The sequence below is a fragment of the Telmatherina bonti genome, assembly GCF_933228915.1.
Source record: "Telmatherina bonti genome assembly, chromosome: 9".
Lineage (NCBI taxonomy): Eukaryota > Metazoa > Chordata > Actinopteri > Atheriniformes > Telmatherinidae > Telmatherina > Telmatherina bonti.
In genome coordinates, this window is record NC_136627.1 from 33,601,434 (window position 1) to 33,673,522 (window position 72,089).

Genomic DNA, 72,089 nt, shown 5'->3' on the forward strand with positions numbered 1-72,089 from the left:
CTGAAAAGTTATTTTAAACATTGGTGCACATTTCCACATGTGTGTAGCTGAACATCTGAACAGACTCACCCACCTAATGATAAGATCTATTAAGAAGCATATAAAAGACAGATCAAGTTATCCTGCTTTTTTATTTTCTCAAGTACTCCCTGTGGTTTCTCCAAGAACCCCAAGCGGTACATGTACCTCTATATTAGAAACACTGTTTCTTTCAAATAGATTTGTATTGGTGTTTAAGTAGAAGTGAGAGAATGAGCTGAATCAGCAGAGGAAAATGAAGGATTGGTCACTGATTCATTAAGAGAGACAGCAGAGGGACAGCTGCAGCTGATGAACTAACAGGCTCTCATTCACCCCATTTCCTGCCTTTCCTGTTCGACAGAGGAGTGGCGGACAGGAAGGACCGCAGCCGCTGAGAACAAATATTTGAGTTTAGTTTGACTGTTGGTTATAAGCTGAGCAGACGTGGAGCTTCTTGACCAATGTGGCATCACTTGTTTTGTATCAACATAGCAATGTGCTACTGTTCATCCTGCAGGTACTAACCAGGAGCAGAGAGGAGGTGGAGGCGGGTGGAGGTGGAGAAAAGGTGACTGCAAGGTGATTTCACAGCTGTGAAGCAGGACAGGGGGGCTTTGTGGTGATGTGGTGGTCCACGCTGTCGCCTCAGAGCAGAGTTTGAATCTCTCACAGTCCAAAAACATGAACATCAAGTTAATAAGTGACCCTAAATTGTCTCTCAGTGTGTGATTCTCTGACTCTGGGTTTTATTGACCACATGTAGCCTTCTCCCCCCTGACCCACGCCACCCATAACTGTAAATAGGATTTAGCAGAAAAATATTCTCATAAAGAAGAATCTCTTTAGTGCTTAAAAGATTTAATCTCAGCTTGGATCAGAAAAGCCCTTCTGAGGTAATGAAAGGGTTAGATTTCACATGCTTTTTTTTTTCATTGAAGCACAGACAAACAAAGGTGGAAGCCACCCCCTGAAAGGACTTAACTGACTTCTGCACATCGCTACAAAGAAAATAAAGATTAATGTTAATGGTTTGTACAATTCTGCTCACACAGGATGGTGCGTACGGCTTGCTCTCACGTCATCTGGTTGATTTGGACTTGTAGGAATTGTGGTTTCTACCAGCTGAACAGTAGTCATGAAATCTGACGTAGATGTCGGTGTGTCACCTAAAGTATTTCAGAGGCATTATGTTCTTTATGTAAAACACATTAGTTGTGTTGCCTAAATGGTATTCTGATCAATTCATAATGATAATGTTACAAACATTTTAGAAAGCCAGTTTATTTTTCCTGATGCTGTTGGTCATAACTTTGATGAATTATGTCATTTGAAGTAGTTTTCACAACTTTTTCTGTTGCTGTTTTCTCTCCATACAACACTGACACCCAGTGGTCAAATCTGGCTCATCCCTGGAGAAAAAATATGAAGATAAAGATTTGGAAGGTTAATAATATTTCCAAACCATTCTACAGTGAGAAAGCTAAAAAAAACATGCTAAAAGAAATTGCAACGCCCCCCCCCCCCCCCCCCAGAGTTACATCTTAGAGTCTCCAGACAATCTCCAGGCATGACATTCAACACTGAGCATGTTAAATGTTAAAGGTTATGACGGTACGATGACAACATGACTGAATGAATACGGCTAGTTTGGAGGAGTTGCAGGACAAAGCCTGTTTTCTCTGAAAGGAACACGGCAGCACCGTTTAGCTTTGGAAAACTGCATCTGAACGAACCACAAAACTTCTGGACCAATCACCTCCAGACAGATCAGACCAACAGAGAGATATTTGGTTAAAATGCAGAGCAGACGGTCTGGAGAAACTCATACACAGCATATCAGCACAAACAGCATCCCAGATGTCAAGCACGGTGGTGGACGGCTGATGATCTGGGCTGGTTCTGTAGCAGCAGGACCTGGACGCTTTGCAGTCAGTCAGGGGACCATGAACTCCTGGGTACCAAAGTCTCCTAGAGCCAAATGAGAGACCATCTGTCTGGCTGTAGCGTTGGGCTGAAACTGGTTTATAAACCAGGGCAATGATCCCAACAGCTGCAAATCTACAACAGAATGACTCAAACACAGATGTCAAGCTCCTCCTTACAGCGTGATCTGCTTCGGTTTTACCCCCAACCCACAGTTTGAGATTGGGAAGTCTTATAAGAATTGATTAGATCTGTCTTTTGAAGTGGAGGGACCTAGCTTGTAGAACCTTCTTCCTCTTTGCTTTCACTGGTTAAACACTGCAGATATATTTCAAAAGCGGTGAAAGAATTTACCTTTAAATAAGGCTCTTAATTATTTTTATGGTTGTTTTTATTTTTAACTTGTGTTAAAACTAACTCTTGCTTGAGTTGTTTTTTTAAAGGAACAGCTGAAAGGTGAAAACTCATGCAGGCGAGGCTGTTGTGATTAAAATGTGTGACTAAATTACTCTTCTCCACAGTTCAGCAGCTTGCTGAGTAGCTTCACTGGTTTCCATCTTCCTCAGAAGTAATGAAAGCCCTGATTGGACTGTAAGAAGCAACACGTCATCATCAGTCCTGCAGCATCACACGATGGCTAATTACTTTAACAGGAGGTCAAGTGTGTCGGGAAAAGGCCATGAAGATAAGAGAGACAATTTGTTGCAAAATATAGTCAGCTCTGCTAAATCACACCTCATAAATTTCTAAATTTACTTCCTGAAGATCAAACATTTTAATGATAAAATCCAACATTAATCATCCTTATTTGCACAGATGTAATCTTTTATTTTTATGCTTTTTTTTTTTTAGTTCAGTCTCAACTAAAAACACATTTAGAGCAACATCAAGTTGAAGAAAAGGTGTAAAATGTTGTGCATTTAGAACAATTTATTCCTAAAAAAAAAAGGTTTGCCACAAGTTCGCTCACCTGCTAAAATCTTTATTTTTCCTTTTCTGAAACAACTTTAACAGGTTTTTACAAGCAACAGACCTGTTTTGTTGTTGTTGTTTTTTTTTAAAATGAATCTATACGCTGTAAAAAAGAAAAAGTTGGGTGAACTTAAAATTTCAAGGCAACAAACTTCGATAAAATTTTAAGTTGAACACCTAAACTAAATATTTTAAGTTTTGCTTTTGAGTTTGCTCCACTCTAAATTAGGATTTTTTACAAATCAATTGTTCCACTAAATTATAATTTTATATTGTAATAACTTTTCATCTTTACTTCTGGTAACTGTTCCACAAGTTGTACTAATTTAAAAATCTACATGGTTATATACATGGTTATTTTAATCCTTACTTGACTAACTCTTTAATGAGTTGTAATAATTTATCATTTTACACTGTAATAACTCAAATTCTTTCACAAAATCCATTTGAATTTGATTAAGTTAGTAAAGCAGAATAATTAAAGAGTAATTTAAAATTGCACACTGCTAATGTAACTCAGCTTCATAATTTAATTTCAATCACTTCTAATCAAATGCATAAATAATTACAGATACAACATACATCCTCAAAACCTTAGTTTTATTTAAACTAGCAGCATTGAATCAAATAAAAAGGCAAATAAAAAAACAGCTTGTGCTTTTATCAATATAGGAAAAATGAAAGACAGCTTGTGCTCATAAAAAAGAATAGTTGGACAGTCCTATGCAATCGTGAAAGATGTGATTTCAAAGCACTGATGGTTCTGAAAGTGCAGCTGTCCCTGTGTTTGCAAAGCCGTGTTGAACCTCTGTGATGTGGCCGATAATGTTTCAGCTGAACAGCTTCCATGGCGTTGGTAAACTTGCAGAACTTGAACTGCATTCATTTCAATCTGAAAAACAAAGATGACAATTTGCAGGGAATTAGTAAGGCAGTCAGCCGAAATGTTATATGTTACACATAACATTTTATAAATTTAATGACAATGCAAAGACTAGACTCGACCCTTGAGCTGAACAGAGAACACATTCAGTGTTTTTATTTTTAATACATTTTGCTGCAGTAAACATTAATTACAAATAACATTTATTATTTAAGGTTATCACCCCGTATCTATACCTAAACCCAACGCCTACATCAGTTTAGGTTAAGAAAGTCAGCAGTCAGTATAAAACAGGGCAGTCAATTAAATGCATTTCAATGTTTTTAAACAGAAGGACAATATATTCAGGCCTGGGAGCTCACAGTGGGTCATAGTACAAATATTTAAACCTTTTTTTAATCAAAAGCAATGCAGTAAATTCAGGGCAGGCCTATATTTTGACCAACACAATATTTTAAATAGGTAGACTGGCCTTTCCTACCATTACACTATAATAATTTTATCAACTCTGACATAACTTACATCTTATCATTTTAATATGTAAATGGTAGTACCATGAAGTGTTTTATTAAACTTGGCATGATGTAAATGTTACTACAAAAAAGTGTTACACAAACTGCTCCATGTTGTCCTGATGCGTAATACATGAAATATCAGCTAATGTGTTAGCATTAAAACCCTAATGGCTACTCCTTTAGCTGCAGCTAGTAGGCGAGCATGAATTAACTGAATACTAACCAGTAGAAGATAACATGTCTTGTCCTGTTTGAACAGTACTAACCAGCAGAAGCTAACACATCTTGTCCTGTTTGAACGGTACTAACCAGCAGAAGCTAACACGTCTTGTCCTGTTTGAACGGTACTAACCAGCAGAAGCTAACACGTCTTGTCCTGTTTGAACGGTACTAACCAGTAGAAGATAACATGTCTTGTCCTGTTTGAACAGTACTAACCAGCAGAAGCTAACACATCTTGTCCTGTTTGAACGGTACTAACCAGCAGAAGCTAACACGTCTTGTCCTGTTTGAACGGTACTAACCAGTTGAAGCTGACATGTCTTGTCCTGTTTTAACAGTACTAACCAGTTGAAGCTAACATGTCTTGTCCTGTTTGAACGGTACTAACCAGTTGAAGCTAACACCTCTTGTCCTGTTTGAACGGTACTAACCAGCAGAAGCTAACACGTCTTGTCCTGTTTGAACGGTACTAACCAGCAGAAGCTAACATGTCTTGTCCTGTTTGAACGGTACTAACCAGTTGAAGCTAACACCTCTTGTCCTGTTTGAACGGTAGTAACCAGCAGAAGCTAACACGTCTTGTCCTGTTTGAACAGTACTAACCAGTTGAAGCTGACATGTCTTGTCCTGTTTTAACAGTACTAACCAGTTGAAGCTAACATGTCTTGTCCTGTTTGAACGGTACTAACAAGCAGAAGCTAACACCTCTTGTCCTGTTTGAACGGTACTAACCAGCAGAAGATAACACGTCTTGTCCTGTTTGAACGGTACTAACCAGCAGAAGATAACATGTCTTGTCCTGTTTGAACAGTACTAACCAGCAGAAGCTAACACGTCTTGTCCTGTTGAACGGTACTAACCAGCAGAAGCTAACACGTCTTGTCCTGTTTGAACGGTACTAACCAGCAGAAGATAACACGTCTTGTCCTGTTTGAACGGTACTAACCAGCAGAAGATAACACGTCTTGTCCTGTTTGAACGGTACTAACCAGCAGAAGATAACATGTCTTGTCCTGTTTGAACAGTACTAACCAGCAGAAGCTAACACGTCTTGTCCTGTTTGAACGGTACTAACCAGCAGAAGATAACACGTCTTGTCCTGTTTGAACGGTACTAACCAGCAGAAGATAACACGTCTTGTCCTGTTTGAACGGTACTAACCAGTTGAAGCTAACATGTCTTGTCCTGTTTGAACGGTATCAGCCCAGATAAGCTAGCTGCTAACTCATGCAGCAGTTCTGCTAACTGATGCTGAGTGAAAAGCTGTTTGTGTTTAAATGCTGAAAATGTTAGGTTACCTCCTCCATAAATCTACAACATACGACACAACACTAATCAACAATTCCCACACCATTTAAACCTAATTTAAATAAAAACTTACCTGCGTGGAGTCCAGCTCGAGGCAGCACAGCCAAGTGAGACTTCAAGTGAAAATTGCAAACTCAAAAAGTTGGTTTTCCCGCATTTTACAACAAAGAAATTAACGTTAGCAGAACTGTTGTCCCTTGTATTGAACTCCAACTTAAAGTTATCATTTTTAACGACTCACCTAATTGTTTTGGGGCAAACAACTTGCTTGTTTTGTTGGGATTACTAACGTTCTTGCTTTAAATGCCATTAATACATATTTTCATGTTTTACCTACTTAAACGACTGTTTCAATCCAACCCATACAAGTTGGATTTTTTGCAGTGTAGTTTTTATTCTGTCAATAATATGCTTACTAGTTAGATGGATGTTTGTGTGAAAATCTGCTCCACTGCAGCTTCATGTCTGGTGATAACTGAGCTTCTGGCTCTGAACCAGGAAGCCTGAACTTCAGACTAGTTTAAATCTTGAAATAAATGCAAAATTGGCTCCTGGGAGCATAAATTCTTAAAAAATTTGGGAAATTTGAGGATTTTTAAAATTTCATGGCTCATTTATAAAACTTTTGACTTTTCTACATTAATTTACTTCATGACTTTAGTATCAGGGCAACAAAAAGATGAGTCAGATTGGAGGAATCTTTCAGTCTTCACCTGTCAGGTCTAGCTCAGGCGGAGATGGTGATTTAAGCTCAGCTGCTGGTCATCCATACGTCGGCTCTTCTGTCCAACTCTGCGAGGAAATCCTGCTCTTCACCTGAAACACTTTCCTGTCACGTTGCGGTCAGGAGGCAGCTTGCTGTTGGTTCAGTCATTTCTCATCCCCTGATGCCCTCAGATGAGCTCATGCATCTCAGCTGAACTTTACATTTTGTACATAGAAGAGCTGCAGCACACGTGCACAAGACCAGCTTGGCAGAATTAGTGCAGGGTGACTGGCTGGAAGGGAGGAAAAATGCATCTGCTGCTCATGCATATGGTCAAATTTACACCATTTCTTACATTTTTCTGTTTGTATCCGCATGATGAAGGTGCAGCTGATAAAAGTGATGACAACCATGCAGCAGCCAGGCTGCAGAGTCTGTGAGGATGCAGAAAGTTGTAACAAATGGGTCCAGAAAAGTCCTGTATCCTAAAATATTGCATCAGAGTTGATATGTTTGTGTAAAAACAGTGTGTCTGTGCTGCACAGGCTTTACCTGGAGGTGCATTAAACACAGAACACACACCTGAAGCTTGCGTGCTGAGAAGTACAACAACTCAAAAAGCTCTAAGAAATAAATTGAAACTATTTAAAAACAGAAAGACTGAAAAAAATGACAGAAATAAAAATAATCATGGTTGTGGTAGATAAAAACTTGCCTGGTGACCGCAGGTCTGTCCATGCCTTTGACTGTTTGAATTTTAAATGTTTTCATTTCAAAATAAAAACATTTTATATCCAAATGTGTTTTTGTTTCAGATGTATCCATTTAATTCTTAATTATCAGCAAAACGAGTGTTATGTGGAGTCCTGGTGGCTGCAGACCTTGGACCATGTACATCACTCCTGCATATCTTCTTCTCTTTAACACACATTCCTGTGTGTATTCTCAGCACTGCCTCATCAAGGCCACAACATCCCCAAAAATCTTTAAAAATGCCTGCAGGCTGTTGATATAAGAATATGAAGAAAAAAAACCCAGGTGAGATTAAACTTTACCATCTTGCTTCAGTCTGAGTGAATATTTATGTCATTTCAACACATTTCATAGAGAAGTTTTCTGAAAACAATTGATAATAAGAGAAAGAAAAGACAAGAACATAACACCTCTGCACACAGCTCAGTGACCCTGAGCAGAGCTGATTTAGCAGCAGAAGTTCACAAAAGAGGTAGAAACAGCCCTGATCCATATTTCAGGCTTGTGGTGTGAATGCAGCTTGTGCCAGACAGAATAAACACCTGACGGTTATTTAGTCATTTAGCCAGAGCTGTGATTTGTGCACTTGTGCAGAGAGAGACTCCAGCAGCATCAAATCATGCCAGTAAAACACATCGTCTCAGCTCGGTGCAGAACTTTTCTTTACCAACCGTCTGCATGGATAAATAATTCCAGCCAATGAAATTTTGCAGCATTTAGAGTGAAACTCCTCCCATTTGCAGCATTGTGTCATGTGAAGTTGAAATTCATTTAGTAAACTCGCCTTTAACTAAATCCCATCCTTTCATAAAGCTGCACAGCGAGCAGGGGATTAAAATCTGCCTGAATGAATGATGAGGCGTAAGAGATCAGTAAATCTGAGCAGCAGGGGAAGTCCAGAAGCTGCTGGAGAGGTGTGAACTGCTGCAGAGTGTTTGCTGCTGCTGCAGTCCGGACGGGACGCTGAGCTCTGCTGAGTCATGCCGAGTCATGCCAGGCTCATCTTTAGGTCACAGCTGCTGCAGCTTGTGAGGAAGAACCGCTGCTGACAACTTCAGCTGCAAATTTAATTATTGATGGAAGGAGGCGCAGGCACTCTCAGACAGTTTGAGTGGAGCTGTTAGAAATAATGCATGGAGTGAAATCCCTGGAGCACACCATGGTGGGATTGTGTGTGTGTGTGTGTGTGTGTGACAGGTGACGGATGTGATCTGGCAGAAACATCTCTGATTTAATCAACAGTAAATGTTGGTTAACAAGGACTCAGACGTGACGGGCCATAAATCCAAAGTGTTATTTTACTGTTGTTCCACTCTTCTATGTAAGAAATATCATCAGGATCATCTTTCAGCTTTGGGAAGACCACATCACTCCCACTTAGCATCATCAGGGAGGAGGTGGATGTGTCAGACCGCATCCCCCCGGGGTTTCATATCACCTGGCAGAGACAGCTTTTTCCGCCAGAGTGGTGGCCTCCATGTTGCTGAGGGTCATCATTTAATTCGGGGTGATAATTTGATTATGTGTAAATTTTTTCTCAAAGTGAAAATTTTGAGTTTTTGTTTAAAGGGTTCCTATGATGGTATTTTAAATTTTCTGAGCTTTCTACAGTGTTACAGTGTTGAATCCTCATCAGACATGTGAACGACACTGTTTTTTTTATCACCTAAACGCATGTTTGAGTTTGAGTTCCAGCACGCGCTCCGTTCGGTTTCCATGGCGACGAAAAACGCGTCGTTTTAGAGTTTTTTCTACTTGGAAATCCTTGTGACGTCCCGGGGGATAAGGTTCGGTGATTGGTTACCTTCTACTGGTTAACAAGGGCATGTACAAATACATCAGGCGGGTGGAAAACGTGGGATAAAGTTATTCCCAACGATGGCTGGTGAGTTTACCAAAGAGAGACATCCTGCTGCATTCGTTGCTGTGGGTTGCTGTTTTCCACTTCGTTTTCAGGGTCTGATTCAGGTTCCAACATGTAGGGCTGTATGCTATGTGTTGACATTGTATTCTGTTTTTTTTATTGAGTTCATATGAGCCTAATCCTTCTGTTAATTAATAAATTAGCCTGAAATGCACAGAATAGTTCCACTTTAAAAGTTTGTGAACTAAGACGATGCTAACGGTAAGTTGATGTTAGCATATTTCTCTCTCTGGAAACAACAGTGAAAAAAGTTTTCAGGTTACTCCCGATCTCGTGCAGAAGATTTCTCCTGCAGTTCTGCTTGATGGTTCGCTGGTTTCCACCCATCCGACGCTGGTTTCCACCCAGCCGACGCTGGTTTCCACCCAGCCGACGCTGGTTTCCACCCATCCGACGCTGGTTTCCACCCAGCCGACGCTGGTTTCCACCCATCCGACGCTGGTTTCCACCCAGCCGACGCTGGTTTCCACCCATCCGACGCTGGTTTCCACCCAGCCGACGCTGGTTTCCACCCAGCCGACGCTGGTTTCCACCCAGCCGACACTGGTTTCCACCCATCCAATGCTGGTTTCCACCCATCCAATGCTGGTTTCCCCTCTTTACCTTTACACTCTAACATTTCAGACTCCCTGATCTTTTTCCAATATTCTGCTCTGTAGTTGCTGAAGTTATTCTATTACTTTTATCAATACTTATTTTCTTACAGATGTACATATTAATAAGTCATGTCCCATTCGTGTCTGGAAAGGGCACGGATGGAAGAAAACAACTTTTTCCTTTTTTTTTTGCACCATGACAACAGAACCAGGACACTCTGTGTCAATTTTTTTTGTTGTAAAATTTTAGTGTGGTACTGAAATAACCTAAACATAAATATGATGGTGGATATGTTTTGGAACATCTGGAGCGGTCTTGTACATTGCCTTGACTTTAATGAATGTGCTTTATATACCCAGTGCTGACACCCTTACTGGTCAGCAGCCAGTCCTGTGCAGAATCATCTTTTGGTTTTGCCTCTCTTGCGGTTTTTCTTTCTTTTTTAGGTTAAACTGTGAAGTTTTTTTTAGTGAAGTGATTAGCCGATGAATTTTGGGTTAAAATGAAAACAGATTTGAGCCTTAAGATAATAAAAAACCTTGGACAGTCTTTGGGTCAGACTAATCCACACCAGCACGCTTCAGCCCTGAATCTTTCTACTTTTCTAACAGAAAACTCTACAGGTAAAAACAGCCTGACTGGCTTTAGATCTACAACATAAAATCTAAGAAGACAAAAGTAAATTTGATCCACAACTGCATTTTTGTCTGTCGTTTTATGTACCAAAGAACGTCTGGAAGTCTGTTTATCAGAGAAGTCTAAACACTTCTCAGATCCCTAAACCATGATAAACACAAGAAAGGTCAGTAGATTCTTAGCAGCCGAGGAGCTCGAGCTGCTGTTGATGCTGAATGTTCTGCGTGATCTGCAGAAAGAGCACAGATTTCACAGAGAAGAGGTCATTTCTACGAAAGCAGAAACGACTCCTGCTCAAACCAGAATAGCCGTCCTGGTGAAATCGTCCTGCTTTATGTCAGAGCGGCATGACAACACAAAGGCTGCTCAGTCGTCTGTTTTACCTCATCTGTTGACAACAGTAAGAATAACCACACACACACACACACACTGGAATAAATGCATAGTTTATCATATCATAACAGTATATTCTAAAGGCTACACTGTAAATAAAACAGTCTAGTAGGTTTAAAGATCGTAGCCTAAACTATGAAGTGAGGTGAGCAAAGCGTGTCATCGAGTAGAAGTACAAACGTGACACTGCACTGAATATTTATGCTCATTCTTTGAGGCAACGAAAGACAAAAAAAGAGGTAAAACTGCTGCAACTACTTGGAGCACACTGCGTGGTCACCCTGCATTGCATCCAACTACTGAAGACCACAATTTAGGCTACGTCTGCTACAGTACAGCATCGCTTTGAGTTCCTTCTCATACCTGAATAAAAACAGCATCCTGCTGTGGAAAGAAAAAGAAAAGGCAATCATTCTGCTGCAGGAATATGTTGTGTCCATTAGTGCAGAGAGGTGGAGGTCCTGAAGGAGTTTCCAGGATGCAGAAGGGTCTTTAAGGGTTTGATTTTTTAAAGTTCTTGAAGATTTTTTTCTCATGTTTCTCCAGAAGTTAAAAGTTTTTCTTTACTATTCTTCTTTTTTTCCCCCGATTAAGTCTTCATCTAACGTGTTCCTCCGGTAGATTCATGCGTTTCTGTCAGTTTTCAGCTCTAAATCAGGCAGAAATGAGGATTTAAAAGTTAAAAGATGAGTGGACCAACTGGGCACAGATATTGCTCACAAATACTCTGATTTTACATGTCAAAACAAAGTTTTTACAGAGTATTACTGTAAGTATGAGAAAGTTATATAAAATCTCAGTAAAGTGTGCAGCAGTTCATTTGAATGCAGTACAAAGAAAAAATCTGCTGCAGTGAACAAAATTCCTTTTCCATGTCGATGATGGTAAAACATGTGATCCAGAAGTCAAATGACGGGAAAAGGACAAAAAAACCTCAAGTATATTCCTGAAAAACCAAACGGTAAATACATTTCTTTTACATTTTCATTTGTTAAATTCTCCAAATAACTGAATAATCTGATGTTAGACTAGCATTTCAGTCTGTTTTTTAGGATGAATCTCCATGTGGCCCCACTGAGACCTGAATCATGAAATCCTTCTGGTTTACCTGCTGAATGTCAGAGGGAGTCCTGAGGGACTGTGAGGCTTTTGCATGTCTGTGCCCAGGTGGCCCAGCGGATCAGAATCCACCCATGATTTCAAGAAGGATTTCACATGAATCCCCGTGTCTGCATGCAGGGCAAGGTCCCAGGAAGGAGGAACATCCTCGCGCTGGAAAGTGGAGGCTGAGATGTGACCTCTAGGAAAAAGGAAAGCTAAAAAAAAAAACCCCAGGAGGTGTTGGAGGAGAAGGGGAGACATCCCCCCCTCCCCATCCGCACCCAGCATGCGGGGATCCAAACTGCTGCGGGCTCCTGTCAGGTGTGTGCGTCACCTGGGACTGATGTGCGTGCTGTTCAGTTCTGCGTGCACATGGTGCGGTTGATGCTGGTGCTGTTCCCCGTGTCCGTGCCGTTCCCCGGCTTGTCCGGTGTCCAGAACAGCACGTAGTAGATGACCAGGATGAAGGCGGCCACGGACACGCAGAGAAAATAGGCGATGGCCATCGCCACTTTCACCCAGATCTTACTGGACATGTTGGCGTGTTTGGCCCGCAGCTCTCCGGGGTAGCTCGGCCTCCGCTTCATGTCTCCGTTCAGCTTCTCCGCCGTCATGGTCACCTGCCTGCCGGCCGCCCTCATCTCGCGGTCAGACCCACAATCTGCTCGAGCTGCGTTTCCTCAGCTGGCTGTGGTCTGTTCATCTGAGTCCGGACAGTAAACACGGCTCTCCCCTCCTCTGGTCCCGGTGTCTGCTGCAGTCCAGCCGGCGGGGCAGCTGCTCAGGTCCCCGCTGCCGTCCTCCGGTGCTCGGTCTGCGGGATGCTGGAGCTCTCTGACCCGCTGAGTCCTCAGTGCGCACCGGGCAAAGTGAACTCAACGATGCTTTCCAGACATGAGCGAGATGGGACCACTGTCAAGCTGCTGGTAGTTCTACATCTCCCTTCCGGTTACAAAATAAAGGCAAAGGCAAACAGCTGGATTTATTTTCACACACTTTAAAGCAATGTTTTTGGTTTTTTTAAAACTTTTTTTTTTTTTTTTAGCCAATGCACAACTTTTTCCACTGAAAACTCATAAGGCACACCATAAACCAAGATGGTTTTTTTAAAAAAAAATTTTTTTTAAAAGCCCATATAATTAATATAAAGTCATCTTGTCAAAGTATCTTGAATAGAAACAAGATAAACACAAGAAAAAAGGAATTTTATTTTCTTTCACCCGGGCCATACAGTCTATGGGATGAACACAGAGCTGCTTTTCAGACCAATCAGGTAAAACTGGATAATTTCTCAAGGCACACCTGATGATCTCTCATGGCACACTAGTGTGCTGCGGCACAGTTGTTGAAAAATACTGCTTTTAAGTACCACTGTTTTAAGCTTTCTCACCTTAAAAATGTGCGTTTGACTCGTTTTCATGGCACATGTGACATTTATCATGAACTTTCCTGCAGCCATGGAAGCTGAACACAACCTTTGCTTTCCAGGATGCTGAGTCACTTCTCAGCATCCTCTTTCCGCCTACATCATGCGCCAGCAACTGGATATCCATGCATTGGGCATATTTTGAACAAACACCATGAATGTACACCATGGCTGAATCATTCAATTTTTTTTTTTTTTTTTTTTTTTGAAGAATCTATTTCGAGCTAAAAAAACCCAACAAACTTTAAAACAGAACAAATAGTCATTACAACAAACAAAACAAGCTTTTTAAGTTCGAAAAGGGTCTTGGAAGAAGTTGAACACTTATCTGGTCCAAAACCCTAACATTTGTTATCAGGCCCCTCTCTTATGGAATAAGCTCCCAGTTAGTGTTAGGGAAGCAGACACCCTCCCCACCTTTAAGACTAAGCTGAAGACTTATCTTTTTGATAAGTCCTATAGCTAGGGATGGTTAGCATCCCTTAGTTATGCTGCTATAGGTTTAGACTGCTGAGGGACATTTCCTGATACACTGAGCTTCCTTCTCTTTCTCTTTATTGCATCATTAACATGTATGTCTCCTGTCTCAGCAGGTCTCCCTGGCCGGGAGTAGCAGTTCCTGTTGTCTGTTGTCTTTCTGTCCTCCTCCCCCCACACAGCAGAGGCAGATGGCTGCCTGTCCTGAGCCGGGTTCTGCCGGAGGTTTCCTTCCTGTTAAAAGGGAGTTTTTTCCTTCCCACTGTTGCCAGTGTGCTTGCTCAGGATGGGAGATTGAGTTGGACTCAACTCAATCTGTTGGTTTCCTTATATAGGCTGTTATGAATTGGCTTTCATTATGTTTTCCTCTCTGTCTGTAAAGCGTCTTCAGATGGCATTGCCGTGATTTGACGCTATATAAATAAAGTTGAATTGAATTGAATAAATAATACGCTAACATTATACAGGATCTCTGGAAATGAATTAAAGAAGAGAGTAAAAGAAAGAGCTAAAAGCAAAGAGCAAGAGTCAGATTGCAGAATACAGATTGAAAGCAGAATTAGTCGTCGTTTGGTCGTGTTCCTGTAAAAACCTGCCAGGGTTCAGGAGCACTTTGTTATAAGTGATGTAAACTAGACTTAAAGTGACATTAAAATTCCACCATTTGTGTGTTTATCTGGACCGGTGCAAACAAGCACCCCACTCCTGCAAGTTTCCCATGTTTCAGCTCATCTGATTCATATAAACAAGTCCTTGAGAAGCTCCATTAAATTAAACTCAGGTGTGTCAGAGCTGGAAAACATCTGAACCTGCAGCAGGACTGGAGTTTCCTGCCGACAATGAGGTAACTTTCACTCAAAACATTTATTTCTGAAGCATCAAGAAATATAACAAGAAAAAACTTAGTCAAACTGTTTGAAAAATGTCAAATATCTCAAAGCAAGAAGTGAATGTAGTTACTGCAGTGATCACAGAACTTAGTGTGTGTGCAGGTCATATAAACCCAACAATAAATGCACTTTATACTTATAAATGTGAGGTGATAAATTTAGTTACACCTTGTTCTTTTGTAAAGTTACTGCATCCTCTGACACCGAAATCAGTGAAAATCCCATCCAGACAAATTTCTAAATGTTATTTTGTGGCCGTTTCATGTTTTCCTGAGACGAGGTTTTGATCCCAACTGGTCCCAAAAAAAGAGAAAAAGACAAGATTAGATTCAAACTTCTGTTTAAGCTCAGAAAATAAATGAACAATAAATTTGTCAAAGATTGCAGTTTATTAATCTATTCGCACAAATGATGCAGGTTTATTTAACTTCACTGACATTTTGTTGACAGATATAAACATGAAAATAGATTAAATAACAGAAAAACATGCTAAGAGAGATGGAGGTTTAAAAAAAAACAACAGAATTATTCTCAACAATTAGACAGTTTCTCATTAAAAAGTCATGGATTTGATTCTAATCTCCGTCTCAGTTCCTTTTTGTGATGAAATATTTATGCACTCACCTGAGAGAAATATGACAGTTTAGATTTCACTGTTTACATTTATTTGCAAATAAAATAGCAGATAATAAAATGAAGATTATTGGTGTTAATAAGCAGCACTGATGTTGAAACATGTGTTCACTGATGCATCACTGAGGTTAAAAATATGAGTTTAACTACATTCATCCTGCTGGACAAACAGGATGAGTCATACCTGGCCAGAAGGACGGAGGTGCAAAAAACTCTTATTCTGAAGGAAAATCTGCTGCTTCCGGTCACGCGCTGCATCTCTCCGTCTGACTTGATGCTGCTTCGGACGAGGAGGAGCTGAAAGTACGCAACACCCAATGATTGGGTCGTAGTTTGAGAGAAACGTCCCGCAGCAGAAGATGGGGGCAGATCCAGGCGCAGCGCTGCTTCATGCGCACATCTGCACCGATCTGCCTCCAGTCTGCGCAGCTGCGCAACTCGCACCGCGGCCCATCCACACCAGAACCAGAACTAAAGAAGCCAGGCTGTTCACAACGTGGAAAACCAGCCATGCTGCTTCTTCTTGTCTTACAGCAACAATGTCACAGATTCCACATCAGCGGTCTGGAAATCCAGTCTGGACCAGAATGAGGGGGTCCGTGTGTACAGGACCAGAATGAGGGGGTCCGTGTGTACAGGACCAGAATGAGGGGGTCTGTGTGTACAGGACCAGAATGAGGGGGTCCGTGTGTACAGGACCAGAATGAGGGGGTCCGTGTGTACAGGACCAGAATGAGGGGGTCCGTGTGTACAGGACCAGAATGACGGGGTCCGTGTGTACAGGACCAGAATGAGGGGGTCCGTGTGTACAGGACCAGAATGAGGGGGTCCGTGTGTACAGGACCAGAATGAGGGGGTCTGTGTGTACAGGACCAGAATGAGGGGGTCTGTGTGTGTATGGGACCAGAATGAGGACCAGAATGAGGGGGTCTGTGTGTACAGGACCAGAATGAAGGGGTCTGTGTGTACGGGACCAGAATGAGGGGGTCTGTGTGTACGGGACCAGAATGAGGGGGTCTGTGTGTACAGGACCAGAATGAAGGGGTCTGTGTGTACGGGACCAGAATGAGGGGGTCTGTGTGTGTATGGGACCAGAATGAGGACCAGAATGAGGGGGTCTGTGTGTACAGGACCAGAATGAGGGGGTCTGTGTGTACAGGACCAGAATGAGGGGGTCTGTGTGTGTATGGGACCAGAATGAGGACCAGAATGAGGGGGTCTGTGTGTACAGGACCAGAATGAGGGGGTCTGTGTGTACAGGACCAGAATGAGGGGGTCTGTGTGTGTATGGGACCAGAATGAGGACCAGAATGAGGGGGTCTGTGTGTACAGGACCAGAATGAAGGGGTCTGTGTGTACGGGACCAGAATGAGGGGGTCTGTGTGTACAGGACCAGAATGAAGGGGTCTGTGTGTACGGGACCAGAATGAGGGGGTCTGTGTGTGTATGGGACCAGAATGAGGACCAGAATGAGGGGGTCTGTGTGTACAGGACCAGAATGAGGGGGTCTGTGTGTGTATGGGACCAGAATGAGGACCAGAATGAGGGGGTCTGTGTGTACAGGACCAGAATGAAGGGGTCTGTGTGTACGGGACCAGAATGAGGGGGTCTGTGTGTACAGGACCAGAATGAAGGGGTCTGTGTGTACAGGACCAGAATGAAGGGGTCTGTGTGTACGGGACCAGAATGAGGGGGTCTGTGTGTACAGGACCAGAATGAAGGGGTCTGTGTGTACGGGACCAGAATGAGGGGGTCTGTGTGTACAGGACCAGAATGAGGACCAGAATGAGGGGGTCCATGTTTATGGGACCAGAATGAGGGGGTCCATGTTTATGGGACCAGAATGAGGTGTCCGTGTTTGATGCGGGCAGATTATCAGCTCACATCGGTGTGAAATCATCTCTTGTATCAAATAGACTCTTAAACTCAACATTAAAGACGTTTGACGGCATAAAGAATCCGAAACGATCTGGAAATGTTCAGGAAAAACGTTTATTGGCCGAATGAGCAAAAACAGAATAATCAACAGTAAACCTGACAGGTGAACTCCTGCTTGACGTGGGAGCAGACGTTCCTCTCAGCCACGGCTTTCAGACCAAAATCTGAACTTTGATTCATTTTAATCTTTCATGTTGGATCTCTGATTCTGATCCAAGATTCTGAGCAGCAGGAGGGAGGGTCTGCTCTGATTGGTCAGCTGTGGCGGCCTGACCGGGCGCCGCCCATCATTTGATCCGAACTGGATTTTAAAATTTTGACGAAGAAACTCAACAAAATAAAAACGCAGAAGAAGATGAGTCAGCTTGCCTTGTCTGAAGATCACGCAGCAACGTTCTGATGTTTCATTCTGAACAAATACAATCTAATAAAAAAGGGAATAAAAAAAAGCTTCATTCTAGTTTGATTTCATGGGAAAGAAGCGATTCTGTTAAAAAAAAAAAAAAAAAAAGCTGGAAAAGCAGCAGAAGTGTGTGGTCAGGGCCAGTGATGGAGGATGACCCCTCCTGCACCCGAACCGACGGCTGATCGGATCAGTAGTGGACAAAACAACACAACGGAAACCATCAGCTGTTTATAAATTAACTTCATTTTACACACAACCAGCTGTGGAAGGATCATTTCCATAAAAACAAATAAAAACTGTACATATTGCAGTTTCATTCCAATTCATTGCTTTATTCCCCAGAACAAAAATAAAACACAAAGACATTAAAGCAACTCATTTGTCCCGGCGTCTTCAAACGCCGCAGGTGCTCGTCTCCAGCGGAGGCGATCTGGTGCCGAGGCGAGCCCCAAAAACACAACACAAACTCAGACAAGCCAAACGGAAGTGGCTGGCCTGCTGAGGTACCAGAAGGACTTTTATTCCAAAACAAGCAGAGGAGTAAAAACAAATTAAATGGCAAAAAAACCTATAAAATAGATTTTTTTTTTTTTTTTTAAATTGTACAACAAAAAGTCTTGGTTTTTTTTGTTTTTTTTAATATCATTTAGTTTTTTTTTTGGAATGAGATCCTGAAGATAAAAACAAAATATTCATTAAAGAGGCAGCGGCAGATGGAAAACACTCATTTTTCTGCATCTAATCACACATGATCTGACTGTAACATAGAAATACATCACGGCTGCAGTTTGGACTCATTTACAGCATTTTCAGTCTAACTGCACCTTTAATCTTTACATTTATATAAATGAGAGGAGAAGTTCATTCATTAATAGCCATGTTAACAGTGTCAGACATGTTTCTGTTTGCGATATAAAACATTTTAATTCTGATTTTTAGAGACATAAAATAAAAATACATCCCGTTGATAAACTGCACGGAGCGAATTTAATAACGGTGCAATTCGACACTTAAAACGTCACTAAACTGGGAATATTTGTTTTGACAAAAAGATGCAGAAAATCAGACTCTGTTGAACTCTGGCAGGGTTCACACATGATTCAACACACACACACGTTTTATCCATGATAAAGGGAACAAATTGTTACTAAGAAAAGAAAAGCATGACATCAGCCCGTTATTTACTGACAGCTTCCTGCTGTATTTCATGTTCAGCATCTGATCACACGTCAGCTTCACGCGGCATGAATGGCTCTGCAAGACGCCAGAATGGCTTGATTGTAAAAGCGAGGAAAGAACGAAGCCTTAAAACAGCAGATATGTCCACATGTCTGATTATTTGGTAACTTTTTAGAAAAGTGACCATTAGATGCCAAAACGAAGCATCAGCTGGGAACTCTTCTGTGGTCTGTAAAGACTCTGCAGTAGATTTTACCAGTCGATGTTCAGGAGTCCAGCGAGTTAAACTGCTCGTATGGCAACCGAACCTCAGGCAGAACAGCTGCATTGTGTGTATTGCAGGCATCGAGTTTTAAAGCCAATAATCATTCAATTATTCCATTGATCAACGATCTGCATCTTTGGATCCTTAAAAACCTGTTTGTTAGTGGACAGAAGCTGTTTTCTCACTTCATCCTAAGGCTGACCAGAGTCAAGACATGACTGATAAAATTGAGTCGAATCAAACAGGATGTGATCGTTTTCTAACACCAAAATAAAAAAGAAATTAAAGAAAACGTTGCATGCCGTCAGTAGAAAGTTCAGACAAAATGGTCATCATACTGGCTGTACGGGTCCGCCTTCCCTCCCTGGACCTGCTGGGTCGCTCGCCTGCTCTGTTTAAGCCATCAATCACATAAAGACTTTTCAATAGATCCGGTGAGTGCAGCGAACATTAGTTACTGCCATCATCCAGACCTGCTTACAGCTCACTGATGCGTCAGCTGATTCTCACTGGCGGGCGCAGTGAGCAAGTTTCACTTCAACAGCAAGAAGAAGAAGAAGAAGAAGAAGAAGAAGAAGAAAGACATGCTGTGAGGGCAGCGGCGTCTCGTTTTCCCTCAGCATGCCTTACATCGTGGCTTGTGTGAACATAAAGTCAAACAGATCATGCTCAGCTCGTTTGTCCGCGGTGAGTAAAACATTCATAAAGTCACTGACAGACATTTTACCTGTGACGTCTCGGACTCTGATCCAGAGACCTAACAGCAGCTCAGAGCCATGGAGATGATGCTCAGTCTTTCCTCTTCCTCCTCATCATGGTTTGTCCTTTACTAACATATGTGATGGCTCTCCAGTGTGAGTAGTGTGATGCTCTTCATCTGTCTCTGCCTTCGTCTTCCACAGAAGAGTTTGTTCCAGCTTCAGCCTGTTGATACAAACACGATGCAAAAGTGTCTAGTCAGCGTTTTCATCCAGCGCACCTCACAGCAGCGGCACAAACGCGAACATTTCCACGTCAAAGCATCCAGGTCATCTGGTGCTGAAAAGACAAGATGATGGCTGACGCTCAGCCTCACCGTCAGTTCTGAATCATCCTGCTGAGAAAACGGCTCCCGGACAAGATGGAGAAGGTCGTCATTGTGAAGATGCCAGCGATAAAAAAACCACACTTTTCACATCGTCATCATGAAGACGTTAGCGATATAAAACACTTCTCACGTCGTCATCATGAAGACGTTAGCGATATAAAACACACTTCTCACGTCGTCATCATGAAGACGTTAGCGATATAAAACACACTTCTCACGTCGTCATCATGAAGACGTTAGCGAAGTAAAACACACTTCTCACGTCATCATGAAGACGTTAGTGATATAAAACACACTTTTCACGTCGTCATCATGAAGACGTTAGCGATATAAAACACTTCTCACGTCGTCATCATGAAGACGTTAGCGATATAAAACACACTTCTCACGTCGTCACCATGAAGACGTTAGCGATATAAAACACACTTCTCAAGTCGTCATCATGAAGACGCTAGCGATATAAAACACACTTCTCACGTCGTCATCATGAAGACGTTAGCGATATAAAACACACTTCTCACGTCGTCATCATGAAGACGTTAGCGATATAAAACACACTTTTCACGTCGTCATCATGAAGACGTTAGCGATATAAAACACTTCTCAAGTCGTCATCATGAAGACGTTAGCGATATAAAACACACTTCTCAAGTCATCATCATGAAGACGTTAGCGATATAAAACACACTTCTCACGTCGTCATCATGAAGACGTTAGTGATATAAAACACTTTTCACGTCGTCATCATGAAGACGTTAGCGATATAAAACACTTCTCACGTCGTCATCATGAAGACGTTAGCGATATAAAACACACTTCTCACGTCGTCATCATGAAGACGTTAGCGATATAAAACACACTTCTCACGTCGTCATCATGAAGACGTTAGCGATATAAAACACACTTTTCACGTCATCATGAAGACGTTAGCGATATAAAACACTTCTCAAGTCATCATCATGAAGACGTTAGCGATATAAAACACACTTCTCACGTCGTCATCATGAAGACGTTAGTGATATAAAACACACTTTTCACGTCGTCATCATGAAGACGTTAGCGATATAAAACACTTCTCACGTCGTCATCATGAAGACGTTAGCGATATAAAACACACTTCTCACGTCGTCATCATGAAGACGTTAGCGATATAAAACACACTTCTCACGTCGTCATCATGAAGACGTTAGCGATATAAAACACACTTCTCACGTCGTCATCATGAAGACGTTAGCGATATAAAACACACTTCTCAAGTCGTCATCATGAAGACGCTAGCGATATAAAACACACTTCTCACGTCGTCATCATGAAGACGTTAGCGATATAAAACACACTTCTCACGTCGTCATCATGAAGACGTTAGCGATATAAAACACACTTTTCACGTCGTCATCATGAAGACGTTAGCGATATAAAACACTTCTCACGTCGTCATCATGAAGACGTTAGCGATATAAAACACACTTCTCAAGTCGTCATCATGAAGACGTTAGCGATATAAAACACACTTCTCACGTCGTCATCATGAAGACGTTAGCGATATAAAACACACTTCTCACGTCGTCATCATGAAGACGTTAGCGATATAAAACACACTTCTCACGTCGTCATCATGAAGACGTTAGCGATATAAAACACACTTCTCACGTTGTCATCATGAAGACGTTAGCGATATAAAACACACTTCTCACGTCGTCATCATGAAGACGTTAGCGATATAAAACACACTTCTCACGTCGTCATGATGGCGCCAGCGATATAAAACACACTTAACTTTGTCATCATGAAGACGTTAGCGATATAAAAACACTTTTCACGTCGTCATCATGAAGACGTTAGCGATATAAAACACACTTCTCACGTCGTCATCATGAAGACGTTAGCGATATAAAACACACTTCTCACGTTGTCATCATTAAGACATTAGCGATATAAAAACACTTTTCACATCATCATGATGGCGCCAGCGATATAAAACACACTTAACGTTGTCATCATGAAGACGTTAGCGATATAAAACACACTTTACAATCGTCATCATGAAGACGTTAGCGATATAAAACACACTTCTCACGTTGTCATTATGAAGACATTAGCGATATAAAAACACTTTTCACATCATCATGATGGCGCCAGCGATATAAAACACACTTAACGTTGTCATCATGAAGACGTTAGCGATATAAAACACACTTTACAATCGTAATCATGAAGACGTTAGCGATATAAAACACACTTTACAATCGTCATCATGAAGACGTTAGCGATATAAAACACACTTCTCACATCGTCATCATGAAGACGTTAGCGATATAAAACACACTTCTCATGTCGTCATCATGAAGACGTTAGCGATATAAAACACACTTTTCACGTCGTCATCATGAAGACGTTAGCGATATAAAACACACTTCTCACGTCGTCATCATGAAGACGTTAGCGATATAAAACACACTTCTCACGTCGTCATCATGAAGACGTTAGCGATATAAAAACACTTTTCACGTCGTCATCATGAAGACGTTAGCGATATAAAATACACTTCTCACGTCGTCATCATGAAGACGTTAGCGATATAAAACACACTTCTCACGTCGTCATCATGAAGACGTTAGCAATATAAAACAAATTTTTCACGTCGTCATCATGAAGACGTTAGCGATATAAAACACACTTCTCACGTCGTCATCATGAAGACGTTAGCGATATAAAACACAGTTTTCACATGATAATACAAAGGAGGATTGATTGACAGGATTTAATCCAGGTTGCGAAGAATAAGTGATGTCAGCTGAGAAACGGCAGCGACGACGTTTCACAGACAAAGGCAAAGATGAAAATTAAATTGATTATTGAGCAGAATCAGCTAAATTAGCTGCATTACAGCTTTTGCTTAAAGGTGGGCTTAAACGGAAACAGCAAGTTTGCTTAAATCCTGCTAATCCAAAGCAAAATGACCAGATTTTCCAACCAGAGCCCCTTTATTATTTTCATCTGAGTGAAATCTGTCTATAGAATATAAATCTTTACATAAAGAGAAACATAAAGCTTCCTTCTCCTTCAGCTGCTACTGCTTACAACCACATTAACCTCTTCTTTTCTTTACTCAAGCTCTAATTTGTTGCCATAAAATTTAAACAAATAGAAATAAAACATCAGGTCTGATTAGGCACAGTGTCACATGATCACACGATACGCCACCCGACATAAACACGGACAGCAACCAGACAATTGGGCGGCTGGTGCTGAAGGTCGTTTCAGCACGAGATGAAGTCGTTCATGCCGCCATCCATCCATCGCTGTATTCTTCAGAAACATCACAAGATAATTGGATCTCACTTCAAACGTCTCCTTCCTATCTGGCCTATCATCTGTCGAGCAGGCGGCAGCTCATTTCCTCTGAAAAAGCCTTTTAAAAGCTTAATTGCACCTCTAATTTCCCTGGTTTCCTGCTCTCCACCCTGACACAACAAACACAAGTGTCTGTGTGTGCACATTAACACGCACACACAATACCCCAACATGAGCGCATGTGACTTCTGCTGCTTATCACAAATGAGTCATGGGAAGTGTAAATTCAATAAGAGAGGCGTCTTTAACCGCAGCGATCCTTCTAGAATATTCCTCCAGCCAGAAGTCTGCGTTGGTGTGTAAACAGACCTGATTGGCTGGAAAACTGACGGCTGTTCAGACATGAAGCAAACTCTGAAAAACACTCAAGTTTTATTTTAAAACGTCTAAATAAAACCTTTAACATGTTTAAGGGTTAAATGTTCTGTTGCGACTGCAAACGATCAGCTTCGTCCTAATCACAATATTTTTGTGCATTTAGTAAATATTGAGCCTCTAACTTCTCTCTGGATTCTCCAGCTTCCTCCCACCGTCCAAAGACATGCATGTTAGGTTCATTGGGTACCCTAAATTGCCCCTAGGAGTGAGCGTGAGTGGTTGTTTGTCTCTGTGTGGCCCTGCGATGGACTGGCGAGCTGTCCAGGGTGTACCCTGCTTTTTGCCCTAAGACTGCTGGGATAGGCTCCAGCTTCCCCGTGACCCTGAATTGGATTAAGCGGTTTGGGAAATGAATGAATGAATGAGCCTCAAACTAACCATTTAACTTTTTGTATATTTGATAGGCAGTTTCTGAGACTTATTTCATCAAAACATGGTAAAAACTGGACTAAAGCCTTGAAAAGAGTCGGATTTAAACTCATCTTCTGCTTCACACATCACACAGTTATAAAATGCACATAAATGCAATTATTTATGTTTACTCTTGTTTTTTTTCTTTTAAAAAAGGGGCATATTAAAGAGTTTAGATTTTTAAAAGTGAGAATTTTCTGCATATTATTTCTTGAGCCTGGCTTTAAAGATACACTTTTGTCTTTCAAAATTCTGCGTTCCCGACTTGTTTACCAGCAGAGAAACGTGTTTCTGGAGCATGGGATCACTCTTACGGTCTGGAGACAGGATGTAAGATAGACAGCCAGTCTCATGGCAGCAGGGCGTGTGCTTCACAAGTTTTGCATATTTAAAGGGGCAATAAGGGAAAATTTAATCATTTCTGGATTAAGGAATTATAAATCACTCGGTAAAGAAGATGAGGTATGATTTCATCTGGAATGTAGCAAGATGTCACACTGTCTCTCTGTGTTGATGTAAAGCCTCGGATTTACCAGCCAGTCACGTGAATCGCCACCTCCTCTCTCAGACCACGCCCCTCCATGCCCATATAAGGCTGTAACAAGCAGGCGATGGCACCACACGTTCCCACAGCAAAATGGTGACGAACGGATAAAAACGTTCAACTGGAGACAACCAGGATCAGACACAACCGCTGAAGAAATGGTTGTTGGATAAATAAAGGAAGAGAACGGCATTAACACTGGTTTTGTGTTAGAGTGTGATGTCTGTCATCTCTGCGCGTACAGCGTAGCTTTGTTTACGAACGTTGGCGGTCACTGCGCCGCTTCGATTTTCAAGCGCTCTGCTTTTGGAACTAAAGAAACGCCGTAGAAGTCCACATCTGCTGAGACTTTGGGAGAAGGATCCGGATCCAGAGAGAGACAACGGCTGCAAGGAGGTTAACACCTTGTATTTCTGAAGTGGAGAGCACAGCCAGAGCTAATGGCCGCAGCGCTCAACAGCAAACGTTGCGGTGAAACAATTTGGCTTTTTGCTCCTTTAAAAGCAGAAAAAAAAATCAGCCAAAGACATTTCAGGTATGAGAAGGAAAGTGACATGTTGTGGCTCTTCGTGTGATCAATGACAGGAGAAGTTGCTCTTTTTGCAACAGTAACCATATCAAGTGTCCCAACAGCTTCATCTTCCCATAACTGATATCTCTAAACTTCCCAGAACAGAAAGAAGAGGAATAATTCCTGTTTTAATTACAGACTAACTTCACAGCTCAGACAAGGTCCCCGGCTCCGTTTTCTGATCTCATGTGCAGGTTTGACATCATATGAAGCTTACATGTTGTTAATAACATCCTAAAACTTTGCCATCAGCCCAACAGAAGCTAAGTGGCAGCAGAAACAGGGATAATGACTCCATGTCCATCCCACGGTTCATTCACCAGATCACTTCTAAACCACAACGTTGAGACGACAGCTGGAGCGATGGCCCATATGGAAATGTGGCAACGCGAGAAGAGCAGAGTATTGATTCAAAGCGAGGTGAGTGATTCCCCTTCCCACAGAGCTGCAAATGTACACACTAATGATTCATGATAGCGTGAAGTGCTTTGGATCCAAGTGCTCCCACATGAGACAACATCGTGTGTAATAATTTATACAAAACGGTTTTATGACTGAATGTACCGCTGCATCCACCCCGCGAGCAAGATGTGTTCTTATGTGACGATGGAGGAACTTCTACATGAAACGTACAGACATGTTCAAACACAACGAGGAGAAAACACCCAAACAGTAAAAACACGGCAGCAGAGATCAGCTGCAGCAGAAAACGGCTCTGAAAACACCATGCTGATGGCTGCAAACTGGAGCCATTTATAACCCAGAATCCATTATTATTTTACATTTGTTCATAATTCAACTACAGATCTAAAAGTTCAGCATGACGGGGTTTGCAGCGTTCACCGCGGGGGGGGGCACTAAGGGCTGTCTTATGATTCAGACTGAAGTTTTTCTGTTTCCTAATCTGTCCAGTAACTGTACAGATATTTCAGTCCGGGTGTGACAAGGCTGACTTGCAGTCATTGGACAGAAGTTGAGCATCTTGCAGAAACATCTTTTCTCATGTAGACTGGGGAAGTTATGAAGCCAATGACAACTAAAGGACATGCAGTCTGCTTCCTGCAGAACAGCCAGCAACCATCCCTGAAGCCACACTGCCGACACGACTAACTACACATCCATGAAGCAGAAGTCTCAGCTCTGAGTCCTGCTCATCTGGTCTAACGGCCCCAACCTGACTGAAGAACTAAGCAGCCGATACTCGTCGATACCCAAATGAAAAAGCCGACCTTGTTCCTGAATGACAGACAGGCAGGCCATTGGGGTCATTAGCATAGATTCAAGCAAACAAATCAATAAGTAGAAACATTTCTCAGTCCGAGACGTCGCGATGAAGAATCTCCTGCAGAGCAGAAGTGTTTTCTGGAAACATCTGGTTCTTCAGCTGCCATGAAAGAACAAAGACTCAAAGCTCTCTGACTTTTCTCTGCTCAGCATTAAAAACAAACCAATGTTTTCTAGTTGAACAAACTGAAAGAGAAAATAGAGGCGGTCCACACAGTCTGCAAACAGGACATCGTGCAGCATTTGCATGTGACAGATGAGCACAAACAGGAAAATGTTTAGCATGAGGATGGACAATAAAGAAGAGGAGGAGGAGGAGGAGGAAGGGCAGACCGAACCACACAGTGAATCCAAATAAGGAGCAAATTTCAGTTCAGTTCATCACAGGAGCAGCCAGGAGGGGTTTCACATAGGAGCCTCTGACTGGTTGGATGAGCAGCGCTGTGACGGACCCAACAGCCATGCAGGAGTGTGAAGGCAGAAACACACGGCGGGACGCAGTCCCCCCCTTTTATCCAAAACAGAAATGCATATAAAAAGCCAGTCCCAATAAAAAACACGAAGATATCAAGCAGCCTTTGCATTCAGGAGGAGGGGAGGGGAGGGGAGGGGGGGGGGGGGGGGGGGGGCTTTAAAGCTGGAAGTTGGTTATTAGGACCGTACCTGAGGACGTCGGTTCTTCTGCTGCCAGAGCGATGGCGGTCTCAGCAGGTGCAGCGGGGTCGTCGTCTCCTGCTGCTGGTTCAGGAGAGCTCCGCTCAGCCTCCACGACGGCAGGACAGGAAGGACAGTCAGGTTCATGTCCTGTCAGGAGGACAGTGGAGTTAACGGCCATGCAACATGGTGGGATATTCTGCTCCATCATGGAAAATACTAAATATATGAAGCCCGACAAAAAGACAAAAATAACATTAGGAGTTCCTAAGAAATTCATCATCTCCTCCTTCTTTGGACGAGCCTGACACTGATGTTCACAACCTGACAATAAGTTCTGAGAGGAGAAATGTGAGCGGGAAACCAGGCGGAGAGCAGCGTGTGAAGAAGCTGCACAGGTCTGGTAAGAAACGAAGGGAAGTGGAGCGAGAGCAGCCTTCATACACAACATCCAGCTTAATGTGGAAAAGCAGAAACAAAGGAGGATTGTTGCTTAGAGAACATCCCAAAGAGGTGAAAAGACACAGGAGTGTTGAACTTACAGCCACATGAGACCTTGTTTAATGCTCTACATGCCCAACTTAAAAAACTGAAAAAGCAGCTTCTGCCTGCTTTCTACATCCGTCACAATATTCATGTTTCATAAATAACCCAGCTTGTGTGACGTAGAAAACTTTTTTTGTTTAAGAATAAACACATTAAAGTGTGGATGCAGCCTCAGGTCTTCTTTGTGTGTCATGAAAACGTGCACGTTTATGTGCAAACTGACCCGAGCTTTGGTTTAACCGTAAACCACATCAGAGGCCTGCTGGTCCATGGTGGATTCTTTACCTTGTGATGGTGCTGCAGGTGGATCCTGGTCTACCGTCCCTGCAGCCTCACCGATCGCTGAGGTGGCAGCGACGGATAAAGCAGAGGGGGCGGGGTCAGAGGGTGGGGACTCTACAGCGACCGCCTCTGGCTCGGACAGTTCTACAGCTTGCTGCGTTTTTTCTGATGGAGCGGAAACATCTGCGGCTGAGCAGGGACGTGGAGAGGTACAGATGGAGCAGGGAAAAGGTGGAGAAAATGAAGGAGTGAGCAGAGAGAAATATAAGAAGGGACAATTAAACACCCGGCAAATCAGACGAAGTTAAAACAACAAGAAGGAAGAAACTAAACAGAGATAGAAGAGAGCGACACTGATGCAGACATGTTGGAAGACTGAGATGAAACTAAGAGAAAGTTCAGAAAACGAGCCGTTAGATTAAAGCAACAAGCTTTGATCCAACAATGAGCGAAATGGAACGCCTCTCCTCATCTTAAATTCATTAGAAAAATGTTGCCGTTAGCACAGAGGAGGGCCTACGGTGGCTCAGGAGGCACATTCCTGTCTGTCTGCATCGTCACGGCAACGTTCAGGATGCAAACGCGTCAGTGTCAGTAAACGCTGCTGAAATGAACCAACATGCAGCTTTTCTTTGGTCGTTGAAGGAAACTGAAGAATTTCTCCTCTAAGTTCAGCTGCAGAGGAAAAGGTGCGTGTTCATAAACTTCTAACTGTATATAATCCTGATGGTCCACAGCATGAAGATAATAATAAATATTGCTGTAATAAGATCATTTAATGGCTCCAGAGTGGGATGGATATGTCAGGGTTTCCAACGAGCCATAATTCATAAAACAAAGCAACCAAGACGAACAAACCCACCAGAACGTGATGAGATGTTCTCTCAGAGGTGAAGTTAGACAGTCAGACACTAAAAAGCTCCTTGCTGCTGTTTACTAAACTGAAAAGTGGACTTTATGACCCCCCCTACCAATCTCCTGTTGTCTCCCTGCCAGCTGCACTGCGGCGAGGTACCTGGATGCTCAGCAGGGTCGCTGGAGATGGTGGTTTGGCTCTCCTCCTCTTCCTCCTTGTCCTTCTTCTGCGGGGGGCTGGACTCGGTGCTCGAGGCGTTCAGCGGGCTCTCACCTCCCATGCTGCTACGGGGCGACAGCATCTCCATCTCCTCCCCCCAGTCTGACACAGGCTGGTGGCCTTCCAGCGGGTAGAAGGGGCTGAGGGGTTTGCCCCCCTCTGGGGACTCCTGTACGGCTGCAGGGGGGGGGATGTGGACCTTCGGCCTGGGCGTCCGCTGCTCTTTGGGGCTTCTGGCTGAAGCTGTTTGTAAGCGAGTCTTGGGAGACGCCTGCAAAGTGTCCTTGCTCTTGCCTCGTTTCTCTTTCCCAGTGTCTTTCTTCTCGTCGCCTCTGGAGTCTTGTGCCGAGTCGCTTTTTTCCTCCGCTGCTTCCTCCACTTCCTCTCCGTCACTGGCATCCTCCCATTCATCATCGTCTTCACCCTCTTCGTCTCCAGTCTTCTCCGGCACCTGAGAAAAGTAGCAGATTAGAGGGGAAGTAAATAAAATGAGCTGAAAATCATGAGTGACGTTTTAGCTGCTTTAACAAACACCCAGTTCTAGCATTTCGTATTCGCAGATTCCACCAGCTGCAAACCAAATCTTCTTGTGTAAAACATAATGCTATCAATGAGAGGAAAGAGGGGTCTTCCAGGAAAGAAGCATGGGACGCACCAATCAGTCAATGTTTATTTCTGCAGCACTTTTCATACAAAGGCAGAACAAAGTGCTTTACAGAATAAAAAGCAAAGCTAGAATAAGGTTAAAATATGCCTTCACATATAAAAATATATAACACACAAGTTTACACACACACCCACAGGTAAATGTGTATTAAACACTGTCATTCAACCCCTCAGGCAAACATTCGACCCCAACACCAGGCTCAGTGGACTATGAAGATGCTTTCTGCACTTCTTTATAAAAACTACCTGAACAATGTGACAACTGAGGCGTGGCCTTAAAGCAGCACTACTCAACTAACAAACATCCATCCTGTCTCTTCTCTGAGACCTCTCCATCCAGGAAAAGTCAATCTGATGTTGTCTCTTATCTTCGACTCCATCACTTTCTCTCTTTTCACTTGCTTCTTTCAACATCATCCTCCCGTGTTTCTGAATCAGACACTGGACACATCCAAACAGCCAGCGTGTTGATGCCAAGCTGCTGGTGTGTGACACGGTGTGTGATGTGGTGTGTGTGACATGGTGTGTGTGACACGGTGTCATAAACCAAAACTCAGCGGTCACAAGAAGCTCCAGATTGGGAAAAAGTAAACATATGAAGTTTGGTTAGTCGGGGTGGGAAAATTGAATTGAAAAATCAAATATCTGGATTTTTTGCTTCACAATTTTTAAATAATTTCTTTTGTTAAAAATTTGATTTTCTTCAAAATAAATAAAAATAATCAATTGTTGTCATTTATATTGTTTTTATTGATCTGTTTACTTGTCTTCTTGGGCATTATAGTGGCAGAATGATGGTCTGGCTACTGTGTTTTTTTGTTCATTGAAATCATTGAAATTTTTAGTCTACAAAAATCAGAAATACCAAGGAATTGTGAGAAACGCAATTCAGATTGAATCGGCACCCAAAAAAAAAAAAAAAAAAAAAATCGGAATTGAATCGGGACTAAAGTATATTATCACCGCCCTATTGGTCAGTCCACATTCTGTGTGTGTGTCAACCTGTCCAGGGGACACCTGTCTCTCACCCAATGACTGCTGGGATAGGTTCCAGCTCCCCTGTGACTTAATCTTAATCGGACTAAGTGGTTTGGAAAATAAATAAAAAAAAAATATAAATAAATAAATAAATAACTGAATAAATGAATAAATAGATGGATGGATAGTATGATGGATGGATGGGTGGATAGTATGATGGTAGGATGGATGGATGGATGGGTAGTATGATGGTAGGATGGTAGGATGGATGGGTAGTATGATGGTAGGATGGATGGATGGATGGATGGATGGGTAGTATGATTGATGGATGGATGGGTAGTATGATGGTAGGATGTATGGATGGATGGGTAGTATGATGGTAGGATGGATGGATAGATGGATGGATGGGTAGTATGATGGTAGCATGGATGGTAGGATGGATGGATGGGTAGTATGATGGTAGGATGGATGGGTAGTATGATGGTAGGATGGATGGGTAGTATGATGGTAGGATGGATGGGTAGTATGATGGATGGATGGGTAGTATGATGGATGGATGGATGGATGGATGGATGGATGGGTAGTATGATGGATGGATGGATGGATGGGTAGTATGATGGATGGATGGATGGATGGGTAGTATGATGGATGGATGGATGGATGGATGGGTAGTATGATGGTAGGATGGATGGATGGATGGGTAGTTTGATGGTAGGATGGATGGATGGATGGATGGGTAGTATGATGGTAGGATGGATGGATGGGTAGTTTGATGGTAGGATGGATGGATGGATGGATGGGTAGTATGATGGTAGGATGGATGGATGGGTAGTATGATGGATGGATGGGTAGTATGATGGTAGGATGGATGGATGGATGGGTAGTATGATGGTAGGATGGATGGATGGATGGATGGATGGGTAGTATGATTGATGGATGGATGGGTAGTATGATGGTAGGATGTATGGATGGATGGGTAGTATGATGGTAGGATGGATGGATAGATGGATGGATGGGTAGTATGATGGTAGCATGGATGGTAGGATGGATGGATGGGTAGTATGATGGTAGGATGGATGGGTAGTATGATGGTAGGATGGATGGGTAGTATGATGGATGGATGGGTAGTATGATGGATGGATGGGTAGTATGATGGATGGATGGGTAGTATGATGGATGGATGGATGGATGGATGGATGGGTAGTATGATGGATGGATGGATGGATGGGTAGTATGATGGATGGATGGATGGATGGGTAGTATGATGGATGGATGGATGGGTAGTATGATGGTAGGATGGATGGATGGATGGGTAGTTTGATGGTAGGATGGATGGATGGATGGATGGGTAGTATGATGGTAGGATGGATGGATGGGTAGTTTGATGGTAGGATGGATGGATGGATGGATGGGTAGTATGATGGTAGGATGGATGGATGGGTAGTATGATGGATGGATGGGTAGGATGGATGGATGGATGGGTAGTATGATGGATGGATGGATGGATGGATGGGTAGTATGATGGTAGGATGGATGGATGGGTAGTATGATGGTAGGATGGATGGATGGGTAGTATGATGGTAGGATGGATGGGTAGTATGATGGTAGGATGGATGGATGGGTAGGATGGATGGATGGATGGATGGGTAGGATGGATGGATGGATGGATGGGTAGTATGATGGATGGATGGATGGATGGGTAGTATGATGGATGGATGGATGGATGGGTAGTATGATGGTAGGATGGATGGATGGGTAGTATGATGGTAGGATGGATGGATGGGTAGTATGATGGATGGATGGGTAGGATGGATGGATGGATGGATGGGTAGTATGATGGATGGATGGATGGGTAGTATGATGGATGGATGGATGGATGGGTAGTATGATGGTAGGATGGATGGATGGACTGTCAGCCTCTGGATGCTCCAGGACTGTAGGTGGTTTAATATGAAGCAGCAGGGACAGGTAGAGAGTCCAGCTGTTGCATTTTAATTATAACTAAACTCATTTTACAAACCAGCGATCCCAGTAATCCCAGTTGCTGTTTGAAAACGCAGACCAGGGCTGTAAGTTAGTTTCATGGTTCTGTATTATTAGCAGAAATCAGGATGAAGCCATTCTGACCTTCTGTGCTGCAGGAGGTTTGGGTTTCTCCTCCTCTTCCTTTTTCTTTTTATCCTTCTCTCTCTTTGTCTTGTCCTCCTTTTCTTTTCCCTCCTCTTCTTTCTCTCCTTCCCAGCGGTTGTCATGCATGCTGTCAACAGAAGCAGAGGATCCCCATCAGAGCTCCAACACCAGTTTCACAGATAAAACTGCAAACTGCTGATAACTCCACCAAACAAACCAGAACACATGCATTAAATAACAAATATTGAAACAAGTGAACAATACTACCAACAATTATTACATGAAAGACACTTAAAAAGGCACAATAAAAGCATTACATTACAATTATATTATAAATAATAAACATAAATCTAAAAAATGATCAGCAGTGAAATGTCATTTAAAAAGGAACACTGTAACCTTTGACCCAAACATCAGCTTAATGTGAGCAATAATGGATGATTTCTGTCAAAGTAAAAGCTTCAGCTTCTGTTTAAAGTCGTAGAGCAGAATTTACCTGTAGCTCTGTTTCGGTCCTCGGCCCCGTCCACCTCTCCGGTCCCCTCGGGGCCCCTGGGTCCTGCCCTGGGACAGGAAGTCACCAAATGTTGGCGCTTTAGGAGGCCGTTTACCGTCGTCTGTAGGAGAAATTAAAGGTGAGAATGAATCTAATTAAATATGCTGTGATGGGAAAAGAAATGACTGTAACGTCTGCAGGACGTTACAGTCATGTCAGTGTTTCTTAATCCTGGTCCTCAGGGACCCCTGCCCAGATCCCAGCCCTCAGGGACCCCCAAGCAGTTCAGTTAATCTGCATCACGTTTCTGTTACAGGCAGACACAAACGAACCATCGGCTGCAGACGGGATACAAACTGTCTTCACTCAGATCTGGATACATTCATATCACCACAACACATCCGGAAACCAGCGTCAGGACCAAGACCTGCAGCTAAAACCCCATGAATACAAGTTTAAACACATTAATGCCAACTCTGTTCTTTACTAATTTAGAGTCGTGCTCGTTGCTCCATCGCTTCGTCCTGCTGCAGGCTGAGTCTTACGTAACCTCAGAGGTATGACTTGTGTGACGGCAGCGGCCCTGCAGCATCGAACCACTGCAGAGTCCACCTGAACTCCGTCACAAGGTCAAACGTCAGCGGTGATGGATGACTTCCAGGAGGAGGCAGGGAGAGTTTTAAACACCTCACATGTCTTCACCGTGACACACCATGTAACAGCAAGAGGAGCGAGGAGGACAGACGGACGTCCACTAGGAAACAACAGATTTAAAAACCCATTCAGGAGATCAGTGCTGCGTCGCCTTGTGGAGGAAAGAGAGCTGGTGGCCATCATTTAGACTCTGCGTATGAAGCAGCCCAACACGACAATCTGCAGCTTGCAAATGATCATCCAGACGACTAAACACGTCTCTGAGGAGCTGAGGGGTTCATGGCAGGACTGTTTTCCACAAACTGGTGTCATTTCAGCAGACAGAGGAAAACTGTTTAACACTGATTTCATTCAGGAAATGAAAAAGTAAAAAAGGTGGAGGAGGAGGCAAAACAAGCTGCCTGAACCAGTCAGAGAGATGGAACAACGAAGAAGAGATGGAGCGTTTAATGAAGCAGAAAGGAGGTGAAAGGAAACAGAACGTTCTGGAACAATCTGAGGGTGAGGAAGGGAGTGAGGATGAGGAGAGGAGGAAGCAAGGACAGAGGAAGGTCGAAGACAGAAGGCTCCAACAAGAGGATGAAGAGGAGGAGGAGGAGGAGGAGGGGATGATGTAATGCAAGAAAAGAAAAAAGGTCAGAAGAGATCTAAGTACAAAAGAGATGAAGGGATCAGTGAGGAGAAAAGAAATTGAGAGGATGAAGATGAGAGACTGAGGAGAGGTGCTTCGGGCTGTTCATTCCAGAAAATAGAAATGGTGGAGAAACACACACACACGTGCACACACAGAGCTGAAGCCAGCACAGTGATTAATGCAGGTGTAATCTGATGACCTGAACTATTAAATCCAGTTAAAAGTTCAAGAGAAAGTAGAGGAAACCAGTTGGAAATGACTTTAACCTTCTGACAGGACAACTGGGTCTGGAGGACGAGCAGCACAAACACACATCCTCCGTGCAGAAGTAACACAAACAATTATGTCGCAGAGAAATATGAACTGAATCTTTCCGACATTTACCCGAACCCGAATAAAACTGGAAGGTTTCCTTGATGTGTGTTTAGTGTGACGAGCAGAGCGAGGCTCAAATCCACACGGTTTGCAGGTGCATTTGAGAAACACTGAACATTCCTGGTCACAAAAAGTACGTTAAATAAAAACTAGCGGTGAGGTAGGAGAGCTGACAGAAGCAGAGCTTCATGGGAAACATCTCTGATCAACAGTTTGTAAAAACTAAATAAAAAAGCCATTTTTCCTACGTCGCTTTTGACAAATCAAACATGAAGAAGCCGCTCTAAGCTTTTGAGTCAACTGAGAAAATAACTGGAAAATTTACATTTTTATCAGCAGACAATAGATGAGACTGAGGGTGACATATTGATCATGATACTGTTATTGATTATGGAACTTTGTGTTTACTATTAAAGCAAACTAATTCTGCATATTTCAGAGCCTGATCATTCAAAGATCCTGTTACAAGAACATCACTGTTCAGCTCTGGCCAAGCACATTCGCAAGTATGGCTGAATAAACGCTGCAATTAGCTTAGCTGAAAACCTGCAGCATTCATTTTTACCTGATCGGGTTTCAAACCTGCAGTATTAGTCCTTTTACAAATGTTTTGTTTTTATCTAACAGTCAATCAGCATGGGACGGCTGCACTCAGCTACAAAGTAGGGCTGCTCAATTATGACAAAATTATAATCATGATTATTTTGACTGAAATTTAGATCTCGATTATTTAACACAATTATCCAGTATTTTTAAACAACGCTGCGCGTCGTGGTGTTCTGGACTCCGTGTCGCGGATGACAACCGTCTAATGCACAGTTCCGAGTTGTTTAAACCGCTTATATAGGAACTATTTTACGTCGGCCTGGATGTACGTTTTATACCAAACAACCGCTGTCAGGCTGCAGCGCGTTTCTCTCATTCACCTGTTAAAAGACGGCTGATCTGAACCAGCTGGTTAACGCGTTGCCATGGTAACGCCTCGTAACGGAGGGACATTACAGTGTTTAACTCGCCGAACTATGTATAGGAAAATAATGCAGCCAGTTGTCACTGACAATGGTATAAATTATGTTTAGGTGAACTTCCACAACCTACTGCAGTTATTCTACATTGACCTGCAGCCGGAGCCGACTGAGACTGGCCGCCTGGGAGTGCTTTAGGACGGGAGAGGCTCCCGCTGCTCCTTCCTTACAGTAACTGCAGAACAATATGTGCCTTCAAAGTCTCTAATAACTCCAGTAAAAGCTGCTAGATTTGTCGCTTTTAACAAAAAAAGTCTCCAGATTTAGCGAGAAAGTCTCCAAGTTGGCAACAGTGTCTGAATGAAAGCAAAGCGGCTGTGGGAGGAGTTTACAGCACAACGCTGCAACGCCAGAGACGCTCGATTAGCAGCTGAAGACAGCAGGAGAGGAAACTGCAGAGAGAAAAATAATCACACCCTTTTAGTTTTATCATAGTTGAAAACCCAGATCGTACTGAGATTAAAATACGATTTATCGCCCAGTCCTAGTACGAAGTCTCATTGCATTTTCAAACCTCCCTGCAGCCTCGTTTTCCATAAATGCTGCCACAAACAACAGAAAATGGACATGTATAAACGTTTAAAACTAGCAACATGATTTTTGTTGCCATGTCATCATCATCATCAGCAGCAGCAGCAATGTGAACACATGAGGGCCTTAAGTAGAATAATACCATTAAAATCTAAAGAACCACTTTTTTATCTTGGCTTTAGAAGCAGAAGCGCAGCCCCAGTGCAGAAATGAAACTGGACGTCGTGCAAGCGGCTGCTTCTGGAAGGAACATTCACCTTTTACCTCAACGCTGGCTCACAATCAGCCCATCTACCAGAGTCTCATGATCAAATCCCAGCCAATCAGAGCAGGAGCTGATCAACGTCTCAGACTACTTCAGAGTCATTTGAGCTTTAAATGAATGTAAACTGTTGCAGATGCTGGTGACGTTGGATGTTTTTTGCTTTATACACTAAATGAAATCCAGACTCTGGATTCGGCCAGTAATCAGAAGTTATTTCTGTCTGTACTGGAAACATATCCTGTATACTGGGAACTCATTCTGCTCGGTCTTCATTTGCAGGAAGTTCAGATGAATGTTTCAGGAGATTACGTGACGAAAACAACAAAAAAGCATCTTCCAGAGTCCCTCAAAAAATTACTTTATCATTCAAATTACTGACTAAAATGAAAAATGGGTAAAAAAGCCATGAAGACCTCTGAGACATGAGCAGCAGCTAAACTGACAAGTTTAACCTGCATGTCAGGAAAATGCACTGAAACTAATTCTAACTATGATTTATTTTCAGTTTTCCGCTATACTTTTAATTTCAAGTGATTTTTTCCACCAGAGAAGCTGTGTATAAACATAGATATATGTAATATGTAAGTCACTTTGGATGAAAGGGTCTGCTAGATGACTGTAAAATAGAATAGAACAGAATAGAACAGAACAGAACAGATATGTATTTAACCATTTAATTCAGCTGCAGTCTTCCTGTGTGAAGTAAATGCTTATGGTATGCGGATTATGACACTGGGGTTGAATTTCAAACTGGGAAATTCAGGTTAACTTTTTGATAAATGAACTGAAAAGTAACCCGACGTGTTTCAGGTGTCATTTGTTCATGATGCACAAAGTCAGCCGGCACACAGAGGAAATGTGGAGCCTTCTCGAAGCCCCCACCCTCCCACCGGGAGCAGAACGACTGCAGATTAAAGCTGAAGTTCATTTGGACTCCGGGGAAATACAACAAACATTTACATAACCACATTAATTAGCTGGAGGAGGAAGATGGGTCCCGAGTCCTCTGCTCGGTGTTTAGGATGTGTTAGGACATGAATCAGATGAGTGGGGTCATGAAACCACGGAGGTCAAAGGTCAGCTGATGTGCTCGTCCTGCCAGTTGTTGGTTAATTAAAGCACCAGGAGGAGTGTGTGTGTTTGTGTGTGTGTGGACTCGCCTCTCCTGCTGCCCGGCTCGGGTGCGGTCCCTTCTGCAGCCACATGCTGGTCCTCCTTGAACCTGTCAATAAAAAGCAACAGGACACACACACACGCACACACATTAGTGTGACCTAGAAGATACACTACTGGTCACAGTTTTAACTTCTAAATGTTTCCTGGCAGCCGGAGATCTTTGCTGTCCAGCAGACTTGGATTTTCACTGAAAAGATTTCAATCTGAAGATTTTCCTCTCAGTTGACTGGTTTTTGAACGTGACTGTTTTTTTTGTTTTTTTAACGTGACGCAGTGACGCAGATGAACAGAGGAAAACTGGAGAACCACCATCCCAGTGTTCCTGTTGGATCTTCCCACCCATAAGGGGGGGTGGTTGTTGCAACGTCTAAAGCTGGTCTAGATTCTGCTCATCGTTCCTGCAGGACAGCGCCACAGACAGCTGAAGCCTTAGAAACAAGGCTGTCCTGTGTTCCGCTACACACACAACAACATGCACAGATGTGTATCTGAAAGAGAGTTCCTGTTTATCTACTGCAGCTTGTCTGACTTTGGGCAGTTTGCTAAAGTGAGAAATGTCTTATCACATGTTTTATAGTTATTGTTGGACTTCGGTGGTGGTGGTGACACAGTCCAGTAAAACATGATGCCTGTATAACATATCATACCAGCTGATCATTAATAACTGAAGGAGACTATCGTATGCATGGTTACTGATTTTCTGTTATTACTGCTGATATTCACTATTACTGTTTCATTATTATAAGATGTTCTGTAGATTATGGCAATGCCTAATATCACAGCGACTATTATAATGTTATAATTTATTGGGGTATTTAGATAAGAGGTGGGAATTAAATAAGTGGAGACAACTTCTCAATCCGTTTGGGTCATTTTTGTTATACTATTTATAATCTTTTATTGCCTTCACTGTCTTGTGTTTTGCCTTTATGTTCAAATAAACTAGTGAAAATTAAACTAAATAAACAGGCTGCGATTACCATAGCAACTGTTAAACAACGTGGAGGAGCAGATTTCTTTGTTTTACTGTTAAATGGGGATGGGTTGTTCTGGGTAATGTGTCCCCACTGCTCAGATCTGGACTCAAGACTTTATGAGCTTAAATAGTCAAGATCAGCTGTAAGGGTTTGATGAGTGATTTTCTTCCTACAGCAGCAGAAACGGGTCGGAAACCACCAGGATTTCTGAGCTAGAAGACTTTCCCTCCTCCTCACATGTTCTCCGTCTTCTGTGCGTCCCACTCCCGTCTCCACTGGCCCGTGGCGTTACGATGGCGTGCTAATCTCTCCTCATCAATCTGCTCCCGCTCCTTCTTCCAGCGCAGGTACTCTGCTCTCTCCCGGCCCGTCATCGACATGGTCATGTCCACAGAACCTTTCGGACCAGGCCTTCGACTCTGCAGGGGCGGACAGATGTGAAACAACGTGACAAAGCAAAACAAAAAGGCAGAACCAAAGAGCTCCAACTTACAGTCCACTCCCTCTCCACTTCAGATCCTGTCTTCACATTGTCGAAGTCCAGTCCTCCCCAGTTTCGGACGTGTCTCCGGCTGCCTTCCTTTCGGTCTGTGTCTGGCGCCGGACCAGAACGTCTCGGATCGTCCAGGAAGTTACGAATTGGCTTATCTCCATCCGGCTGAGAAGGAAGTTTCATACAGTTACCTTCCATCACACTGAAGCAAGTGCATCGCTCATCGGAGGAGAAACTGAAAAAAATCACTATAAAGCAGTGGCTGGGATACCCGCTGTCCTCGCTCGTACTCCGCTATCCTCTCCATTTCCTCGTTCATCTTCTCAATGTTCTGCCGCCTCTTCTCCTCCCATTCCTGCCAAAAGGCACGAGCAGAAGCAGATCAGAAAGTATCTGAAGCTTTAAAAACACATCTTCATTTATAAACACAGGATGTTAATACTGAAAATAAACCAGAATTTACAACATGACAGAAACGGAGCAGGAATGTACGTACAGGTAATTCACCTCTGATCAACTCACAGTTCATCTGGACGCAGTAAAGATGAACTCAAACACCGTTTTAACCGCATCATGAATTAAACTAACCAGGTTACAGTCTAAACTCACATGTAAATGAGAACCTGGACTCTAATCCGGTTCCTGAAGTGGATTAGGAGAAAAACGGGCCTCTGCCACGGACTAAGGTGTCTCTCACCGTATTTTAGAACAAATAAATAAACATATATAAATGAACTTTAGTCCAGAAGTTTCCATCCACCTTGGACTTCCTGTCCATGCCACCTGGTGTCCCTTCTCCTCCTCTTCCTCGCCTTCCTCCTCGCCATCCTTGTCCTCCTGTTTCACCCAACTCTCCCTCTCTGGGTGTCCTGGGCTCCCGGTCCCTCCTGTCTTGGCGGCCCCCTCCTCCCCCTCCCCCTCCCCCTCCTCCTCTCTGACCACCGCGACTCAGTCGTCCGGAGCCCGTCCTCCTGGGGGGACTGTGGACGTCGCTCGGCCCCCTGGGACCTTCGCTCTCCTCGGATGATTTCCGGCCATGAGGAGTTCCAGGTTTCCAGTCGTTGACAACTCGCTTCTCCTGGAAGAAACGCACAAAGAAATGATATATAACTAAAACCCTGGATTCGCCGTTGTGGATCCCTCTGAGGCATAAAGACCAGCGCTGTCCTCCATCAGAAGTTATGTTCGGCTGCTGATGAAGTGGAGTTAACATAAACCAACCAACCAGCCAGCAGGAAAGGAGTATTTCTGAAGTAAAAGCCTTCCTTTGGAATCTGCATCATGCAGGTATTTTATTCTGTTGGACTGGTTGTGTCTCTGTAAACCAGATTCATGAGCAGATTTGTGATGATCTGGAGCGCCTTTGTAGCACATCATGACATCATGACCTGCGGAGCGGCGAGGTCTGCAGTTGAGGTGATGTTATGAAGCCTCTGGTGAAGACGTGTTTTCCTGACTGCAACTCTTCCTTTCTACGACATAAAAACTGGGTGGAATCGTCACCATTTACCGTGTCTTTATTTCATACTGGTCTGGGAGCCTCAGCTAGTTTCAGTTCATTTTTATTCATCCATTATTTGCAACAATATATGTTTTAATTAAGCAAAAATGCAACAAAAACGTTTTTTTTGTTTTGTTTTAAATACAGAATATACACCCCCCCCCCCCAAAAAAAAGAAAATTAACCTATTTACACCTTTTGTTTGTACTTCTGAATTTAACTTTGGTTTTTACAATTCAAACAGGCTTGATCTCCAAGCTCTGCTGCTGTTTAAAGAACTAAAAGACGACGGAGGGACGTGGATTATATAAATCCACAACACGGCGAGCACAGAGCGAGCCCGACAGCTGATGAAACGGAGAAAAGCAACGGAGGAGGTGCAGAGCTCCTGCAGCACACCCATCAGTAATGTGGGAAGAATATAAAAGGCAAAGTTAAAAGAGCAAACCTGCTCCAGTATGAGTCAGTTTATAACTAAATACCTAGGCTAGTGGAGCACCTGGAACCTGAACACCGGCTTTCTTTTAGTCATCAGACGTTCTGAAGTTCATCTAAAGCTCATCAGGAGCTCTGAAAACGGTTTAAGCTGAAGATCAGAAACACCTGTCATGTTTTAGAAACACACACTGCTTTATCATAAAACTGTAGGTTTGCTGCTTTTTTCTTCAATAAAACCAGATTATGTGAAAACAGTGTGGAAACTTGGTCTGGTATGACTCCACCTGCAGAACAGCATCTGGCTGCATCTGCAGCGGACCTGGACCTCTGCAACAGGTCATTTACCTCCTGATGTCCAGATCTGGTGTCTGCTGCTCTGTTACAGTTCATTTAATCACATTTTACACATCAACTATCTGACACAATCATGTTTGAAAACCTTGAGTCCGTTTTAAAAATCTAAAATATTTATTTTATCCAGACTTTCCTGGCAGCTTTTGAAACATTTGTTATTCTATGAAGCTGCGGACATTTCCACTGGTTTAAATGGAGACTTTCAAGAAATTTGAAGCCATTTTCACACATAAACTGCAACTTTCTTCAGGTTAATAAATAGGGGTCAGAAAATCTAAACGAAAAATCAAATATCAGGATTTTTTGCTTCACAATTTTAAAATTGATTTTTTGGAATTTTTTTAAAAAAAATAAATAAAAATAATTCATTATAAAATCTTTGTCATTTTTTATTGTTTTTATTGATCTTTTTACTTGTCTTCTTGGGCATTATAGCAGCAGAATGATGGTCTGGCTACTGTGTTGTTTTTACCTCAATAAAATCAAGAAAAATGACGAGAAAAAAAAAAAGTTTTGTACATTTTTTTTGTTTTTGATCTACAAAATCCGCAATATTGAAGAACTGTGAAAATCACAATTTAAATCGAATTGGCACCCAAAAAATCTGAATTGAATCGGGACAAAGCATGTCGTTGCAGCCCTATAAATAAATAAATAAAATAAAACTTTCCTTTCTGACTTCTAGAGGTTTCCATCCTGCACTCAGAGCAGAAAATAAGCGAGTTGTGTCAGAGTGTGAACATTACAAGAAATGCATTAGAGTGATTTGTACCGTTAGTGTAGCTGCTTTCACCATTATGCTACTTTCCACTCATTACTGTGTTATCATGAATACATTAAACAAAGCAGAAACGGCCACAAATGAGCCTTATAAATCATTCTCTGTATGCTTGGAAGGAAACACGTGATTTCCAGCCACTGCTCTGCATCATGTCCTGGACGCTCTAACCGGACAAAACTGCAGAGTTTCCAGCAGGAATCTCACTGAAATCTGTAAAGATCAACTGCAGATCAATTCTCCAGAGATTTTCCAGCGCTGAAAGGCAACCAGCTTGATTCCTGCAGATGGAAATGAGCATGAATTCACCGAACGGTGGTTCTTTCTCACACTTCATCTCTCACAGCGACAGGAAGTGAATCTGATAATCCAGAGCTGGATAAGCAGGCAGTAAATATGGTCCACACGTTCATTCTGCAACATCTCCTGTTGGTACAGCAGGTCCAGTTACATCTGCTCTGTTTTCAGACAGCAGTCTGTGTTTGCAAAGTCCAAGCAGCTCTCCTGCAGTGCAGACGGCAAAACACACTCAACAGAAACTCAGCAAACGCTTCAGTAAATCCACTCTGGTGTCATCTTCTGATGATAAATCAGGAGCAGGACAGTCTTCTCCATATTCCTGCCATCAGATGTGACTTATTTTATGACCAAACTGAATTTACTGGATTTCTAGAAGAGTGAGAACAACTTTGGATTTTTGTGTAGGGAGTTGTAGGGAAACAACTCAGTCAGGAGGTGGAATAATGTGTGTAAAGCAATAAACAGAGTAGTGAACAGTGGAAAGACACTCAGTGGATAAATGATGAGACAGAACTTCTCCAAGAACAGAGTTATAAACGGTTTGGCTGAATGTCCTCTGAGCTCTCCGTCACAAGGTTTTCCATCGTGTTCATTTATTCACAGCTTGTTTCCCTTCATTTGAGGTTGGAATGATGCTCCTTCATCCCTCAGAGTAAACCCTAGAGACCGCTGGGCTAAAACACCAGAAATAATCAAACCAGAACATCTGCCACCAACAAGCGCGCTGCAGTCACAGTGTGTGAGATCAGTTTCCCTCCTTCTGACCCGAAGCTCCAGACATGTCTGATGGTTTTTGCCTGCCTGACTGGACGATGTGGATGTTGGGAATCGTATCCGTTTCCGCAGCCAGCAGCTTGTTTACATCAGTAAACTGAGGGATGTCTCATCCACTGGAAGCCAAGCTGCTGTAAGCTGCTACACCAGATATGATGAATGCTGAAAAGCCCGGCTTCAGGAGAAAAGACATTTCACATCCTCTATACGACGTCCAGCAGTCAGGCTGCACAGCAAGGCTGAGTCTGAGCTGCCAGGCAGCGCGATGAAATCCATCAATCCCATCTCTTACTGGCAGGAGGACGCTGCCAGTCCAACACACCCCGGGAACATGTGGACTGGGTTAGGACAGATTCCTATTTCTTTGTGAATCTAGCACACCTGCTGGATTCAGAAGTTAAATCCTGTTTTACTGCTGGTGATGGGATGAAAGTATCCCATTCTCTAGACTAAAAGGGAAAACTTTAAGGATGCATTCACACCAGAAGAGTCCAGGAAGACCCGGTTGGTTGTGGACGAGACCTTCCTGCGATTTGCTTTCAGAATAAACCACCTGGACCATGTCATGTAGGTACACCAGCTGATCGGTAGGACAGCCAAGAAAACCCAGCTCTTTGATTGGCCTGGACTTGAAGGTCAACAATGGAGCGAATTTCTGCAGTTTTAAGGTTCCTGTTAAATCCTGACGCATGTTTTTACAAGAATCTGTCCAGCAGGAGGATCAGGAGAAGCGGTGAGATGTCCAGCATGCTGTTCTACGACGCGTCCTTCATCACTTCCTCTCTTCAGTTCACTTTACAGTCAGTTTGCTTTCACACTTCAAAGAAACTCAAACCCTTGGATCACAGTTCATTTCTTTGTTCCACAGCATAGTACGGCTCCAAATGAGCCGTACTATCCGTGGAAACCGAACAGTGGAGATATGAGGTTTTCACACCATTTTCCATCATGTTGCATGTGCTCTTTTTTCTTCTCTGATTTTAGTCATTGTGATGGCCAGACCAATGGAAACACATGTAAAGGCAGTAAAACCAACATGTTTAGTTATTTAGTTTTCTTTATACTTAAACTTAGGTGAAATGCTTTAGTTGCTTTTGTTAGTGTGCACATTAAGGAGTCAGTGTGTTTTCAACTGTTTGTTTTAACCTTATGTTTCTTTTTACCGGCGCTGAAGGGACTAGCTTGGGCATTGGGGGGCAGGAGTGTGCACAGGAGGGAAGCCGGTGAGCAGCAGTGCCACAGGTCTTTGGGAAGACCTCATCTTCAGAGGGGGAGCTCAGAGTTTCATTTAGTTTCTTTAAATGTTTATGTTCATTTTTTCCACTTTTGACTAGTTTGGGTTTTCTTTGTTAGTAACTTTGTTATGAATAACTAAATGACCCGTTAGGTTCTGTTTCTTTGTCTAGTTTGTTAGTAAGTTTAATGTGTTACCTCGTATGTTTTGTAACTGGTCTGATCAGCCAGTGTTTAAGTTCCCCTTTGTTTCTTGTTTGTTCAGTCAGTTGGTTTTATGTTGATTGTTACCCAATCTGTTAGTTTTGTTATTTTTGGACTTTGATTTAGGTTTTTGCTTAATTGACCTCTTTTAAAGGCTTAATTTTTTATGTTATTTGGGCAAATAAAACCCTTTTCTTTTGAAGCCACCTGTGTTCCTCTTCCTTTGCCAGCTTGGTCCCTCACACATGCTGATAAAAGTACATTTTGATCTGAAATCAAACTGGATCCTGCAGAGGAAAATGGAGGCCCTGACCTCAGATATGAGGAGTTAAAATCTCCCAGTTTAAAAGCTTCATCCTGCAGGTCTGTTGTATGAAAACCAGATAAGGAAGTTCTTATAGCCGAGAAGATAATCACGTCTTACCCCCGTTGGTTTAGAAAGGTCGACCGTGACAGTGAAGTTTTCCTTCTCCGTCTTCCGCCTGTCTGTCTCCGGCTCCTGGGGGCGGGGTTTACGAGGCGTCGTCACGGCAATCCCCTCCTGCTCAGCTTTCTTCTTGTCCTCCTCGATTTCCTGTCGGGACCGAGTCACAGAGGTGGATCAATGCTCCCAAATCAATGAAGAAATCTACAGCGTGCCAGTTCATACGACAAAGGTGATGGAGAGACTAGTGGCTGGAAAATGTAAAACTGGGAACATGTGCTGTATGATGGGCGGATCCTATTCCAGCGTTACCAGCAGGGTAGAAAAGTGGACCATTAACATCCTGAAATCCACACAGAAAAGATCCGAGTGATTCTGCAGCTCTGAAAAGCTAAAAGCCCAAACCATTTCCCTCCACATGAACAGGTAATTATAAAGGAAGATGTGAGATTTTGCCCCCCTGAAACACAACTCATTTATGTCTCCAGAGAAATATCAACGATATGGAAGGAAAAGTGAAACAGAACCATAATTTTCCAAAAGCAGGAAAATCCCTGAAGCTAACCCAGAAATATTTTATTTTTAATATGTTGTTTCACCAATTTTCATGACATATTTGCATATTTTGTGACTGTGTCATTAATGACTGCAGTCCCTGGACTATTGTTCATTTTCATCCGGGGAACTCTGGAAAGGAAAAAGGATACCATCAACCATCTGTACGTGTGTGTCTGCTTCCTGAACATTTAAAGGTTTTATTCTGTCCAGGCGGTCTTCATGTCTTCGCTACAGATAATGGGGGTTGTGTCACTGCTGCTGGTGCGATGTGAGAGCAGATGCTTGTTTCTGACAGCTGCTTGATAATCTTACCATTTCTCTTCTGTTTCCTCCCAACTTAAAATGACTTTCATCCAGTTGTTTTTGTTCTCTCCGTTATTACAAAACTTACGGATTACTAGAGAACCTGGTTGAATTTGGGACGTTAGCACTGCGTGGGAACCTGATGGTACAACTACAAACTAAGCTCAGCGGGTGGGAAACACCTGTATGAAGGTGATGATGGAGAAGAGAGGACCAGACCCTTCGGACAACCTCTGAGAGTGGCTGTAAAGTGAACTGATTTATAAAAACTCATAAAAATTGAGTCTGGGGAGACGTTGCAGTAGATTCATGGTCATTTTTAAGCGTACAGGTGAGGTTGGTGGGACTATGGGAATAAAACGTGTATAAACCAGAGTTGGTCCTGCAGGTTTTGCGTGTTTATGATGCAGCATCACATCTGAATCAGATTAAAGAGTCACATGTTTGTGCAGAACTTAACATGCTGTTGTGTGATGACAATAATTAGAATTAGGTGTGTTTGAGCAGGGAAACCTGCAGGACTACAAGCCTCAAGGACCAGGGTTGCTTCACAAGTGTAGACGATGCACTGCTGACTGTAAGTGCATCACCTGGTATTATATCGATGTAGATAATACACTGCTCAAAAAATTAAAGGGAACACTAAAGTAACACGTTGTAGATCTGAATGAATGAAAAATTTTTATTAAATATTTTGTTCTTTTCATAGTTGAATGTGCTGACAACAAAATCACACAAAAATTATCAATAAAAATTAAATGTATCAACCCATGGAGGCCTGGATTTGGAGTTCTACTCCAAATGAAAGTGGAAAAACACACTACAGGCTGAATCAGCTTTGATGTAATGTCCTTTAAACAAGTCAGAATGAGGCTCAGTAGTGTGTGTGGCCTCCATGTGCCGGTATGACCTCCCTACAACGCCTGGGCATGCTCCTGATGAGGCAGCAGATCCTGAGGGATCTCCTCCCAGACCTGGACTAAAGCATCTGCCAACTCCTGGACAGTCTGTGGTGCAACTTGGCGTTGGTGGATGGAGCGAGACATGATGTCCCAGATGTGCTCAGCTGGATTCAGGTCTGGGGAACGGGCAGGCCGGTCCATAACATCAATGGCTTCGTGTTGCAGGAACGGCTGACACACTCCAGCCACATGAGGTCTAGCATTGTCTTGCATTAGGAGGAACACAGGGCCAACCGCACCAGCATATGGTCCCACAAGGGGTCTGAGGATCTCATCTCGGTACCTAATGGCAGTCAGGCTTCCTCTGGCGAGCACATGGAGGGCTGTGAGGTCCTCCAAAGGAATGCCCACTGCTAACCGGTCATGCTGGAGGATGTTGCAGGCAGCAGAACGTTCTCCACGGCGTCTCCAGACCCTGTCACGTCTGTCACATGTGCTCAGTGTGAACCTGCTTTCATCTGTGAAGAGCACAGGGCGCCAGTGGAGAATTTGCCACATCTTCCCACCACAGGCGTTCTCTGACAAATGCCAAACATCCTGCACGGTGTTGGGCTGTAAGCACAACCCCCACCTGTGGACGTCGGGTCCTCATACCACCCTCATGGAGTCTGTTTCTGACTGTTTGAGCAGACACATGCACATTTGTGGCCTGCAGGAGCTCATTCTGCAGGGCTCTGGCAGTTCTCCTCCTGTTCCTCCTTGCACAAAGAAGGAGGTAGCGGTCCTGCTGCTGGGCTGTTGCCCTCCCACGGCCTCCTCCACGTCTCCTGATGTACTGGCCTGTCTCCTGGTAGCGCCTCCATGCTCTGAACACTACACTGACAGACACAGCAAACCTTCTTACCACAGCTCGCATTGATGTGCCATCCTGGATGAGCTGCACTACCTGAGCCACATGTGTGGGTTGTAGACTCCGTCTCATGCTACCACTAGAGTGAAAACACCGCCAGCATTCAAAAGTGACCAAAACATCAGCCAGAAAGCATCGGAACTGAGAAGTGGTCTGTGGTCACCACCTGCAGAACCACTCTTTTACTGGGTGTGTCTTGCCAATTGTCTATAATTTCCACCTGTTGTCTATTCCATTTGCACAACAGCATGTGGAACTGATTGTCAATCAGTGTTGCTTCCTAAGTGGACAGTTCCATTTCACAGAAGTGTGGTTGACTTGGAGTTACATTGTGTTGTTTAAGAGTTCCCTTTATTTTTTTGAGCCGTGTATGTTGTTGTATCTGTGAAAGCATTCACAGACAAGACATTTTTTCCTATCGAGCCAATAAGTTATATTTAATCATATTAGTAGAAAACTGCACTTCATGAGGTACCAGGTTTTCACAATGGACAGATTAATGAAACACTTTGGAGTGCAAGGTTTTCATGAGGTTAAAGATTTATAAAGAAATAAAAAAACCAGTACATTAATGACATTAAAATGGAATCTGGTAAGTAAAAGCTTTAAGTCTTAATTCTGAGTAAAATAAACTCACATCACCTGGAGCCTGCACTACCTGTCAGGATTTGTGGCTCAGCTGGGTACCTTTTGGCTTAACTCAGGGTTTCAGGGTCATTACAGTTTATTTCTTATTGTTTTACACTGCTGGTGTTGTGCTGGAAATGAATCTGCTCTGAAAAAGGTGATACTTGTAATAAGTACACAGAACATTAAAAAAAAAAAAAAACATGTTTCAATCCGTTTCTTAGAAATCAGGTGTTAAAAAAAGAAAGCTTTGTGGTTTCTTAGATGGACAACGACCATCTTTACTCTGCCAGGAGGAGCCTTTTGGATACCAGTCTAAGTATTTTGGATTGAAGCAAATATACAAGTAGACAGATGTAGTTTGTGTGTAAAATCTCAGATTTCCATACCTGGTACCTTTTGACCAGAGCTTCATTCTTTTTTCTCAAAGCTTCAATTCGTCTGTCCAACTCTGCATCCTTCTCCTCCTTGGTCTTAAGATCCACCGCTGAAGACTGAACAGACAGGAGGAAAAGGAGAGCAATGAAATGAGGCCAGTTTGTCCCAAACTGGGAGAATACTCAGCACTCTGGTTTATGCTTGATGGGCAACAGGAACAAGCATCTCCAGAGACAGTTTGCCGAGATGAAAAGCATTTTCATATTCATGCATTTTATTAACTTTGAGCAAACTGACAGAGCTGAAATTACTGACCATAGCTGCCTGTGGCGTGTCTTCTGATACAGGTGGGGGGGGGGGGTGCTTGTTCGTCCTGCAATGAGATGGAGGAAAGAAGAGATGTTGCAGAGCAACCGGAGATAAAATTAGTTGACTTTATGTTTGACTTCAATCCTATGGTTTCCTTAAACATTATTTTATTTAATGAAGAAGCATTACATTAGTCATTAAGGATCAAAAGTTGGTTTTGTAGTATTTTGTAAATTAATTTAAAACCTTTTTCTACATTTAAAAAAAGCCCTATAATTAAAGAAATGGTTAACTACTAGGGCTGTGACAATATTTTTTAGTCCCAATTCGATTAGACTCCAATAGTTTGGGTACCGATTCGAATTAAATTGCAATTCTCACAATAATTCTTCTGATTTTTACAGATTTAAAAAAAAAAAAAAAAAAAATGTCAAACTTTTTTTTTTACTCGTCATTTGCTTGATTTCAATTTGGAAAAAACAACATGGCCAGACCATCATTCTGCTATAATGTTCCAAGAACACAAGTAAAAAGATCAATAAAACCAAGAAAAATGACAAAAACTTTATAATGTATAATTTTCATTTATTTGAAGGGTGGGGGTGGGGGGGGGAGATCTATTTTTAACAAAAAAAAAAAAATTGATTCTAAAATTGTGAAGCAAAAAATTGCGATATTTCGATTAGATTATCCAACACCTATTAACTGCGATTAAATATCGACCACGGTGGGGTTTTTTAAAGAGAATGTATCTGATGTAAAGTGAATCTCCAGCCAGGTGTGTGAATGTGGAACACAACAACCCAAATGAATAAATCCTTCATGTTCCCAAAGCTCCTGTAAGCGTCTTAGAGCTGCACATGCAAACATGCAGAGCAAAATCTGCAGCTGCACACAGACACTGCAGTGCATAAAGCCACGACATACTGTATCTATATTCTTATTAAACTAATGATTTATTTGTATGACTGAAATCTGCTGGGAAGTAATGCAACCACACTGAGTCATGTCTGCGCTGATACAAAGCGCCGAACCCGCCTCGCGAGGCTAATATACAACAGCACCAAAACAGGAAAAAAATGACCAAAAACAAGACTAATGTTTACAGATTTTACTGTCACGCTATGATTACATTACCTTTTATCAGAAGGAGGTGAACGAACTGTAAGAATATGTGTCTGGACTCGTTGCTTTTTGCCAATTCCTGCTCCTCAGAGTGTCCTCATTATTGGACTTCCTGTTAGCTGCTGCTAACTTCCTGCCAAATAAAGAACCTGGCGGTAGTTTTAAAGAGACCACTCCGGTTCCGGAGGTTCCGGTGGGTTTTGTTCCCAGTGAATATAAAACTAAAAATTTGTTCGTTAACAAAATATTTACACGTTCAAAAATAAAAGTTAGACTTTATAATCGAAACAAAAAGGAAGTTAAGAGAAAAAGATACGTTAATGTTCCACTCGTCCACTAGAGGGCGCCAAAGACCAAAACTTCATAAAGTCAGAAACTTCATTATATAATTTAGATACAGTTGTGCTCATATGTCTTTATACCCTTTTATTAAAGAAAAGGCTGAATTTACAACAGTCATTCAAATAACTAGAGACTTAAAAAAAGGAACAATAACTAAAAATTTGCAAAAATATAATTTAGTAATATAAGACACTGTTTTTTCATTTAATTGAGTTGAAGAAAGAAAATAAAAAAACAAACAAATTGGTCCTGGACAAATTACAGCACTTTTCTGTTGAACAGTAAGACAAAATACTTGTCAACAGGTGCAGAAGTCTGACTGAGAGGAACAGAAAACACCTGACTGTAGCAGAAACATTAAAGGATTGTTCAACTAAATATTAGTTTATGAGTGATGTAATATGTAATAAATTATCTTATTTGTTTGCTTTAAAAAAAAAATTCTATTGAACCAGAATTAGAAAATAATGTAATGATTTTCATAAAATTTTTATTGAATATTACTTTTGTCAATTTCAGTTTATTTACAAGCAGCTGTTTTTTTCCCCCCCTTCTTTAATGAAAGGGTATGAATAAATATGAGCACAACTGTACCAAAAATGAACAAAAACCTAAAATCAGATATACAGACATTGGTTGCATCTTTTAAAATTCATATTTTAGTCACAATATGTAGTTATATTTGCAGGTATGTGAAAAGAATACTTTGCAAAAGTATTGAGCCACACTCGATTTGATTACATATTAAACATAAAATAAGTGCAGCTTTATGTGGAAAAATAAACGTAAATACACGACTTAAAACAAAAATAAATTAAAAGATACGTTTAAAGTAATAATAATATGTAATAACAGAGATGCTCATGAGAATGGCAATATAATAAGAAGAACAAAAAATGTAAACTTGTATTAATCAATGATATGAAGGACTTTATAGCAATAGAGATTTAAAACAAGTAAAACCGAAACTACAAAATAAAACTATTAATTTCTAGGGCAGATTTCCCTAAAATAAATACATAAAATTTTATTAAAAATAACAATAAAAGCAGCAGTCACAACAACAATAACAGGTTTTATCTTTATCACACCTTTCCTTTTAATAAAGTTGCAAATTAACCCAGAAAAGAAGGAGAAGCAGTCAGATTAGCAGCAACAGCGCATGTAATATATTCACCAGCAAATATCAAAATGCCTCTGAAAAAGGAAAGTTTCAAGGAATAATTTAAAGGTATGAAGAGATGTTGTGGCACAGGTTCCACAAGGTGGAGACTCAACCCAATCTGGCACAGATATGGGTGGTTGTTTCATAGCAACAAGAACAGTGGAAACTGAAACTGATGACTTGCAACCCTGCTTGTGCGTTACTACGGGGACTTCTTAGATGTTTATGACAGTTTCAGGATTTTGATTTAAATCAGTTCAATGTCGATAAATATGCTCTATAATAACTAAAGCAGTTACAGTATTTCTACTTTTCTGCTACTTCATTTCTCCTTTCCCTCACTTTACCTCTCACACACACAGACTACAAACTATTATGAAGCCCAGTTTCAGTGGACACAGTCAAAACAAACAGTTGTTAGGCAGACCTCTGAGTCATGACCAAGCAGGATTTGCTAATCAGCTGATGAGATCTTGCAAACAGATCCAGTGTATCTATGCTGTCACATCATTGGGAGAACCACAGAAGAGACCAGCTGCCAAAGTGAAGGTGGATACAGGTGGAGTGAGGAGGGAAAACATGCCAGACAGCAGCCTCGATTACACTGACAAGACTGGTCTAATGTCTCAAAGAGAGGCAGCGTAACTTCTGATTAAAACACAATGCAGCTTCACTTGTTATCACTGAAGCTAACGGGACTAAATATGCAGACAGAATGTTGTGAAGCAGAGCATGATGTTGTTTTACACTTTACCTGAGGCGACTTCAGTGGGGTGGATCAGAGATCAGATCAGAGGTGGGGGTGCCTCTGATCTGATTGCATTTGGCTGGTTGTTCCACCACCATGGAGCTCAGGCTGAAACTGGCTTTACGAGGTGGAATTAAGTCGGGGGTGAAACTGCAGTTTAAAGTTTAGCGAGTTAAACCAGTGATAATCAGTAGTAGAGAAGTGTGTTTCCCTTTTCGACGGACCAAACGCTGAACATACCTCCATGTTATGCAGCATCTGTAAGGATGCTATTTGGGTTGTGTGACTTTCAAGACAATTATTGCAGTAAAAAGAGATAATTCCAAGAATTGGGCAGAATAATGAGATTTTGCTTAATATTTCTTCTAAAATTCTTACTCAGTTTATTATTCAGAACATTACAAACAGTAAGGTCCTGATGGGCTTAAATTCTAGACAGGAAACCAGATTTCCACAAGTAACAGCGTGAAAGCACTTCGTGTTACTGAACTATAGTAGTTTTCAAATGTCTCTACTTGACTAGAGCACCCGGGAGAGTTAGTGGATTGCAGAATGGATGAAATTAAACAGACAACTGTGCAGAGAAGAAAGATTCAGCCAGTTATTCTCCATGCACGGCCTTGGAAATGTTTCAGCTGTGAAAATGTTGTAAGTTAATGAGTCAAGAGAAGGATTCATCAAAATACATCATGAAGTTAAGTTAGCTTGAGTTTCTTCTTACTTTGATATTTAAAATAAATTTAGGAGCCTGTTATTTCTTTTTTTCCTGTCATAACGAGATGCTGTGGCAAATATCCAATGCTCCATTTCCTCATAAATGTTTCTGGCCAGATCAACAGTGTGGAACAAGTTGTGAACGTCATCACAAAGCGAGACGTCTGACAGATTATCCAATGGGCATAATAGGCACAGACCCAGGGGCCCACGCCCACTTGGGCCCCACATCGGGCGAACACCAGCAGTTTGGACGTGAAACAAAATGTACATAAAAGCCAGATAGTAACACCACAGTGTCTACTGTATTGCTATTGATACCATTGGCTGAGAGATGTTAGAAATGTCATTTAACTGTGTATCATTCACAATTTTCACAACGTTGCCTTGGGGAAGGGGGCCCCTGGAACACTCTGGGCCCAGGGGTCTGTGCACTTTTAATCCGGCCCTGCTCTGACAGATCAGCAGATGTAGTGATAGACCTGGTGAGACATGATCATGTGACAAGATTTACACTGTGTCTTTATTCAGAAAGAGAAACAAACCTTGAAATGTGGTCATTGTACATGTTCCAGCACTGTTACACATTCTGGTGCCGGATCAGCAGAAGATGCAGAGGCAACAGCGTTTATTACTCTCTTGTAAAAATAAATGAATAAATCCTTTTCAAAACGTGAATCGTTCCGGGTTTCCTAAGTTCATTAGGTTGAGATGTGATACAGGTTAGATCCGGATTCTAGTCCCAAAGAGCCGCAATCCAGCAGGTTTTCAGTGTTTTCCTGCTTCAACAAACCTGAATCACAATAAACGGATCCATCAAATTCTGCACAAAGGCTTGTTGATTAGAGTCAGGTGTGTTGGAGCAGGAAACATAGGAAACCTGCTGGATTGGGGCTTCTGTAGGACCGGAATGAGTAAACCGGGGCTAGATCCTGGAGCTTCAGAGTCCTGGTGCAGAGATGTGGATCGCCTTTCACTCTCTGGAGTCTGGATACAGTGGGTGGGGGTGAATTCAGAGATGAGCTCATTGTTGTGAAAGCCAAACAAGAGCCTCCTCTGGGACAAAACGCGAGTCTCTGGTCATGGAGGGAAGAAAGTGATGATGGTTTCTGTTTGATAATAAGCAACACGCTCTCAGTTACTGATTTTGTCCCTGAGGAAGATGGAAAACACCTTCCTGAGCTTCCAAAGCGAAACATTTCTGTGTCATAACCACTCCGCTCAAACAGAATCCTGAAAAGCCCAAAAGATCAGCCAAGAATCACGAATCTCAGGAATAGGATTTAAGTATTTTAAGAAGTCATAAATCTTCTGTTAATTAAAGTGAAGCCGTGAGGAAATACTAATTAAAACTGAGATGGAGCCACAACATTTTCATGATCATGTGAAGTAATCAGGACACCTGGATGGAAACACCTGAAGTCATCTCGCTAAAAGGAAATATATGATGTGTGTTTAGATCCCAGCGGATGAAACAATGAACTGATGGCTAAATAGATGAATAAATATAGAATCATTTCTTCACAACATCCTCTTTAAAATTGCAATCTTTAAACTGATTTGTGAAAATTTGGTCATTTTCATTGTTTATTCTGTTTTTAGAAAGATAGTTTTTAGCTTGTTTGTGCTGAAGTTTATTTCTGTAGCACTTTTCATTTGGTAGCACAAAGTCCTTTACAGAAGAAAAATCAAAGCTAAAACAAGGTTAAAAACACATCTTCACATACAAAAACATATAATTCACCTAAAGTTGAACCCATACTCTCAAGTTTTCACACACACTCACAGAGATAAAACATATAAAACACTCTCATCAAACCCCTCAGGCAAACATTTGACCCCAACACCAGGCTCAGTGGACGATGAGGAAGCAATATCTTAGGGGTCCGTCCACACCGGGACACTAATCATGACAACAGAGGCCACCACAGCAGGACCCACCCAGTCCATGCAGGCATGGGCGCCCACTACAACCCATTAGGCCAGTGGAGGATGCTACGAACCCACCACAACAATGGCACTCTCTGCAGCGGTGACTCCATGAACCAGTAGGACCCAATCCCAATGTGGAGGATCCCAATGAGGGATGTTAACCTGTTGTGGAAGTTAACAACACACTGAAGTGTTGGGAAATATCTAAATCTTGTTTACCTCCACAGACCAGCAGGAAAAGTTCTCAGAAAAGTGGAGTTTTACCGACTGGATGGAGTGGAAGAAAGCAACTGGTGTCACAGTTTTAGAGTTGCTAACGTCCCTTTACTGGAACATTCCCCCCCCACATTTCTCTGTTGGTTTCCCACTGGAATCAGTCAGGTGGAGGCAGGTGGCTCAGTGGGGAGACTGGTCATCTTCCCACCACAGGTTTCAGTTCAAAGTGGCACATTGCCCCTGATATGCTCATCTGTGTGCACAGAAACAACCTCGTCACTCTGTTTAGAGTACACCAGGCCGACTCAGTTCAGGCCAACAACAGCTGCAGTCCTGCAGGTTTTCAACGTATCCCTGTTAGGATGAGCAAACTGGAATGGCTCCTGTTCGCTGGCTGAGGTGAGCCGGTAACAGCCTCTCAGGGGCTTTCAAGATGTGAGAAGTTGTTGATAAGAGTCATTTATGCTCATGGCGTGCAAGGCCAGATTATCCAATGGGCATCATGGGCACAGACCCAGGGGCCCATGTCCACTTGGGGCCCATGTAGGGCAAACACCAGCAGTTTGGACATGAAATAAAATGTATATAAAAAGCCAGATAGTAAAACCGCAATGTCTAGTGTGTCGCTATTGGTACCATTGGCTGAGAGATGTTAGAAATGTCATTTCACAGTGTATCATTCACAATTTTTACAAAGTTGCGGTGGGGAATGGGGCCCCTGGAATACTCTGGGCCCAGGGGCCTGTGCACTTTTAATCCGGCACTGCTGGTGTGACTTCTGTAACAGGCCAGAGTTTGCCACAGTGTTCTTTAAATTCTGTGTTAACTTGTGTTAATCCAGATAATCACACATCACAACGTGAATATCCAGCACAATGCAGATGATATGCATGTATATAATATATAAACCCAGCCGGGGACACCGAGCCAGCAGCAGACACAAGGCCAGGATGTGTCAGTATCCCTAGAGCTGCTTTCTCCCACCTGCATCATTAACTTCATTTCCCATTTTGTTACTTCTAGGCTGGACTACTGTAAATAACTCAGGAGGGACAAACAGAACATCATTCCCACTTTTTAACTTCTCAATGTTTGTTTTCTAGCTGCGGCTTCTTTCTGTCTTCTCCCTCCCTGCGTGGCGACGCCTTGTTCTGATTATTTCTGACCAGAATATATAAATGGATCATATTTCTTCAGAAGAAAACGACACTTTGTGTTTCATTTGTGCGGATGTTTCATGTTCATCTCTGTCCATCATCCTGCTTTGTGTTGCAGCAGAAACCAGTCAAGATGTGCTGCAGATGCACATTCCTCTGCACCGTGTTGACTCGACTTATCACAACAGGGATTTGGCTGGCTCACACACACATGCACACACACTTACACACACACCCACCAGGTCCATCTGTCTGACCCAGTTTGAGGTAAAATGGATGAGGTAATGGTGTTTCTCTTCAGAGGCCTGACACCTTTTCCTTCTCCTCACTAATCTGTCCATCAGATTTCTCCCCAAACACAACAAAGGCTCTTTGTCTTCTCTGGAAATGAACACTGGATGGACGTCAAAACAACATTCTACCAGTCAGCTGGGTGCATGTTTATCAGTCTAAAAGAAGGACAAAAGTTTGAAGTCTTTCAATAAAATTAAAATACACAGCTTACCTTCATTCTGTTTAGTTGGAGAGAAGCTCTCAGTGCGAAAAGTCGGGATAAAATAAAGTTTCAAAGCTCTGAATCTGCAAAGTTCTGCCTCTACACTGCTGGTTAATGTGGTGAGGAAGAAGAGATTAGGTTGCTATTATTGTTTAGGTGTTTTATTTTGGATGGATTTTGGTAGAAAACATCTAAAGACGTGACTGAACGTTTGGTTCAGCAGCTTTTCCAGATTCAGCTTCATGATTCTGTTGATTTGCAGGCAGATGACATTTTTTCCCAGCTGGTTTAAAAGCAGCCAACTCCTCGCTAAGTAGCAGCTGACCAAAGATGTTTACAGGTAAGTGACATTAACGCAGAACATACTGCTTATTTAAAGGAATCAGAGTAAAAAGAATCTGTCCAGAAACCACAGAAAAGCAAAGCAGATTTGTTGCCATCTGTATATTTATGTGTGCAGAGCTTCTTTTCTTCTCATCTGCGGCTCCTACCACCCCACACAACACATCTTTATCTCCCCATCAGCGCTCCGCTGACACTTTCAGCAGCTTTATCCACACTCAGATAGTTTTACTTGTTAACAGGGGGCTTCGTGGCGACGGCTGCCATGCCGGGGTTCTTCTGCAGCTCAGATGACAGAGACAGACCCCCCCGACTGGTTCACCTCTGCTGCCTCTTCAGCTGATAATTACCACAACCATGGGATCTGATCTGTTAATGCAGATGAGAAAAGAGACAAAGAGGATTGACAGAAAAAAGTTTAATTATGATTATGTACAAGTCGTGTTTTTATATTACAGCTCATGAAGTGCTACCATTAATGAAACAAAGTCTGCTGGTCTTTTTTCCACACAGCAGACAGACACGCGGAGGCTGCCGGACACAAAGGCATGTAACTCAGTTAATATTTGACTTCCTAACAACATGCAGCTTACATTTCAGGAAATATAACTGCACTTTAGATCCACTGACCCAGCCTGTGCGGAGGTCTGCAGACATGAGGAGGAGAGATGCTGAGTGGAGGGGGTGAGCCTGAAGCGATGATGTCATCGTAGCAACCCAAACACCGGCTCAGCTTTCAGCTGTGGGGACGAAAACCAGGCTGCTTGCTTTGGTTACTGCTGGACAAACAGCAGCTGAACACATGTGATGGGGATTCCTCGGACCTATCAGAGGGTTCTCATCATTCCCACCAGCTACCTAATCCAACAACAACAAGAGAGAAGGATTACAAACAGGTCAAGTGCATGGTGGAAGTTTGGGTTTATAAATAAGAACCAACTGAGGAGGAAGAAAATAGCTGTAATATGGATGGATGGATCATCTTGAGATGGCACACCATGCCAGTGACTCCACATCCAACAATTTTTAATTTCTCTCATAACAAAAAAGAAAAAGAATAAAAACACTGTAACTGTAAACGGTGAGGTTTCGATATGGCCTCCAACCTGCATCACGGTTAATTTAACAGGTTACTTTGATTAGGATGAAAAAACAATCATGTCCGTTTCAGTTTATCTTCAGCCTTCATGGCCAGAGGAAATATTTTCTGCAAATATTTTCAAACTAAAAGCAGATTTTGTGAAATATGTGAAATTAACCCCAGTTTAAATATTATGAGCATTTAATGATTATTTTTCCATTTATTTAAGAGAAATTTAAATTTCCAAACTTTTTTAAAACAACTGACATGAGAGATTACGTCGATTATTGCTTCTGAATATCGGTTTCAATTCATTTTCGGTTTATTGCCTAATTGCCCTAATCTGTGTTTTTTTGTGCATACATGTAAAGAGTAAACAACTGCAATTAAATCTACTTATCTGTCTTTGTGCATCATTTTCTCTCTTTTCTTCTTTCAGATGGACATGGAAATAACTGTACACACAGTTTCATATTGTTTTGTAAGTGTCATGAAGCGATCATCATCTTCTCCGGCAGCTTCACAGACGGCATGAGGAAGAAGAAAGAAAAGACTGACCTGGTTTCACTGCAGCAGTCAGACACAAAGTGGCAGATCTCTTTTACATGCTTATCACAGGTATAGATTGCATGTGTGTGTGTGCACACCTTATCTGGTGCCATCATATCGCCTCTCCAAGGCATGACTCTGCTCAGGTTACAGAGAATAACCCCTTCAAAGTGCACGCTCTTTGCAGGACGGTAAACACTGATGGTGATGCAGTTTGGAACCAAAAACCTGGCAGGTGACTTCATCGGTGGAGGCATCAGTCATGATTTGGCAGCAGCAGGTGTTTCTGTGAAGCCCGAAGCGAGCTGACCCTGCGGCACGTTTCTGCGCTCCTGCTAAAGGATTCTGAACTTTAAAAGAAAAGACATGAAGAATGAAAACAACTCATTTATGTGGGATTATTGAGATATTTAGAGGGGCTGTGATCAATATATGTATCAAATAGTAAATTTAGTCATTTTATTCAGCTGCTCAGCTCCTGTTCTTGATGTTGCTTTAGTTGCTAAACATTTATGTACCGCATGTGCATCATGATGTAGTAATATATGTGGTTTTGTGTCATTACAGCGTACTGGTTTATGTATGAAATGTTCTATACAACTAATTTAAAACAAACTGTAACTGTAATAAAAAGATTTGGTCAGTAGAATGGAAATGACACGTATTCAGGCACATTTGCAGGCAGACATCTGTGTTACAATTTTACAAGAAAAACTCTGATTGTGTGTTTAAGCAGCCGGCTGAATGAACTGGAAGTGTTTGGGATTCATTTGTTCATTAATGTTAGTGTAAAATCTGCTTGTGCCAAAGCTGGCAGAGGATGTTTGTCCTGACATGTACCTGAGAGGGGGCCCACCCCCTGCGCTCCTAAACCCCAAACAAACAAAGGGGTGTGTTCCAATCTGCTGCTGAAGGAGTGGAAGGGGTCCTGAGACAAGCTGCCATTTCCAGCTGATTGAGCAGCCTCCGACCTGCAGCTCAGCTGAGCCGGCCTTGTCTCATGCCCCGCAGCTGAGAGTTGTCTGCAGAGCACAATGAACTGAGGGTCAGAGGTCGGGATGGTGGGGGTTTCAGAGCTTGCTTAGGATGCTAATATTATGCAGGGTTCTCACACTGCAGGGTGCAAAAGCTACAACAATTAGACTTGCAGCTTTTCTTTCTACTTTGGGTTCGAGGGTTGCAGCCAAAAGCCTGAACATCAAGCTGTGAACGATCAAGATCAAAGTAAAAACAATAAAAACACACAAATGTACAACATGTGTATCCACCAGTTACAAGCTTATTACCTGGATAAATAACCATGAAATACATGCCAGATGTGTGCATGGATTCAGGTCATATTTACATTTGTTATCATTAGATTACAGTGTCAACAAAACATTCACTAATCCTGGTTTATAAATACAAAAGTTTAGTCAAAGTTAATGTATATTAAATACTGTCAAAATGATTTTCATTCAAGCTTCTTGTCCAGCGAATCTGTCTGCGTTTCAAGAGATGCTGATGCAGCATCATCTTTGTTAATCAATGCAGGATGATCTGATCCTGCGTGTCATCTTGATGTGCACACCCTGAGTTGTACATGCTGATGTTTAAAGGGAAAACAATAAACAACACAATAAAACCCTTTGGGTGGTATAGCAGCACAACATCTGTGCAGCTACAACAGATTCAATGCAGATTAAAATCCAAGAAAATAAAAGAAGATAAAAATTCCCCACAGAGCTCCACGTAAAACACCGGCCATGCGGGTTAAAACACTCCATCACATGTAAATACTGAATGGACTCCACAGTCTTTCTGAAATATTAAGACTGAACACAGCAAGTTGGCTATCTGATCTACTATCTAAACAAGACTGTGTTTTCACACACAAACCAGTGGACCTGAATATTTACACTGGACGATTCTGCAGCAGTGAGAGACTCTGCAGACGACTGGAACTGGATCTGTTCATGTTTTTTGGTGTGGAGAACTGGTGAACAGTTTCAGCGTCTTGAGCTTTTCATGCATTTTCCCCGTCATGATCAAAACTAGCACTGTGCAGGTGAGCAGGTGAGCAGGTGAGTGAGCCATTTAACCAAGCAGAAACAAAGTTAGTGACACATCAGTGGCGTAACTCACAAAGAAAACATCACTTTTTACATTTCTTACTCCTTGTATGAATCATTTACTACAAACAAAGATCCTATTTGTGGACAGTAGCGGTTTTGACACGTAGTGTTTTGGAAAGTAAAATGTTATAGACGTGTAGTTGTTAGAAGGCTGAGTAATCCTCATCTCACACAAGATGATGAGGATTGATGCAAGAGATGAATCAAACTGAAAACGAAAGGAGTGTTTGAGGTTTTGTGGAAAAGGTTGTTTGATAAGGAAATAGATTCATACTGTTTAAAGAGGAATATGAAGGGAAACAGAACAGGAGCTGAAGTTACTATTATTTGTAATGCAAACTTCAAATACTGAAACAGATACAAATAAAATAAAATATTTTAAACACTTTTAGCCTTTCTGATCATCCAGTGTTGGGAAAAATACGGTCTAATGCAAATGTAAAAGAAGTCAGATGAGCCAGTAAAGCCAGAAGACAGGAGAGCAGCAGTCCGTCAGGGAGCATGTCAGCACTTGTTATGATCGATGCCGGAAGTCAAGTTAACCAGACACAGCAAGGAAATTAAAACCATTTCAGATGGACTCAGCTGGAGAGAAGAAAACTAAAATAAACAGGATTTCTGTGATGAAACGTTGCTCTGCATTGTTATTTCACTGATAAATTAACCTAAAAGTGATTTATGAAAGTGAGTCACGTGAGGCCATCTCTGTCCACGGTTGTTTTCTTCCTGAAGATTTTTTTCATGCTGTATTGAGATCTTTATATGTTTCATTCTCATCAAATGTGTTATAGAGCATGTATAGCTGAATTTCTCGCCTCGTCAGTCTTATTATTTGCTTTAAATGTAATCAGGCCCTGGTTTTATTGTGAAAGTCCAGACCGGATGTAGTTACAGGTATAAAATCGCGCGGATCGCAGCCAGCAGACAAACGCGCTCAGATTCAGCTCAGGAGGGAGGACAGTGCCATCATTCATCTCTGTTCAGTCAATATTTCCATTTTCATGGGTTAATCCAAGCCTGATAGAAACATTAATCCCGACAATCCGGCTGGAAACAGAAATGGAATGACATCTTCTCCGTGGAGTGGATTTTAACATCTTCTGATCCTTCGCCTCGTCGCATCCACGGCTTGTTTTTCATGTTGCGGACGTTTTATTCTCTCTGATGTCCACCTGTTTACCCTCATCTTCAGACCTGCAGACAGCCTCACCACGGATCGTCACACACGCGAAGTAAGAGTAATGTGGAAGAGTAGTTTCCACATTAGTTTCTGCAGAAGTTGGTTGAGAATCAGATCATGTAAAGTTGCATCATCTGCATCAGCTGTTAGAAAAAACTGCGCTGTCAGCTTCGACTGACTGTCAGAAATTAGGATATTTGCTGAAATGTGCTCTGAATATTTATCTAATGATACTCTGACAAGGCGTTTTGTGGCTGATGTGTTTGTTGGTCAGTGGGTCAGCGGGTCGGTGCTTTGTCACTGACATGTTCAGGCTTGAACCAAAAATAATTTAAAAAAAAAATAAATTAAAAAAAGGAGTAACGAAAAGAAAAGTAAAGACACTATGATTATTTTTTTAGAAATGTTTTGTGCGCTGCGTTTGGAAACGTCGACATTTTCCGCAGGAACGGTGAAAAAAGTAGTCCCCACGGCGGAAGCTTCGTGCTTTTCTGCTTTTTTTGATTGGTTGACAAATTAAAAATTCATTGATATTTTCCTGCTTTTGCGCACATCTACCCTTTACCGTTTGCATGTGTGCGTGCGTGCGTATTGGGCACGCGTGCGTCCACCCTCGTGCTCAGGGGTGCACGGATTTGTTTACAAACACAAGTCTCGTGCTGAATAGGTGGGGACGCTGCTGCCCCCTTGTGGCTGGTGGGAGTAAACGTGTTGGTGGGTCAGACTGCTGCAAGTTCTGCTAAAATTAGCTCAGTGGATTTAAATCTTTTTAAATCTGTAAAACCTATTTTTTATGGATGTTTTGATTTCTATAAACTAACATTTTGTTTGCTTGCCTATATAAAATATTTCTTAGCTTTATGTCTTTAATGGGGTGGGATTGGTGCATATTATTTTTGGTTAACCATATGATTGTTATGATTTAGACTACTGCTGAGATGGCCCGGGCAGAGACCATCGAAACCACTGGAGAAAGTGGAGGAGGAGGAAGCAGGTCTCTTCCTAACACCTACTGTATGCTGCCTTGCCCTCTACTGTCCCCCTCCTGGCCCAGGCTGCTCTCCACAACTACCAGCAACGTCAGCACTGGCACGCACATTGATGCCATGCATCGCCATCATAACAACCACCTGGACTCCTTGCAGGCGCTCAACTTGCCATACCCGCTGCCTTACCCACACCCAGAGGGCCAGGATGAGCCCCAGACTCATCAGCAGGTACCTGCTGTGTCGTCATCACCAACTCTGTCACCACTCTGCACCAGGGGAGGTGAGGAGAGGCCGGACAGTGACTCGCCAGCAGGCCAGTCAGGTAAGACCACCATCGTTGCTTTTAACCACAGAAATGAGAGATGCTTGGTCAGTACAGGAGGAATCAGGAGCACATGAGGTCGTGCAACAGCTGTAGGTTCATGTCATGTCAGAGCCACGTGGGATTGTTCCGCCGTTTGTTCCGACAAATTAAAGCATGAAGACTCCGAGATCTGTATCAGAGCAAATCTTTGATGCAGCAGCTATTAGGAAAGATCAATGCTGTCACCTGGTGGAAAACACAGAGCTGTTTACCTTTCTGACACCCCCATAAGTAAACAAACATTATTAGTTATCAGGGGCGTATCTGCTGTGTGAGCCTGCACCAGACACTTTATTACCATGATGATGATGAAGAAAAGACATCAGGAATAAACATGTGAATCTACTGTTGAAGGAAGCAGACGGCCATCATGAAAGCAGACTGGTCAAACTGGTGTGTTTCCTGGTCACAGAACAATAACTCACATGAGATTATGAGACGAGACGATTGAAGGGAAATTATTTTGTCAAAAGAATTATTAATAAAGGTAATAATTGATCATAATAGTGTAATTGAAGTGGTATATTATTCATTTGCTGCGTCTTTATTAAATGTTGTGAGTGATTTTCAGCAGTGTAAACAGACCCCCCCTCCCCCTCCCCCTCCTGCAGCTGCAGGTCAGCTGTGCAGGCAGGCATGTTCAGACTTGTCCTCTGCACCCTGACAGCAATAAAGAAACAGTCTGCAACGTTTCCTCCCTCTCTCTCTCTCTCTCTCTCTCTCAGCTGCTCATCCAATCCAGCCACTAATCTAATGAGGATCCAGTCAGACTGCAAACATCTCGAGCTGCACAGAACAATATTGTGTAGTTAGTTTATTATTAACCAGTCAGAAAACTGAGCTTTGAATCAGCTTATCTGTCAGTCACTTTATGGGCAAGTGAATTGGTTTCCAATGAGTAAGTTCTCTCTGCTTTGTTGTTTATCTGCAACTTAAATAATATAAAAATCTTCCTCAGCTTTTTTGTTATTTAGTTTGTTTGCCTTTTTTTTAGCTTCCAGTTTTATTTGTTTGCACTTGTTTGTTCAGTCGGTTAATCTGTTGTTAGTAAAGCAACCATCTCGGTAATCTTTGGGTCATTCTTCTGTCTTCAGCTGTCTTATCTTTTTGTTTTGTCTGTTTTTATTTTAATGCACCCCACCCAACAACCAGCCCACCCTCTGTCACTCCTGGCTCTCTTGACTGGTCAGGATGTCTCTCTGTCACCTTGTCAGCCTGTCAGGTCCATCCTAAGCCCCGCCTCCCATCCCTACATTCCACCTATCACCTCTCAGCCTCCCCGCTCTCTCCTCCAATCACATGCAGAGGACTGCAGGCACGCTGCCTCTGAGTTACCTTGGCAACAAGCCAGGGTTTTCTCTGTTTGTTTGGGTCTTTCTTCACCGCTCTCTCTTTTCTCCCTCTCCGTCTCTCACTCTGTCTGTCTAGTCACCTGCATCTTTAGAGGATCAGTTGTAATCCTGCGACCAAAGCAGATGCTGTGGTTGCCAGGGGTGCCCGTTTCTGTGGCAACTCGGTTACGGTTGCCACGGGTGCTGGAGACAGGGGCTCTTTTAATGAGAAGTTGTGATTGGATGATCTGAAAATCAAGCCGTGTGTTACAGAGCAGGGCATCTGCTGTTGAAAACCATCAAGTAAAGCTGAAATTTGAAGGGATGCAACTAAAAAGATTGAAACAAATAAAACAAGTCAACATGGAGGGACGGTGAAACGATCACGTCCAAAGGTTGGAAAACTTTTTAACTAAAAGAGCGGCCACTTTGACCTGACATCACCTCTTATAAAGTCCTTATATCTAACAGGTACAGGCTAAATATAAAGTCCTTATATCTAACAGGTACAGGCTAAACGGGAGGTTCATGTTTGTATTATTTAGGAAAAACAGTCTGTAAACACACAACAAAAACACACAAATAGCTACTTCTCCATACCAGACTTATTAAGCAGATTAAAAGATTACTCTCCCAAATTCCATGAAGAGGGAAATAAGTCACTGTCAGCCCATCAGGCTCCTTAAGAAATGTGTGTGTGTGTGTGTGTGTGTGTGTGTGTGTGTGTGTGTGTGTGTGTGTGTGTGTGCGTGTGCGTGTGCGTGTGTGTGTGTGTGTGAGAGAGAGAGCTAAACATCACCACAGAGGACAGGAGGAACTTATATGAACCTTTCTCTTTGTCAAATGTCAAGAATCTGTTTGGAAAGCAAGAAAAGTCGCATGAAGCGTTCCTGTTGTGGCCCTGAGGTGACCGTCACCGGGACGACACGCTGCTTTAAGTTAATGTTCACATCATCTTTCAGGACACGCTCACCGTGAGGATTCTGTTGCTTTAGGCCAGAAAAGTTGGTCTGTCTCTTCATACGGCTTCATTCTGCTGCAGAGGTCACGTGGATGACCCGGAGCAGAAATAAAACCAGTCAGATAAGCCTCATTTATTCGTCTGCATCTAATTATAATGACATTTTCTGCTGCAGGTTCACACAGAGAGGAGTATCAGAGCCCCCCCGGCCGACGGGGAGCGCTGCCCGACCTGCTGCCGCGGAATGAGCGGCCATCCCAGGCTCCATCTCCAGCGCAGTTAGTGGAGGAGATGGAGATCAGGAGAGTGGCCGAGCAGCTGAGGAGGGTTGGAGATGAGTTCAACGCCATCGTCCTTCGTAGAGCAGTAAGTGGGGGGGGGGTCTGATTGTTTGGAGAGGAGACGAGAGGTGAACAGGTTGCCTCATATTAATATGAAGCCCATCAGACCACTGCATGAACATTTGAGCTTGCACAAGTGTGTGTGTGTGTGTGTGTTTGAGGATCAATCAGATCAATATTTGGGTGTCTAAGAGTAAATCATGGACATCTACATGCCTACAAAGTTTCTCTTCCTTCCTTTTTAAGGTATATTTGAACATTTTATGTTAAGTTTGTTTAATCTGAGTAAACTGTGGAACTGCTGGCTCCTTCCTTCCCTCCTCATCCTCCACCGCTCATTTCTTTCCTTCTCACGTCTGTTTTCTCCATTTCTGTCCTCGTCGTCCTCGGTGACTTTATCTTCCACCAGACAAAGAAAACTTTATTCAGCTGAACGTTTCTTTCAGCTTGAAACTCACTCATTTACTCTGCCGCTGTCCACTCTGTGTGACTGTTATCTTCTTATCTTGCCTTCTCACGCTCCTCCCTCTGCACTCTTCATCGCGTGACGAGCTGACAGCAACCCCCACCACACACACACACACACACACCTCGTGCTCTCCCTCTCCATCCCGCCTTATGCACATAAACAAAGATGACGTCAGCCCCCCGCTCCCGGCTCGCTCAGACATGATTGCACGTTTCACCAGGATGTCGCAGACGTGTGTAGCAGGTTTCTTCCCTCTGTCAGCCGCCTCCCTGTCTATGAGAGAAAATTAATGAAATTGTGTGTGTGTGTGTGTGTGTGTGTGTGTGTGTGTGTGTGTGTGTGATGTTTACAACCTGGTTGGGACAAAGGCACGGTCAGACGGTTTTTCTAAATGAGCAGTTTGCAACAAAAGGAGGGAAGGGGGGGGGGGGCGGGGGGTTTACACAGACTGGTGGGTTCAGGCAGTTCAGTGCAGCATCCTGAACACACACACACACACACACTTCCTTGTTTCCATGTTTGGGTTGAACTGAGCTTTCTTCATTATTTCTCCATTTAGATTTTACCACCGACCATCACAGAAACCGTGATGCTGAGGAAATAGAGAAAATAATTCTGCGCTGCTGCAACGCTGCTGTTGCCTTAGCAACTTTGTTGCTGTACCTAGTGACCGATCGAGTGACTTTTTCAGGAGATTTATGGAGGCTGATGTGAAACTGAATGTCTTTAGGTCTTCTCACTGAGCCGCTGTGTTGCTGTAGACCCCCCCCGCCCCCCCCCCCATCCCACATCAGTCCTGACTTGTGTTGTTTTTGAATTCAGCTAAATAAATGAGAGGAAATGATGTGTTTAGTGTCAACAGAGAGCAGAAATAAGTAAAAGTTTTAATTCATTCTTGGCTAAATTTCGACACAACTTTGCTCCATCTCTTGAGTCGGGGGCTTTTGTCAGAAGCTGGCTGGTAATTAGGGGAATCCGGGGAAGGTAGCTTATTAAGTGTCCAAAGAAAAATGGTGAAATACCTTCAGCATCTTTGTTCACTGTAAAAGATTCCAGAAAGTTTGGATGAAAAGCGATGCTCGAGGCTTTTGCACGCGACCGTAACGTGACGTATCTGCTGTTGTGTTTTTAATGAGATGTTAAAATGTGTTTTAATCATCTTTAGTGTTACTTTCCATGAGTCCAGCAGCTCATAAATCAGTTTAAATGCATTTTGCACAGCTGCAGATCCCGACATCTTCTCCTAGCTGCCACATCTGGCTGCAGTTTCAGCAGCAAACGTCAGTAAACCCACGTGAAGCTGCAGCTAGTGTGTGTGTGTGTGTGTGTGTGTGTGTGTGTGTGATCATGTCTTTTGTTGCATTCTGTCTCCTAACGAAGGCTGATTTTGTCATGTCTCTCTTGCAGCACCTCGCCCCCCCCTGGCAGGACTGGAGGGACGTCTGCAGGGCTTTCCTCAACTTCATCACTCAAACGCTCAGCACTCTGTACAGGCTGACGTAGACCTCCGCTCTGCCGTTTCCTTGCCCGGACCGCGTGGGACGACCCAGACGGGCTGCAGGACTTGTGTCCGTTTGATCCTGGAGATGCAGAAACAAACATGTTGCCGGGACAACAGAAACTGGAGGGATGAGATGGGCAGCTGGAGGTGGGATGGCTCCGCTGATTCCTGTGGAAACTGGACTCTGTCTGTCAGTCTGCTGGTACGGACTGCAGCTGACGGAGGCTACCTGTATATTTTGTAAAATGATTTTGGTTTTGTTCTCGTCACGTCTCGGGGGGTCGGCTCTTTACGTAGCAGGTGTGTGAATCAGTGTGTGCTCGCATGTGCACGAATGAAAGATTTGGGTCAAAAAGGCTGAGAAAAACTGTGTTTCCAACGTTTTCAGACTTCATTTAGCTGCAACACCGGCCACCGTAACGCCACCGTCTCTGATCTGATTTGACCCTTTTCTGACGTGTGTCTTCTGCCGTTGTGTCTTCATTGTGTGTGACTCTGTTCTGAGAAACTGTGAAACTGGGCCCTGTGGTTTCATCGCAGGGAAACGTCGGGTGTTTTTCCACTCTGGAGCAAAGCACAGATGGAAGCCCTGCACCAATCTGAAACTGCTTTATTTCATCGTTCAACGTGCCTTTCTGCTTGACGCTCCGCTCAGTCTCCAACACCACGACAATCAGCCACACACACATGCAGGCAAACACACGCTCTTTCAGTTCATTTGCTCCGAGTTCAGCGCAGCTTAAGTTCATCACACACACATACACACCCTGCTAAATGGCTTGTCCAACCAGTTCTCCCCATGGATGTACTGGCAGCGTTGGCACTGGAATGGTCTCTCCCAGCATGTCGACAGTGTTCATGGTTGATTGATCGACTATAAATAGTCTTTTGGAAGACAAGTCCTTGTTATCTGAAAGTTTTGATGAACTTTGAAGTACTTATGGCTGTGTTTGAGACATTGTTGTATTTCTGAGCAGCCCTCAGCAACGAAAGCAAATCTGAATTTAAATCCAGTGGATTTGAGAAGGTATTCCATGAGTTACAGAAAAGATATATATATAATTTGGATCATTAAATTGTTCAAAAGTATTAGATGAATCTTGTAAAATGACCCTTTTTTTTGTTTGTATGATGATTTTCTTTGTAGTTTTAAGAGAAAATGTTGATTTGTTTACATTAAGAGTGTAATTTATTTTTGGGAAAGTAGCCTATCTGTAGCTCCTTGGAGGTTTTTTTTCATTTATAATGTAAATCTATTTATTTTTTCTTACATTCCTGATCAAAACTATGACCTGAGCTGTACTTGAGTTGTAACTGTTAACAGAGGAGTCGAGGGGTTTTTCATACGTCACTGGATCTGCTCTCACCTACTAAAACTAAACTGGTAAATCATTTTTAATGGTTCTGGGCTTTAAAGCCATGACCTTATTGCCATCAGAAGCTTTAATCATATCTCACCTTCTGCCATCTTTGCTGTCACAGAACTTTTTTGACAAACGAAAAGTGATTTATTGTCTCTGATGCATCTATTAGATGAGTTGGAAAAGCACCAAAATGTTCCTTTTAGGTCCTTTCAAGCACAAAAAGCAGAGATCAGGAAGATAACAGGCAGATAGCAATACTTGAAGTGTTTAACAGCTCAAAATGAATGAACTCAAAAGCCTCGGAAATATCAGGTTTTGCTGTAAATTTCTTTGTAAATCGCTGGGTTGTGGCGTTTGGGATTGTGATGCGTGGCTGGCGCTGAACGTTCACGTACTGTAACGTGCTTCTGATTCACTTTTTCCCACATTTATCGCTGGAAACGTGACATCCATCAGGTTTTTTGCCACACCACTCTCACTCTGCCTTAGTTCTGCTGTTTTTGTCCCGTTTTCCAGCATCTTATGTAGAAAGTCATGATGATGATGATGCAGCCGGTGGATGTTCAGCCCGCGTGCCGCTGTGCAGACATCCAACAGCTCACATGGTTCTGGTTCCTTTCTGCTGGAAGTTAAGCTGACAGTTCTCCATGTTTGCTGTTATTCAGCCTCCTTTCCTGGTTGCACTTCCTGCTTCAGCGCTCGCCTCCTTCCCACCAGCGGAGCTCAGTGTCCGTCACATGCAGTGTGGATTTGCTGTTTGTCAGCTTTTTTCTATTGTAAAAGTTCTACATGAATTTTGTATTTTTCTTTTTTTTTATACAATAAAGATAAGAATAAATGTACTCATTTGTTTGGGGTTTCATATGGTTGCTGATGGTGTTGAGGTGGATATGGATCCGTTCTGTCTCTTTCACGCAGCTTCATGCTGTGGCACTCGCCAGCAACTGGATGTCAACCAGCTGGCTGTTATAAATGCACACAGGCTGATTCGTCTGAGAGACACAGAAGGACATTATTGGAAAAGAGGAGTAAAAAAAAAAAAGAGAAAAAAATGAACCATTGCAGAGATGAGATAAAAAACTATAATAAAATATGATTACAATGATTATCAGAACAAGAATAATTACGTCAGAAAGTCTGCAGGGGAATTTCACTGCTGTAAACCGTCAAAATGGGCCCAGTGTGACCCTAACACACACACACACACACACACACACACACACACACACACACCAACACAACACAATAATTATCAACACTGCAATCCATCACAGGATGAGCTGGAAACCAGTCATCCCAGTCTCTGTTTTGATGCTCTGTAAGAGGCCTTTAATAACTTGTGTGTTTTGGGAGTCAGCCAAAGCGGCAGCTTCATTTGTGGTCCTGACAGCCAGTTTGATTGACAGCAGCTGAGCAGGAAGCCAGTGAGGGAGCAGCAGACCTGGAGGTCACATCACCGTCACCAACCAGTCTTTCTCAGCCGTTGTTGCTGCGACTCATCCGGATCTGACCGTCTCAGATCTGTGAACTTAGAACAGCTTTTTGCTCTCCGTTCTAGTGGGATCTTTGTTGGGCTGGACTCCGGACCATTACAGCACAAACAGCTTCTACTGGGAGCCTCTTCAGTTTATCTGATGAATACCAGGTGAAGATGTTTTGCTGTCATCTTCATGTTTTAATTGTTTCAGATAAAAGCAGAGCAGATCTTGGTCCTGAAAGAAAATCTGAAAGAAAAGCACTTCTGCTTTAATCTACGAAGGTATACGTTGATATAAAACACACCTGCTGGTAATTCCACACAGGCTTGTCTGTTACTGAGTCAACAGGCAGCTTTGGGACCAGATATCCTCAAGTTATCTGC

General features: G+C 42.6%; 1 protein-coding gene across 2 annotated transcripts; it reads right to left on the reverse strand.

Moving 5' to 3' along the window:
- Positions 1-18,066: 18,066 nt before the first annotated feature.
- On the reverse strand, positions 18,067-50,970 carry ccdc9 (coiled-coil domain containing 9). Of its 2 annotated transcripts, XM_079246209.1 has the most exons (15): positions 50,885-50,970; positions 49,754-49,811; positions 49,450-49,554; positions 45,761-45,910; positions 40,515-40,832; positions 40,026-40,109; positions 39,755-39,919; positions 39,499-39,680; positions 38,269-38,330; positions 33,625-33,745; positions 33,126-33,255; positions 29,295-29,805; positions 28,283-28,468; positions 27,461-27,601; positions 18,067-20,092 (listed from the first exon to the last, which is right to left on the reverse strand). In XM_079246209.1, exons 2-15 carry the CDS (start codon positions 49,754-49,756, stop codon positions 20,088-20,090), a joined length of 2,163 nt encoding a protein of 720 aa, XP_079102335.1. In that variant the 5' UTR covers positions 49,757-49,811; positions 50,885-50,970; the 3' UTR covers positions 18,067-20,087. The 2 variants fall into 2 exon arrangements, with proteins under 2 accessions (XP_079102335.1, XP_079102336.1); XM_079246210.1 differs by lacking the exon at positions 28,283-28,468.
- Positions 50,971-72,089: the final 21,119 nt, after the last annotated feature.

Bases quoted from the DNA above. Each gene is read 5' to 3' on its own strand.
- ccdc9 (XM_079246209.1), bottom strand. The intron at 39,681-39,754 runs GTAAGTTGGAGC...CCGCCCCTGCAG, and splicing joins AAGTGGAGAGGGAGTGGACT to AGTCGAAGGCCTGGTCCGAA. The intron at 33,746-38,268 runs GCGAGTCCACAC...TTTCTCCTACAG, and splicing joins CGAGCCGGGCAGCAGGAGAG to ACGACGGTAAACGGCCTCCT.